General features: G+C 40.0%; 2 protein-coding genes, 1 long non-coding RNA gene and 2 pseudogenes across 8 annotated transcripts; 2 read left to right on the top strand and 3 right to left on the bottom strand.

The window, feature by feature from the left end:
• Window positions 1–2,845: 2,845 nt before the first annotated feature.
• On the top strand, window positions 2,846–3,775 carry LOC311623546 (olfactory receptor 7E24-like; annotated as a pseudogene). Its single transcript has one exon. The product of its transcript is annotated as an olfactory receptor 7E24-like (transcript).
• Window positions 3,776–12,630: 8,855 nt separating this feature from the next.
• LOC311622587 (olfactory receptor 7E24-like) lies at window positions 12,631–13,623 on the bottom strand (the record flags this gene model as incomplete). Its single annotated transcript, XM_084883839.1, has 1 exon — window positions 12,631–13,623. One exon carries the CDS (start codon window positions 13,621–13,623, stop codon window positions 12,631–12,633), a length of 993 nt encoding a protein of 330 aa, XP_084739965.1.
• A 17,055-nt stretch (window positions 13,624–30,678) lies between these two features.
• ZNF699 (zinc finger protein 699) lies at window positions 30,679–41,610 on the bottom strand. 4 transcript variants are annotated; one of them, XM_084885693.1, is made up of 7 exons: window positions 41,561–41,610; window positions 40,844–41,484; window positions 37,617–37,698; window positions 36,535–36,661; window positions 33,154–33,267; window positions 32,567–32,750; window positions 30,679–32,218 (listed from the first exon to the last, which is right to left on the bottom strand). In XM_084885693.1, the coding sequence occupies exons 3-7, from the start codon at window positions 37,662–37,664 to the stop codon at window positions 30,760–30,762; spliced, it is 1,932 nt and encodes a 643-aa protein (XP_084741819.1). In that variant the 5' UTR covers window positions 37,665–37,698; window positions 40,844–41,484; window positions 41,561–41,610; the 3' UTR covers window positions 30,679–30,759. The 4 variants fall into 4 exon arrangements, with proteins under 4 accessions (XP_084741819.1, XP_084741821.1, XP_084741820.1 ...); XM_084885695.1 differs by having other exon boundaries at window positions 40,733–41,484; XM_084885694.1 differs by having other exon boundaries at window positions 40,684–41,484.
• A 2,801-nt stretch (window positions 41,611–44,411) lies between these two features.
• On the top strand, window positions 44,412–50,984 carry LOC311623567. Its single transcript, XR_014795164.1, has 5 exons — window positions 44,412–44,785; window positions 49,069–49,140; window positions 49,814–49,940; window positions 50,056–50,144; window positions 50,676–50,984. It is a non-coding gene; the product is annotated as an uncharacterized lncRNA (long non-coding RNA).
• A 2,210-nt stretch (window positions 50,985–53,194) lies between these two features.
• On the bottom strand, window positions 53,195–59,184 carry LOC311623531 (olfactory receptor 7D4-like; annotated as a pseudogene). Its single transcript has one exon. The product of its transcript is annotated as an olfactory receptor 7D4-like (transcript).
• Between the last annotated feature and the right edge of the window lie 12,905 nt (window positions 59,185–72,089).

The raw sequence follows: 72,089 nt of genomic DNA on the forward strand, positions 1-72,089 counted from the left end.
GAATGCACATGATCACCATTTTACAAATGAACAAAGGAGCACAGCATTTAAATATACCTTGCACTCAGTTGTGTGGTAAAATAGGAGTGAATTCAGGTTTGAATCCAGGCATCCGGACTGTAGACACAGAACACATGACAATATTCTCTGCTTCCAACCCAAGCTTTAGCTTGACAGGTCAATCCAGGGAGAGACCCCATGTTCACTGTCCTCTTTCCTTTGGGGATTCATGGTAGACCCCAACAGATAGCAATGGACGCCCCTTGCTGCACTGATGAAAAGCAGGCTAGCTGAGCTCAAAGTGGGGATCATAGAAAAATGAGCAGATTATAATTTAGGGCAGATCTTGCTCCTGCCCCCGCTATTCTTCCTCCTTCATTTCTGTACCTTAGCCCTCTCAGTCTCCAGAAGAGACATAAATTATGGATCTCGAGTTCTATTATTAGGAAACTAAAACCCATTAAAAGATGGATCTTAACTGTACACTTGGTAAAGACCCTGGGCCTTCTGTGTTCATCCTTCTGAAGTGTCAGGAAAGAGTGTAGATATTTATCAGATGGCCAATTGGGGACAGGAAATTTAGTTTAATTTTGTCTGTTCTACTTATTATCTTGTGCAATATGGGGCAAGTTCTGGGTATCTCTGAACCTCAACATTGTCATCTGAGTTGATGGTTCCTAGTTGTCACAACTTTCAATGCTGCAAGGATAAAACAATATAGTGGCAAGTACATATATGATTATATATGTGATGAATGTATAGAGAAAGAAAAAATACATTTTAAATACCATTATTAATATCATTATGCTAGCTTTATGCACTTTGATTAAAATATTCTGTTATTTGAAGATATGAGCTTACCTGGATCTCTGACAGGAAATATTAAAAAAAAAAAAGATTTTTTCTTGATTTCAGACAGGAAAGAAGAGGGAGGGTCAGAAATATCTATATTGAGAGAGAATCATTGATTGGCTGCCTCCTGCATACCCCCTACTTGGGATTGAGCCCACAACTGTGGCATGAGCACTGACTGGAATTAAACCTGGGGTCCTTCAGTCCACAGGCTGATGCTCTATCCACTGACCCAAACTAACTAGAGCCCTGACAAGACATTTTATTTAGTCCTTTTACAAGTAGATACTGAGTGAATGAAGGAAAATAACTGAATCTCATTAATTTGTGATTCCTCAGAGCCTATCCTGTCTTTGGTACAGAGTAGCCAAAAAAATATTTAAAAATTCCAGTTAAACAGTAACTAGATCTTTTGTTTATACCAGCACAGTGTAGGCAAAAAGGCTTCTACCCACTAGGTGCTTTTCTGCCTGTCCTTCCATCCCATTCAGCAATATTCCATAGGACTAGAGACACCATGCTATAGGGACTATGTATATCTATGACATGAACTTCCTAGGAACGTATTATTTCCTTTTGTAAGACATACATCATTCAATTGCTAAAACATTCTGGTGGTTTTTAATACTGATCAATTTCAAAGGACTGTAAAGGGGAGGATTAATCTTACTTCATGAACTGAGACACTTTTAGGATTTCACATTTAGGATGCCAAGTCATTCCCGTTCAAGTTCCCTGGGACAAGGAAGGCTTTGGCGTCTCTGCCATGTAATTAAATAAAATCATTAAATATTTATTGAAATTATATGTGTCAATATCCTTCTACAGCAAGAATATTTTAACTCTGATTAAAATGCAATAGCTGAATATATTAAAACTTGAATATATGCAAACCTTCTGGGGTATTAGTCTCTCCATTTGTAGGTAAAAATGCCATCAGCTAGAGGTTGAGGTATCCGCATACACTCTTAAATTTACTGTGTGAAAGATATGAGACTCAAACTTTCATCTCCTGACTCCTGGCCCAGGCCTCTCTCCCATCCACTAGACCTGAACAACTATATTTTTTCTCAAGTATGTTTTGTCTAAGATGAGGAAACAGATGCAAAATAAGTGATTTCTCCTATTGGGACTCAGTGAGGTCATCTGTGAATAAGGGGATGGACTAAGTGATTCAAAGGGGTCCCTCTGACATATATATTGTGGTTTATAGGGTTTCCTATAAATAGTAATGTTTTTTCATCTCACTTAGGAAATGTAAGGTATTCAAGCATTATTTCCTATATAAGATGAGAATTTCATGTGATATATTACAAAATGACTTTGGGACACCCTGGTTCTATATCTCAGCAATAAGAGCAGGTAATTGATTGTATTTGAATTTATTTATTTATTTATTTATTTATTTATTTATTTTGGAGAAAAAATTCATGCAACTAATACTAAAATTTAATGTGCATTGATTTTTACAATGCAGGCAATTGTACTTCACAAATATCTTATAGATGTTCTCACTGGTGTGATTTGCATACAATTATCATTATAATGAATTAAAAATAAAATTAAGTATATTACTGTGGCAATATTATATATTAGCTTAAATGTTTAAACTAGATGCATGTATTTCACAGAAAATTTTAAAATATAAAGTTATTATTTAAAAACTATGAAGTTTTTTTTTTTAATTTTTTTGTTGATTAAGGTATTACATATGTGTTCTCATCACTACATTTTTCTCAAATTAAATCATATTGCTACTTGCCAGGAGAAAGGGAGTTTCAAGTTGTCTTCAGGGAGAGGTTTAAAGAGAATTGCACTGTTAATTATTGTTAGTAGGAAGGATTGACATAAAAATTCTCAACTAGACTTAAAAAGACTGAGTTTTAGACATAGCTTTGGGACTTAACTGAATCCAAAGTAAAGACTCAGCACTGGTTGCCTGCTTAGTTTTTTCTGTAAGCATCTTTCCTTTTTTAGGAAGTGTCTCAGCCCCATGGAACTCAAGAATCTAACACATGTCTCAGAATTCTTACTCCTGAGTCTCTATGATGACCTGGAACTGCAGCCCCTGCTCTTCGGGCTCTTCCTGTCCATGTACCTGGTTGCCGTGTTGGGGAACATGCTCATCATCCTGACTGTCTACTCTGACTCCCACCTCCACACCCCCATGTATTTCTTCCTCTGCAACCTGTCCTTGGCTGACATCGGATTCATTTCTACCACTGTCCCAAAGATGATTGTGGGCATCCAGACTCACAGCAGAGTCATCTCCTATGGGGGCTGCCTGACACAGATATCTTTTTTTATATTTTTTGCATGTATGGATGACATGCTTTTGACTGTCATGGCCTATGACCGGTTTGTGGCCATCTGTCACCCTCTGCACTACGCAGCCATGATTAACCCACAGTTCTGTTTCTTCTTAGTTTTGGTGTCATTTTTTGTCAGCCTTTTGGACTCCCAGCTGCACAATTTAGTGTTATTACAGTTCACCTGCTTCAAGGATGTAAACATTTCTAATTTCTTCTGTGATCCTTCTCAACTCCTTTATCTTGCCTGCTCTGATACCGTAACCAAAAATATAGTCATGTAATTTGCTGGCACCATCTTTGGTGGTGTTCAACTCGCAGGGATCTTTTGCTCTTACTATAAAATTGTTTCCTCCATCCTGAGGGTTCCATCAAAAGGTGGGAGGTACAAAGCCTTCTCCACCTGTGGCTCTCACCTGTCAGTTGTTTTCTTATTTTATGTAACAGGTGCTGGAAGTTACCTTGGATCAGCACTGTTGTCTTCCTCCAGGAAGGATTTGGTGGCCTCAGTCATGTACACTGTAGTCACCCCCATGCTGAACCCTTTCATTTACAGTCTGAGGAACAGGGACATTAAGAGTGCCCTATGGAGGCTCTGCAGCAGAATAATCTAATGTGAATATCTCTGCCATCCCTTTGCATTATTGTTGGTAAAACTCACAAAACCAAACATGTAGATCAGTGAATGTGCTTTCCTTGGTCACATTAGTTTTTTGTTTCATAGTTTTCATTCCTCTCTGTGCTTCACATATGAACTTTACATCTTTTGATTTGTCTTTAATTGAATTGGCAGAGTATCCTAGGATGCTTTGTTCATCATAATAAATGAATGAGAGATTCTCCTCATTGATCCTGATATTCAGATGAAATGCACAATTTTCTTAGTATGTACTTAGACTTTATTTATTTTCCTATAGTTTTAGAGTATTTTACACAACATTTGCATCTGTCAAACATATGTATTCAGGTAATTTCTGAAGATTAAATTCACTGGTTTTCATGTGGACATTTTTTTGGAATGTGCTGGGCGTTCTATAAACACTAGTGACTGGGTCTGTCGGAGGAGTTCGTCAAGAAGATATAACTGCCACTGACCCAACGGCTGGATTGTGGAATCAAAGAGCTCTAAGCCTCTCTCTTGTCCTTGGATTGTTCTTTTCACTTGCCTACCCTGAGCTAGAAGCTAGCCTTAGGAGACTATCGAGATGTATTTATGACTGAATGCAATTAGATTGTCAAACTTTAGAGGGAAGACAGGGGTGAGTGTATGGGAGGTTAGGGGGCAAGAAGTGGGGAAAGGTAAATAGATTAACCAATGAACTCATATTCATATATGCATAGTCCATAGACACAGACAATAGTGTGGTAAATGTGCAATGGGGGGGCAGTAATGTGCAAGGGGGGAAAAGGAGACATATGCAATACTCTCCACAATAAAGATTTAATTGTTAAAAGTGCCTTTACTGTATATAAATTTTTAAAATTTGGTGCATATGGAACACTTTCCTACAAACGTACAATCTTCCAAGATGGAATCAGGAAAAAAATCTGAATAGATAGATTACAAATAATGAAATTGAAGCAGTAACAAAAATGAAAAAATCAAAAAACAAAAAACCTTCCAACAAACAAAAGATGTTTCAATATATTTAAAATGTTTTATATCATATCAAGCAACTTCTCTGACCATCCTATCTAATAAAAGAGTAATATATAAATTGACCATCAAACCAAGACACAAGATGCCTGCCCCCATATGGAGACAAGATGGCCACCACAAGATGGACGTCGAAAGATGGTCTGAGGAGAGGTCAGTTGTGGGGAGTTAGGAGTGACCAGGTCAGCAGAGGAGGGCAGTTGGAGGAGACAAGGCCAGCAAAGGAGGGCAGTTTAGGGAAACCCAGGACTGCAGGAAGGGCAGTTGGGAGGACCCAGGCCTGTAGAGGAGGCAGTTGGAGGGGCTAAGCATTTGGGGCGGGGGGCAGGTGTGGGCAATGAGGCCATCAGGGATGACTGGCCTGGCAAAGAAGAGTAGTTGGGGGTGACCAGGTCAACGGAGAGGGAAGTTGGGTAGGACCAGGACTGCAAAGGAGGGTAATTAGGGGGAGTGGGGGACGGGGCCCGTAGTGGAGTGCAGTTAGGGGTGGACAAGGCCTGTAGGACATTTGCGAGGGACCCAGGCCAGTAGAGGAGGAAAGTTGGGGGAGGCCAGAGTAGTTGGGGAGGCAGTTGGGAGGGTCCAGGATTGAAGAGGAGTGCAGTTGTGGGCAATCAGGCCGGCTGGGAGGGCAGTTAGGAGTGACTGGGCCAGCAGAGGAATTGGTGGTGGTGCCCTTGTTTGGAAAGAAACAATTGTTGTGCCGCGGTGGAGAGGACAGAGCCCTGGGCTGGAATCAGGAGGCCTGTGTCTGAGTCCCACAGCTGTCACCCACTAAGTGGGATGTGTGAGTTCATCTTTTCACCTCTCTGGACATAGAAATGGGGAAATAACACCCATTTCTGGCAAATGAGTGACACCCAATTGTCTTTAAATCATATTGGAAGAAGGGGCTTATTGATGAAAATGAATCCCAGGAAAGGCTGAAGGATGGCATTTTAGCCTATGATATGGCAGAGAAAGGTAGAAGCCTATCCTGTCCCAGGTAATTGTTCATGGGATGAGTGGAAATCCTGAAATGTGTCTCGGTCCACACAAAAAGATTTACTTCCCTTCTCTTTTCTTCTCTTTGCAATATTTTTTACTTTTATTAAAATCTCCACAATTTCTCTTTATATTTAAATCTTGTAGCCCATCCTGTTTGGCTCAGTGTACAGAGTGCTGGCCTGCTAACCAAAGGGTCCCAGTTTAGATTCTGGCCAAGGACATGTATCCTGCTTGCAGGCTCCTTCCAAAGCACAGGGCCTGGTCAGGCTGCATGTAGGAGGCAACCAATCAATGTGTTTGTCTCACATAAATGTTTCCCTCTGTCTTTCCCTCTCTCTTCCACTCTCTCTGAAAGGTCGATCGAAAATGACCCCAGTGAGGATTAACAACAACAACAAAAAAAATGCCCTAGCCAGTTTGGCTTAGTGTATAGAGCTGCCACCTGCACACAAGGGCACAGGTTCAGGTTGCAGGATACATTGCAGTAGGGGTGTGCAAGAGGCAGCTGATCAATAATTCTCTCTAATGATTGAGGTTTCTATATTACTCTTCCTGGCCCTTCTTCTATGAAATCAAAAAATATAAAATATATATTTATATTAAATGTTTATGTACTATTACATGGAAATGGATAAGTTTCTTAGAAAATTCACTACATAGATGCATACAAATGTATCTTCTGCTGACACCAGGAGACGTTGCTAAAAGGAGAGAAATTACTAGAAAGAAAGCACTGGGCATGTGGCAGCTGTGTCACCCACACTCTGTTTCTGGATGCAATGGAGAGTCTATTCAATAGTTAGCAGATTGCTTTTTTCTCTGCCAAGCAGAGGATAGGCCCTAAGGGGATCAGAAATGAATGTCACTCAGATGCTTCACTCTAGTTATTTACATTCTACCCTTTTAAGGACAAAAAGGTCTGAAACGTTCCATACTGTTACTTCCTGCTGTTTGTCCCAACTCTCCTGTTTGTCCTAAAGATGAAAAAGAAATGCTCCTGACAGTTCCTCTCTATCCCTCGCCTCCACAGTACTCACTGGGCAGGTCTGTCTCTGCTGGAGTCTGACCAAGGAGTGGGAATCCACTGCCCCTGTCCTGCCTGGCAAGCAAGGAAGGGTCAGGTTCCATCAAGACTGGCAGGATGTCAGAGTTAGTCGTGGGCTCCTGATGCAGTGGAGGCGAGAGGAGAAGACTCAGATGTGAAGCCCCCTGGACTGAGACGGGAAGCTGAAGGGCTGGAGGCACAGCTGATTATCTATTGCTGCATGGCCCTGAAGCTCAATGCAGAGGTCATAATTAGTCAATGGGTCAGGGTTATCCCAATCTCTGATGCTGTTACTAATAGAAGAGGAAAAGGGAATCAACTTTTTTTAAGGTTTCAGGCCTTTCTCTTCTTAGGAGAAAGTGCCCCTGTAGTTCTCACTTCCAAGTTGCGGGAATTTTATAAATTTAAACAATGTTTTTCAATTGAAAAACAGCAATGTGTAATTTGTATGTCTGCACATTCATTGAATTGACCAATCTATGGAGGGATAATTATATTTACTATGTCATGAATATGATACCATTTCTATTATCTCATTTAATATTTATGTCCTAAAGAGAAACTTCTTTTTTTCCATAGTCCAGCTTTGGGGTTTTGCAATTTATGTGTTGAGATGTGATTTTTCTTTGGTTATTTAGAAGGACAATCAAAGTTCAATTTTTTTTCTGTGGAATTTATGCATACTGTTACATTGGACAACCATCTAATTTGATACACCTAATTGACAATTTTCTTAAATCCTACAGGGGAATTCACAGATGTCTGTGTTCTGAATGTAGGGCTGCAGTCATCCTATTTTTTCTTTTTCTATTTTTTAAATTAAATTGATTGGGTGACATTGATTAAAAAATTCTATAGGTTTCAGTGTATAATTCGCTTTTTTAAAATATATTTTTATTGATTCTGAGAGGAAGGTAGAGAGAGAAAAAAACATCAATGATGAGAATTATTGGCTGGCTGTCTCCAGCACACCCCTTCGGTGGATCCAGCTCACACCCCAAGTATGTGACCTTATCCAGAATCAAAACCAGGACCTTTCAGTCTGCGGGCCAACGCTCTATCCATGGAGCCAAACCGTCTATGGCTCAGTGTACAATTCTATAATACATTATATGTAGGTTGCATTGTGTGCTCACAATCCCCAGTCTAGTCTCCTTCATCACCTTTTATCCTGACACCCTTTTCCCTCATCTACTGCCCCTCACACCCTTTCCCTTCTGGTAATCACCATTCTGTTGTCTGTGTCTATGAGGGGGGTTTTATTCTTAATCCCTTCACCTTTCTCACCCAGCCCCCCAAACCCTTGCCCTCTGACAGCTGTCAGTCTGTCGTCTGAATCTATAAGTCTATTTCCATTTTGTTACTTCATTTTGTTCATTAGATTCCACATATAAGTTAAATAATATGGTAGTTTTCTTTCTCTGAATGGCCTATTTCACATAGCATAATACTCTCCAGGTTAAAAAAAATGTTTAATAAACACAAAATAAAAAGAACAACCTTTAAAAAATACTCTCCATCACATGAAAACATGCTCAAAGTCACTAATTATCCGAGAGATGCAAATCAAAACAACAATGCTATACCATTTCACACCTGTCAGAATGGCCAACATCATCAAATCAACAAACGACAAGTGTTGGCGAGGTTGTGGAGAAAAAGGAACCCTGGTGCACTGCTGGTGGGAATGCAGACTGGTGCAACCACTGTGGAGGACAGTATGGAGTTTCCTCAAAGAACTGAAAATGGAACTCCCATTTGGCCCAGTAATCCCACTCCTAGGATTATAAAGAACATTATAATCTGATGAACCAAAAGACAGATATAGAGTCAGTAAAGCAACAAGCAGACTCAAATTACTGCAGGGTGGGGAGGGAGATCTGGGGGAGATAAGAGATCAACCGAAGGATTTGTATACATGCATATAAGTACAACCAATGGACACAAAACTCTGGGGAGGGAGGGTATGTATCGGAGAGGGGGCAATGGTAAAATATATATGCAGATAATAATTTAATAAAAAAATAATAATAAAATACTCTTCAGATTCATCCACTCTGTCATAAGTAGTAAAACTTCCTTTATTTTTTTTCTTAAATCCTTACCAATGGTATGTTTTTATTAATTTTAGACAGAGAGGACAGGAAAGAGTGAGAGAGACATTGATGTGAGACACATCAATTGGTTGCCTACGGCATGCAACCTGGCTGGGAATTCCCCAACTACCCACAACCTGGCTGGGACTGGACCTTGCAACCTTTCGGTGTATGGGACAATGCTCCAACCAACTCAATCTCACAGCTATGGCAAATTTTCTTTTGGTTTTATGGCCTTTATTATGCTGAGGTGTGTTCCCTCTATTCCTACTTCAAGTTTCTTTTGCACTTATTGATATCATCAGGTGGTTTTATCCTTCATTCTGCTTATGTGATGTCCCAGGTTTATTGACTTGTGACTGTTGTACCAGCCTTGCACCCCTGGGATAAATTCCACCTAATTCAAGTGCATAATCTTTTTAATGTGTCTTTGTATCCCATTTGCTAATATTTTGTTGAGGAATTTAACATCTATGTTCATCAGGGATATTGGCTATAATTCTCATTATACAGTTGCACAGTCTTTATCTGCATTTGGAATCAGGATAACACTGGCCTCTTTAAATGAGCTAGGGAGTCCTCACTTTTCTTGAATTTTTTGGAATCGTTTGAGAATAATAGGTTTAATTCTTCTTTAAATGGTTGGTAAAATTCACCTGTGACATAATTTGGTCCAGGACTTTTGTTTGTTGGGAGTTTTTGGTTACCGCTTCATTCACATTAGTTGCAATCTGTCTATTCAGATTCTTTTCCAGATTCAGTTTGGGAAAATTGTATATTTTCCAAATATGTTCATGTCATCCAGATTGTTTTATTTGTTGGGATATAGTTGTTCATACTATTTATTAGTATCCCTTGTATTTATGTGGAGTAACTTGTTATGTCTCCTCTTTAATTTCTGATTTTCTTTATTTGGGTCCTCTCTTGGTTTCTTGATAAGTCTCATTAAAAGTTTGTCAATCTTCTTTTTCTTTTAAAAAAACAAACAAATAAACAAAATGGCACTTGGGGTCATTGATCCTTTGTAGTGTTTTAGAATCTATTTGATGTATTCCTGCTCCACTCTATATCATTTCCTTTCTTTTACTCACTTTGGGATTTGCTTTTTGTTCTTTTTTGGTTCCTGTATGTGAAAATTAGATTATTTATTTCAGATTTTTCTTGTTTATTGAGATAGATCTGTAATGCTATGAATTATGTCATGGGACTGTTTAGCTGTTTGTTTCCAGGAATCTTTTTATTTTCTCCCTGATGTCACTGTTAAAGCTTTAATTGGTTAGTAACATGTTATTTAACATCCATGTCTTTCTTTGTTTTTCATGCCCCCCCCCTTTGATTAATTTCTAGTTTTGTACCATTACTTGATGCCAGGTGCATGGAATTCGTGCTCGGGGAGCGGAGAGGTGTCCCTCAGCCAAGCCTTCACTCTCTCCAATCTGAGACCACTTGAAGGATGTTCGACCACCATTTAGGCCCAATCCCACTGGAACATCCCTCTCAGAATCCAAGACTTCTGGCACCCAACTGCCCTCCCCTGCCGGCCTCTTCCCCACAACTGCCCTTCTCTTCCAGCCTGGTTCCCACTAAATGCCCTCCCCTACAGGCATGTGTCCCCCCCAACTGTCCTCCCTTGCAGGCCTGGTCCTCCTCCAACTGAACTCCCATGCAGATCTTGCAATCCCCTATTACCCAACCCTGCTGGCCTGGTTCCCCCAACTACCCTACTCTGCTGGCCTGGTCACCCCAACTTCCCTCCCTTGCAGGCCTTTCCTCCCCCCCACCTCAATTACCCTCCCCTGCAGCCTGGTACCCACCAACTGCTCTCCCCTGAAGGCCTGGCCCCATTAACTGCCATCTGCTGTGGGCCTGGGTCCCCTGCAATTGCCCTCCCCTGCTGGCCTGGTCCCTCCCAATTGCCCTCCCTAGCTGGCCTGATCTCCCCCAATTTACCTCCTCTGCTGGCCCAGTCACTCCTAACTGCATTCCCTGCTGGCCTGATTGCCCACAACTGCCCTCCCCAACTACCCTGGCCTCTGCCAACTTCTCTCCCTTGCTGGCCTGGGTCTCTCCCAAGTGTCCCCCACTATAGGCCTTCTTTACCCCCAATTACCTCCACTGCAGGCCTGACCCCACCCAACTGCCCTCCCTTGCAGTCCTGGTCCAACCCAACTTCCCTCCCTTGTTGACCTGGTCTTCCCCAACTACCTTCTTTTGCCAGGCCTGTCATCCCTGATGGCCTCATTGCCCACAGCTGCCCTCCCCTGAAGGCTTAGTCCCTCCACTGCCTCCTCTATGGGCCTGGGTCCTCGCAACTGCCCTCCCTACAGGCCTGTGTTCCCCCAAACTGCCCTCTCTTGCTTGCCTTGTCTCCTCCAACTGCCCTCCTCTGCTGACCTGGTCACTCCTAACTCCCCACAACTGACCTCTCCTCAGACCATCTTTTGACGTCCATCTTGTGGTGGCCATCTTGTCTCCATATGGGGGCAGGCATCTTGTGTCTTGGTTTGATGGTCAATTTATATATTACTCTTTTATTAGATAGGATGGTCAGAGAAGTTGCTTGATATGATATAAAACACTTTAAATTTATTGAGACATCTTTTGTTGGGAGGTTTTTTGTTTTTTGTTTTTTCATTTTTTGTTACTGCTTCAATTTCATTATTTGTAATCTATTCAGATTTTTTTTCCTGATTCTATTTTGGAAGATTGTATGTTTCTAGGAAAGTGTTTCATATGCACCAAATTTTAAACATTTATATACAGTAAGGGCATTTTTAAAACATAAATCTTAATTGTTGAAATATTGCATATGTTCCTTTCCCCCCCTCCCATTGTACATTATCCCTCCCCCCATTGCACATTCACCACCCTATTGTCTCTGTCTATGTGTTATGCATATATGTATATGAGTTCATTGGTCAATCTATTTACCTTCCCCCACTTTGCACCCCCCTACCTCCCATCGACTCTCCCCTGTCTTCCCTCTAAAGTTTGACAATCTAATTGTATTCAGGCAGTCTCCTAAGGTTAGCTTCTAGCTCAGGGTAGGCAAGTGAAATGAGCAATGCAAGGACAGGGAGAGGCTAAGGGCTCTCTGATTCCACAACCCAGCACTTGGGTCAACTGGCAGTTACATCTTCTTGACGAACTCCTCCAACAGACACAGTAACCAGTGTTTATAGAACACCCAGCGCATTCCAAGAAAATCCTCACATGAAAACCAGTAAATTTCATCCTCAGATATTTTCTGAATACATGTATTCGACATATATCTTTTCAAAGTTACTTTCATAGAGTATTATTCAGAGATACACACATGACTAGAGGTTGTCATTTCTAAATTTTCCAGTTAACAGTAAGAATCTGGTGTTAAACCATATCTCACTAGAAAAATAATTATTTGTATATCTCACATTGCAAATTTTGTATGGAAAATACTCTAAAACTATGGGGAAAGAAATAAAGTTTAATTGCCTACTAAGAAAATTGTGCATTTCATCTGGATATCAGAATCAATGAGGAGAAACTCTCATTCATTTATTATGCTGTAGAAAGGATCCCAGGATACTCTGCCAATTCAGTTAAAGACAAATCAAAGATGGAAATTTCAGACGTGAAGCATGGAGAGGAATGAAAACTATGAGACCAAAAACAAATGTGACCAAGGAAAGCACATTCACTGATCTACATGTTTGGTTTCGTGAGTTTTACCAACCATAATCCAAAGGCATTGTAGAGATATTCACTTTGGACTGTTCTGCAGAAGATTCTCCATAGGGCACTCTTAATGTCCCTGTTCCTCAGACTGTAAATGAAAGGGTTCAGCATCGGGGTGATTATATTGTACATGACTGAGGCCACCACATCCTCCCTGGAGGAAGGCAACAGTGCTGATCCAAGGTAACTTCCAATAGCTGTTCCATAAAACAAGCAAACAACTGACAGGTGAGAGCCACAGGTGGAGAAGGCTTTGTACCTCCCACCTATCGATGGGACTCTCAGAATGGAGGAAACAATTTTATAGTAAGAGCAAAAGATCCCCACGACTGGAACACCACCAAGGATGGTGCCAACAAAATACATGAAAATGTTTTTGGTGATGGTATCAGAGCAGGCAAGATAAAGGAGTTGAGAAGGATCACAGAAGAAATTAGAAATATTTACATCCTTGAAGCAGGTAAAATGTAATAACACAAAATTGTGCAGCTGGGAGTCCAAAAGGCTGACAAAAAATGACACCAAAACTAAGAAGAAACAGAACTGTGGGTTAATGATGGCTGCGTAGTGCAGAGGGTGACAGATAGCCACAAACCGGTCATAGGCCATGACAGCCAAAAGCATGTCATCCATACATGCAAAAAATGTAAAAAAAGATATCTGTGTCAGGCAGCCCCCATAGGAGATGACTCTGTTGTGAGTCTGGATGCCCACAATCATCTTTGGGACAGTGGTAGAAATGAAACCGATGTCAGCCAAGGACAGGCTGCAGAGGAAGAAGTACATGGGGGTGTGGAGGTGGGAGTCAGAGTAGACAGTCAGTATGATGAGCATGTTCCCCAACACGGCAACCAGGTACATGGACAGGAAGAGCCCTAAAAGCAGAGGCTGCAGTTCTAGGTCATCATAGAGACTCAGGAGGAAGAATTCTGAGACATGTGTTAGATTCTTGAGTTCCATGGGGCTGAGACACCTCCTAAAAAAGGAAAGAGCCTTAGAGTGATGAAACAACTAAGCAGGCAATCAGTGCTTAGTCTGTACAGTGGTGCCTCGCATAAAGAACGCCTCGCACAGCGAACGCTGCACACAACGAACTTCATTTCATGATTCATACAACGAACTTCGTTTCACACAACGAAGTCGCCCGAGCTTCCACGACCGCTTTGCCCGAGCTTCCACGACTGCTTCGCCCGAGCTTCCACGATCGCTGCCGATGTATTGCATCCTTCCGCGCAGGCACTGCAGGCAGTCGTTAGTCACTGCGCTTAACTTAAGCACGTATCGCGGCAATCGTTCTTCATTACGAATTAAATCACGCACGTATCACGGCAGTCGTCCTTTTAAGTTAAACTCAATATTCTTTTTATATCATGGCTTCTAAAAAAAGCAGGAAGGTGATTTCTGTTGAAATGAAACAGGAAATAATTAGAAGGAGTGAATGTGGGGTAAAACAGTGTGACCTCGTCAAAGAGTTTGGCCTCAGCAAGACCACCATTTTCACCATTTTGACAAATAAGGATGCAATCAAATCAGCCAAAGTAGCCAAAGGAGTATCAAAACTATTTCATGAAAAACATAGGTCTTCAATCCACGAGGAAATGGAGAGGCTATTAGCGATTTGGATTAAGGACAGGCAGGTGAAAGGTGACGTAACAACCCAAGATATTATCTGTCACAAAGCCAAGAGAATTTATGACGATCTAAAGAAAAAGTCCCTGGAAGTAGCAGCAATCAAGATAATGAAGAAGAATTCAAAGCCATCAGGGGGTGGTTTTTTAGATTTAAGAAAAGGTGTGGAATCCACAGCGTTACTATGCATGGTGAGGCTGGCAGTGCTGACAAGAAAGAAGCAGAAAAGTTCTCTATTAACTTTCAAAAATGTATTAAGGATGAAGGATACTGCCCACAACAAGTGTTCAATGCCGATGAAACGGGTCTTTTCTGGAAAAGAATGCCGAGCAGAACCTTCATTACAAAAGAGGAGAAGAAATTGCCAGGACACAAAGCACTTCTGGTCCAGCAACCGGACAATGCTCAAAGGGAAGCGTCATCTGATAACGAGGAGCAACAATCAAACAATCAACCAATCCCAACTGCTGACATCAAGAACATCCTGGTCAAATGGAAAGCAGTTCAGGAGTTTACCAATGCCCACTATCCAGATTCAGCTGAAGCAAACAGGATCAACGATCTTTACTCCAATACTCTTGTCCATTATTTCCGGCAGATGTTGGAGAAAAGAGAAAAACAAACGACTTTGGACAGGTTTTTCATGAAACCATCGGCCAAAAAGCAGAAAATGGATGAAGATGTGCAAGATTCGGTAGACTCTACTTAGTCTGTCTTAACATTTAAAAAATGTGTGTTTTTTTTTTTTTTAAATTATGTTTTTAGATGTATCTAAATAAAAATAATAACAAAAAATTTATCTTTTTTTATGTCATCTTAGCATATTTTATGCTACAGAATGAATTATTTTTTTTAACATGTATTGTTATGGGAAAACGCATTTCACATAACGAACTTTTCGCATAACAAACTTGCTCCTGGAACGAATTAAGTTCGTTGTGTGAGGCACCACTGTACTTTGGATTCAGTTAAGTCCCAAAGCTATGTCTAAAACTCAGTCTTGTTAAGTCTAGTTGAGAATTTTCATGTCAATTCTTCCTTCTAACAGGAATTACTAGTACAATTCTCTTTAAACTGCGTCCTGAAGACAACTTGAAACTCCCTTTCTCCTGGCAGGTAGCAATATGAATTAATTTGAGAAAAATGGAATATTGAGGACACATATGTAATACCTTAATCAATAAAGAAATTTTGAAAAACTTCATGTTTCTTAAAAAATAACCTTATATTTTAAATATTTCTGTGAAGTACATGCATCTAGTTTAAACATTTAAGCTAATGTATAATATTGCCACAGTAATAGACTTAATTTTATTTTTAATTCATTATAATGATAATTCTATGCAAATCACACAAGTGAGAACGTCTATAAGATAGATAATTCTGAAGTACAATTGCCTGCATTGTAAAATTCAGTTGCCCAAATTTTTCTCCAAAATAAAGAAAGAAAGAAAGAAAGAAAGAAAGAAAGAAAGAAAGAAAATTAAAATACAATCTATTACTTGCCCTTATTGCTGAGATATAGAAACAGGCTGTCCCAACGTCATTTTGTGATATATCACATGAAATTTTCAACTTGTAGAGGAAATAATGCTTACATATCTTACATTTCCTAAGTGAGATGAAAAAACATTACTATTTATAGAAAACCCCATAGACCACAATATATATGCCAGAAGGACCCCTAGGAATCACTCAGTCCATCCCCGTATTCATAGATGCCCTCAATGAGTTCCAATAGGAGTAATCACTTATTTTTCCTCTGTTTCCTCATTTTAGACAAAACAGACTTGAGAAAATATATAATTGTTTAGATCTAGTGGATGGGACAGAGTTCTGGGCCAAGATTCAATAGATGAAAATATGAGTGCCACATCTTTCACACAGTAAATTTAGAGTCTGTGTGGATACCTCATCCTCTCACTGATGGCATTTTTTACCTAAAAATGGGGAGACAAGTACCCTAGAAATTTTGCATATATTCAAGTTTTAATATATTCAGCTATTGCATTTTAATCAGGATTAAATTATTCTTGCAGCACCAGGTTATTGACATTTAATCTAAAGAAATATTTAATGATTTTACTTAATTACATGCCAGATACACCAAAGCCTTCCTTGTCCCAGGGAACTTGAACATGGAATGACTTGGCATCCAAAATGTGAAATCCTAAAAGTGTCTCAGTTCATGAAATAAGATTAATTGTCCCCTTTACAGTCCTTTGAAATTGATCAGTATTAAAAATCGCCGGAATGTTTTAGCAATTGAATGATGTATGTCTTATAAAAGGAAATAATACGTTCCTAGGAAGTTCATGTCATAGATATACATAGTCCCTATAGCATGGTGTCTCTAGTCCTATGGAATATTGCTGAATGGGATGAAAGGACAAGCAGAAAAGCACCCAGTGGGTGGAAGCCTTTTTGCCTATTCTGTGCTGGTATAAACAAAGAATCTATTTAATGTTCAACAGGAATTTTTTGGTTTGTTTTTAATGGCTACTCTGAACCAAACACAGGGCAGGCTCTGAGGAATCACAAATTAATGAGATTCAGTCATTTTCCCTCATTCACTCTGTATCTACTTGTACAAGGACTAAATAAAATGTCCAGGACATTTTGGCTCAGTGGCTAGAGCATCAGCCTGTGGACTGAAGGGCCCCAGGTTTAATTCCAGTCAGGGCACATGCCAGGGTTGTGGGCTCAATCCTAAGTAGGGGGTGTGCAGGAGGCAGCCAATCAATGATTCTCTCATATGGATATTTCTAACTCTCCCTCTTCTTTCATCTCTGAAATAAAAAATCTTTTTTTTTTAATGTCCTATTAGAGATCCAAGTAAACTCATATCTTCAAATAACATAATATTTTAATCAAAGTGCATAAAGCTAGCCTACTGATATTAATGACAATATTTTAAATGTATTTTTCCTTTCTCTATACATTCATCACATATATAATCGCATATTTATTTGCCAATGTATTGTTTCATCCTTGCAGTTGTGCAGTTGTCACAACTAGGGATCAACTCAGATGACAATGTTGAGGTTCAGAGATACCCAGAACTTGCCCCATATTGCACAAGATAATAAGTAGAACAGACAAAATTAAACTAAATTTCCTGTCCCCAATTGGCCATCTGATAAATATCTACACTCTTTTCTGACACTTCAGAAGGATGAACACAGAAGGTCCAGGGTCTTTACCAAGTGTACAGCTAAAATCCATCTTTTAATGGGTTTTAGATTCCTAATAATAGAACTTGAGATCCTTAATTTATGTCTCTTCTGGAGACTGAGAGGGCTAAGGTACAGAAATGGAGGAAGATGAGCGGATCAGAAGCAAGATCTGCCCTAAATTATAATCTGCTCATTTTGTATGAACCCCACTTTGAGCTGAGCTAGCCTGCTTTTCATCAGTGCAGCAAGAGGCATCCATTGCTCTCTGCTAGGATCTACCAGGAACCCCCAAAGGAAAGAGGACAGTGAACAGGGGGTCTCTCCCTGCAGTGACCTTTCAAGTTAAAGGTTGGGTTGGAAGCAGAGAATAATTTTATGTGTTCTGTGTCTACAGTCTGGATGCTTGGATTCAAACCTGAATTCACTCCTATTTTACCACTTAATGGAGTACAAGTTATATTTAAATGCTGTGCTCCTTTGTTCATTTGTAAAATGGTGATCATGTGCATTCCTCTTTCTTGGGGATGATTATGCAAATTAAATGAAACAAGTTGTCCAACACTCAGCTCAGAGCCTGGCTCTTAGGAAAACCTCAGTGACCATTCATGATATCTGGCTTACTGTCTTCATCATCCTCCTCCTACTCATCATCATCATCAACACCTCATATTTTGGAGTACTTAGGGGACATTTATTTTTATTTATTTGGTTGTTTATTTATTTATTTTTGGTTAAAGCTAACTCAAGGATATTTTTTCCATTAATTTTCAAAGAGTTGAAAGGGAGGGGGAGAAACATCAATGTAAGAGTTACATATTAATTGGTTACCTCCTGAACACACCCCAATTAGGGCAAGGGAACTGCCCTTGACTAGAATTGAATCCAAGACCCTTCAGTCTGTAGGCCAATGCTCTATCCCCTGAGCCAAAAGAGCTAGGGCTTATGAGACAGTTTAGAGAGTCCTGTTTCCTCCATCATGGGGTTCATTTCTCTGTGAATTAAAACTATTATAAGAGGAAAGCAGAATTCTGAATGAAAGTTCTTGGACTCCCACATGAACTGAAAACATAAACTGGTGCTTGGAATAGAAACTACATTTTGTGTTCAATCACCTGACTACCCCAAATGGCCTCCTTGTCAGGACAACAAACAAACAATGTCCCCCAGGCCCTCTCACTCCACTGTCTTCCATGGCACTCACTGGGCTGGGCTGCCATTCTGCTGATGCCTGACCAAGGATTGGCAGTCCTCTTCTGTCTGGTAAGCAATGATGGCAGAGGCTCTGTCCCCAGGACTGGCAGAAAGACAGGCTGGGGCCAAACATCCTGATGGAGATTACTATTCTGAAAAAAAGAGGCACAGGTGTGAAGCCAGCTAGACAGGGACTGGAGACACAGACTAATTATTTATGGTAGTATGGCCTTGAACACTCTCAATGCACAGTCTTCTTAATTAACCAAATGGGTCCATGAACTCTATTCCCTGAAGACGTCCCAATCTTAGAGAACCAGGGGAGGAAAAAGTCAGTGTCCTTGGTCCAGCTCAATTAACTCTGAGCCTATGCCATCCCAGGGGGAAGTTCACTTGCCAGTGTCTAATCACCTATCCTAAAGGAAGACTCTCCTCGTACAGATTAGATTCATTATTACCACTTAAACTCACTGCTGTCCTGGCCAGTGTGGCTCAGTTGGTTGCATGTCATTGCATACACTGAAAGATTGCTGGTTTGATCCCTGGTGAAGGGCACACGCCTGGGTTACAGGCTCAGTCTCCAGTTGAGGGCATACAAAAAGCAATTTATTGATGTTCGGCTCTCACATCAATATTTTTCTTGCCCCCTCTCTCTTCCTCCCTATCTAAAAATCTATTAAAATTTTTTGTCATTTCACTTGCAATTTTGATTTACTGAAATGCATTTCCCATATTAGAATATGAAAATGTTTCCATGTTTGAACATGTTTATGTCTGTAAGAAGAGCTTCATGTTTTTCTTAATGTGAGTTCTCATCTCTTATGGAGTTCATTCCTTGGTAATTTTTTTGTTGCTAATATCAGTAATATCATTGTTTTCATTTATTGTTAATTGACTTGTATTGGCATATAAGAACACAATTAAATTTTATATTTCCATTATCTAGCACTCTCCTTTTTGTTTTATTATTAACAGTATTATAGAGTTCATTCATTTTCCACCACTTTGCCTCTCTCCCAACCAGCCCCATTTTACCCCAGGCATTCACCACGTTTTTGTCTGTGTTCACAGGCTAAGCATATACACACATATGCTCTTTGGTTAATCTAGTCCAGTCCCCCAGCCTCCCCTCTGAGACCTGTCATTCTATTCCATGAATCCATGCCTTTAGCCCTCTTTTATTGATCAATTTATTTGGTTAATTAAATTACATATATAAGTGAGATAATGTGATATTTGTCTTTTTCTCTTTTCTTTTCTTTTTTGTTTGTTTTGTGGTTTGTTGTTGTTTTTTGTTTGTTTGGATGGCTTATTTTACTTAGCATAATAATCTCCAGGTTGACCCATGCTGTTGCAAGAGTGAGAGCTCCTTCTCTTATTCAGACACATATTATTCCTCTGTGTAAATGGTTAAGTTTATTCCTCGGTACTTTATTTTTTTACTGTTGCAATGATAAATGGGATTTTTTTTTTTTTTTTAGTTTTTGACAGTTCATTCTTGTGTATAAAAATATTATTGATTTCTAGATATTAATATTGTATCCTGATACTTTGCCAAGTTCATTTCTAAAATCTAATACAGTAGTTCTTGGTGGAGTCCTTGGTGATTTCTAGGTACAGTAACATGTCATCTACAAATAATGACAATTTTACTTCTCACTTTTATATTTTCTTCTTGTGTGATCGATGTGGCTAGTACTACCAGTAGTATGTTAAATAAGAATGGTGAAATTGGACAGTCCATTGAGTATGTATAAGAATAAATATTATTCTGTGAGATGCCTGAGATTTTACTGCCTGTTTTCCTCTAGGATTTTTTATGGCTTTATAACTTACATTTAAATCCTTTATCCATTTTGAGTTTATTCTTGTGTATGGTATAATCCGGTAGTCTCATTTCTTCCTTTCTTTCTTTCTTTTTCTTTCTTTCCTCATTTATTTATTTATTTACTTGCATGTACCTGTCCAATTTCCCAATACCTTTCATTGAAGAGATAGTCTTTATTCTGTTGTATGATCTTGCCTACTTTGTCAAATATAAGTTAACTGTAGAGATGTGGGTTGATTTCAGAACTCTATGTTTTGTATGGCTTTGAAATATAGTTTGATATCTGGTATTGTGATCTGTCCAACTTTGTCCTTTCTTGAGATTCCTGCAGCTATTTGGAGTATTTTGGTTCCATATAAATTTTTTGAATATTTGTTCTAGATCCATGAAATATACCATTGGTATTTTACTAGGTATTGAATGTATTGATTGCTTTGAGTAGTATAGAAATTTTTATAATGTTAATTCTTCTGATCCATGAATACAGTGTATGCTTCCACTTGTTTGTATCCTTCTCTATTTCTTTTTTTTTTAATATCTTATAGTTTTCTGCATACAGGTCTTTTATCACTTTGGTTAAGTTTACTCCTTGGTACCTTATTTTTTGTTGTTGCAATGATAAATGGGATTTTCTTTTTATTTTCTGACAGTTCATTATTGTGTATAAAAATGCCATTGATTTCTAGGTATTAATATGGTATCCTGATACTTTGCCAAATTCATTTCTTAAATCTAGTACAGTAGTTCTTGGTGGAGTCCTTAGTGTTTTCTATGTACAGTATCATGTCATCTACAAATAATGACAATTTTACTTCTCTCTTTTATATTTTCTTCTTGTGTGATCGATGTGGCTAGTACTACCAGTACTATGTTAAATAAGAGTGGTGAAAGTGGACAGCCCTGTCTTGCTCCTGATCTTAAGTGAAGCACTTTTCATTTTTGCCCATTGAATATAATGTTGGCTCTAGATTTTTCTTATGTGGTTTTTACTATATTGAGGTATGGTCCATGAAATCCCACTTTGCTGAGTTTTTATCATAAATGGGTTTTGTATTTTGTCAAATGCATTTTCTGTAACTATTGATAAGATCTTATGTTTTTGTCCTTCATTTTATTTAAATGATGTTTCACATTTATTTATTTGCAAATATTTTACCAACCTTGCAACCCTGTAATAAATCCCACTTGATCATGGTGTGTGTTCTTTTTAATGTATTGTTCAATCCTATCTTCTAATATTTCATTGGGGATTAAACTTCTATGTTCATCTGGTACATTGACTTATAGTTTTCTTTCTGTGTAGTGCCTTTATCTGGATTTGCAATTAGGATAATGCTGGCCACGTAAAAACAGCTTGGAAGTCTTCCTTCCTCTTGAATTTTCTGCAATAGTTTCAAAAGGATAGGTATTAGTTCTTCTTTGAATGTTATAATTTGTCTTTATAATTTATCTATGAAGACATCCAGTCCAGGATTTTTGTTTATTGGGAAGTTTTTAAATAACTGTTACAATTTCATTAGATCTTATTGGCCTATTCAGGTTCTCTGATTGTGCCTAGTTGCGTTTTGAAAAATTGTATGTATCTAGGAATTTGTCCATTTTGCTCAGGTCATGTTTTCTTATCTTTTCCGTTACTGTGTCTTTTGATTGGAGCATTTAATCCATTTACATTTTAGGTTATTATTGTTAAGTATTTATTTATTCCATTTTTTAGTCTTTATGCCTATGTTCCTTTGTATTTCCTCTTCTTCTTACAGCAGTCACTTTAGCAATTATTGCAATGTTTGTTCTGTGGCAAAAAAAAAACAAAAAACACTTCATTAGCCCTTTTCTGTTTAGAAAGCTCTTTATTTCACCTTTAAGTTTAAATGATAGCCTTGCTGGATAGAGTTGTATTGGTTTAAGATCTTGCTTTTCATTACATACTTCATGCCATTCCCTCTGGCCTAGAGCATTTCTGTTGAGAAATCAATTGACAGCCTAATGGGAGCTCCCTTGTAGGTTATTACCTCTCCTTTGCTGCCTTTAAGATTCTCTTTGTCTTTAACCTTTGCCATTTTAATTATGGGTTTATCTTGATTGGGACACTCTGTGCTTCCTGAATTTGTGTGACTTTTTCCTTCGCCATGGTAGGAAATTTTACTATCATTATTTCTTCACACATATCTCTATCCCAATCAGTTTCTTCTACTTCTTGTATCCCAATGATACATTTTCCCAAAGTTTCTTAAACTCTCCTCATGCTTTTTAATCATTTCTTCTCTTTCTAGAACTCTTCTTTATCCTAAGAGTGGTTCTAGTTGTTTTCCGTGAGTACAATCATATTATCTGAAATTATCATTATTGTGGTCTCTTTCCTTTTTTAAGTTTCTGTCCTAATGCAAAGGTTACCTCTTCTACTAGTAGAAATATAATAGTGATAGAATGAACTTTATTCACTATGATGAACATGATTCCAAGTTTCCTGCACTAAGCCTCATACTAGTTCTAGTTTAAGGTATATATTTTGTTCTTCATATTCTTGTTCTGTTAATATTTCTAATCTGGAATGGGTTATAATTTACCAAATGCCATTTTAACATCTCTAGAAATTTTGTGTATTTTTTTCCTTTGGCCTCTTAATATGATAACTACAACTTCTACTCAGTGATGCTTTACTATATGCCACTTTCCTAAGCATTTTATATACATTGGTTTCTCCTCAGCATAACCCCATAAATTGAATAATGACCCCAATAACATCAAGAAAGAGTCAACAAATTTTCCTGTAAAGAAGCAAGTAGTAAATATTTTAGACTTTGTAGGCCATATGGTCTTTGTTATAACCACTCAACTCTGTCATAATAGCACAAAAGTAGTCATCAACAACACATACATGAATGAGCAAGGCTGTGTTCCAATACAATTTTATTTATGAAAACAAGGTGGCGCCTAGTCTTAACCCAAAGATCATACTTTGTAATAAATTTAGATGTTAGGTGAAATGCTCAGGATCACAGCTTAAACTTTGTCTGGGATCATAAAGATAGCAATATCAAATTAATTAATTCCTAGGATTCTTATTTTAAATGCAAACATATAGAAGTTATAAAAATAGAAACCACATTTGATGTAAATGTGCCATATAACTGATAGATTTTATCACATTATGTCTAATCTTCATAGTGACCTTAGAAGTAGAGTTGCCAGATAAAATACCAAATGCCCATTGAAAACTGAATTTCTGATAAACAACAAAGAATTGTTTGGTACAAATATGGCTCAAATAGATTGTTTTGTGAAATTCCAATTTGGGCATGTTTTGTTGTTTTTTTCCTGATAAATCTGGCAGGAAAAAACTTAGACTTTGGAAGGTAAATGAAAGTCCAAACTTGCTATTAAAAATCTGAGGCTAGAGAAGAGATATTTGCACAGTAATGTTTATTGCAGCCTTATTCAAATAGCCAAAAGGCAGAAACAATCTAAGTATCCATTCACAGGTGGATGGATTTTTTAAAATGTGGTGCATACAGGAATGGAATACTAGCGAGCCGGAAACAGGAAATGCTGTCATACACATGAATGAATCTTCATAAAATTATGCTAAGTAAAATAAGTCACAAAAAGACAAATACAGTATGATTCCGTTTACATGAGTTGGGATTGTCTGGGCCAGCATTTGTGGGTGACTGGGCCAGAATGGGAAGGCAGTTGGGGCGGTCGAGCCTTCAGGGAAGCAGTTAGGTGTAGATAAGGCTGGCAGGGAAGTGGTTAAGGGGTGATCAGAATGGCAGGCAGAAGTGATTAGGAGCAACCAGTCAGGCAGGCAGGTGAACAGTTGGGAGCCAGCAGTCCCAGATTGTGGGAGGAATCTCCGATTGCCAATTTATTGGCCTAAACTGGCAGATGGGCATCCCCTAGATTGGAGAGGGTGCAGGCTGGGTGGAGGAAAAACACCCCCAGTGTTTCGTGCACCAGGCCTCTAGTGTATATAATAACAATGTGCCATGTTTTCAATCAAAGATACAAGCAATCTTGGTCTCTCATATTTTATTGACTGGATTTTCTCCTTCCTTTTAACATACCTTTCATAACATAGAGAGCCCATATGTTATGGATGGTTGAAAAGATACTGCTTGCCTAAAAGATGCCATTAACTATAAAAAATTCAACAGTTGTTATTATGCTTACTGGTGAAATATGGAACACTGTCCCCTAAGATAAGAAATAGGCAGAGATGTTTGTTTTCATCATATCCATCACTATAAAGCAATGAAGCAAGAAAAATAAAAGATAAAGTTTAGAAATTTTTATTGTTATTGACAGAATTGTATACACAGTAAATCTAAAATAAGCCATAAATACTTGAATAAATAATAAAATTTATAAATGTCACAGGATAAAAGATCAATGTACAAAAAAAATTGTAATTCTATGTGCTAGCTTGAAAAGTCAAAAATGAAAATAAATGAAAATATTTACAAAGCAAAACATACCACATACCTAGAAATAAATTAATGTATTCAATACCTCTTCAATTAAAACTATAAAACACAGTTAAAAGAATTTAAAAATTACCCAGGTAAATAGACAATTATATTACATTTATCTTTTGGAAGACTTAATATTATAAAGCTGTCAATTTCATTCAGGTTATTCCATAAAATCATTCAGGTTATTCTATAAAATCAATTGAATTCCAAGCATGGTCACAGTTTTATTTTAAAATTGATAACAAGATTCTAAAATTAATAAAGAAACAAATGATAAGTAGAGAAGGCAAGTATAGACTCTACTCTGGTTTCTAGATGAGTATAGGAGCCAGTCTAAACAAATTGGAGTTTTACATTCCATTGGATAACAGTGGGCAAGAGAGCCAATAAACTTCAATTGTAGTAATCATATTGAAATTGTCCCAAATGACCATCACTCTCTTCTCCCTGAGAATCCAACCTAGAAATAAAGTGGCTTAAATCTTCTGAGGCCCATTATAAAGAGAGAGATCCTGCCAAGAAAAATAGCAAATACAGGAAGATGTATAGCAAGATACTGAAACAGAATTCATCCACATAATTTATTTTAGCCCCAGGATCTAGCCATGCCTGAAACCAGTTATGCCCAAGGACTTTCCAGTAATCAAACCAATAAATTCCTTATATAGCTAACAAATATGAAAAGAGTGAAGACACAAGACAGAGACTAAGAAAAGTTTCCTGCAATATATGTATACATAATATACATATTATAACATATATATAATATATGGCATGTATATGTAACTATAGATGTAGACACACTATAAAATAAAGAACAAGTAACCAGAAAAAAACCCTTCAAATTAAAAAAAAAATGGGTAAATGCTTCAACAGATGCCCTCATTAAAGATATTCAAAGAGCCAATAAGCACATAAAAAAGTATTTAATATAATTACATGTTAAGTAAATACAAATTACAACCAAAACAAAAAACCAGCACAGAGGAACCATACTTCAACATAGTAAATGCCATATATGAAAAACCTACAGCCGTCATACTCAGTGAGCAAAATCTAAAAGCATTCCCCATAAGATCAGGAACAAGACAGGGATGTCTGCTTTTACCACTCACATTCAACATAGTATTAGAAGTCCTAGACACCATGATCAGACAAGAAGACAGCCAATTGGAAAGGAGGAAGTAAAACTGTCATTATTCGCAGATGACATCATAGTGTACATAGAAAACCTTAAAGATCCCACCAAAAAACTACCAAATCTAATAAATGAATGCAACAAAGTAGCAGGATACAAAATTAATATTCAGAAATTGGCAGCATTTTTATTTTATTTTAATCTTCACCCAATGATTTATTGATTTTAGAGAGAGAGGAAGGGAAGAGAAATATCAATATGAGAGAAACATTAATCAGTTGCCTACCATATGTGCCCGAAAGGAGGATTGAACCCACAACCTAGGCATGTGCCCTGAACAAAAATTGAATACATATCTTCTGGTGTGTGGGACGATGCTCCAACCAACTGAGCCACCTGGCCAGGTTTCAGTAGCCTTTTTATCCAACAACTAGAGGCCAGATGCATGAAAATTCATGCAAGTGTAGGCCTTCCTTCCCCAGGCTACTGGCACGGGTTTCCCTGCAGCACCTGGGACTCAGGCGGTTTCCCTTCAGCTGCTGGCAGGCACCCGGGTCCTGGGCTTCACTCCAGCCCCAGCTACATTTGGAATGATGTCCTTTTATTATATAGATAATGAACTATCAGAATGAGAAACTAAGAAAACAATTCCATTTTATATTGCAACAAAAAACATAAAGTACCCAGAAATAGACTTACCAAGGAGAAAAAAACACCTGTACATGGAGTGGAAGAATTAACATCATTAAAATGTCCGTACTACCAAAGCAATCTGTAGATTCAATGCAATTTCTATTAAAATACCAATGTATATTTCACAGACCTAAGACAAATATTTCAAAAATTTACATGGAACCAAAAAAGGCCCCAAATAGCATCAGCATTCTTAAGAAAGAATAAAACTGGAAGGATCATAGCACCAGATATTAAACTATACTACAGGGTCACTATCTTCAAAATAGCCTTATACTGGCACAAGAACAGGCACACAGATCAATGGAACAGAACAGAGCCCATAAATCAACCCACATCTCTATGGTTAATTCATATTTGACAAGGGAGGCAAGAACATACAATGGAGTAAAGACAGTCTCTTCCGTAAATGGTGCTGGAAAAATTGGATAGGTATATGCAAAAGAAAAAAAAAAGAAAGAAACTGGACTACCAACTTATACCATACACAAGAATAAATTCTAAGTGGATAGAAAACTTAAAAGTAAATCACAAAACCATAAAAATCCTAGAACATAGGCAGTAAAATCTCAGACACCTCATAAAGCAGTGTTTTCTCCTATACATCTCCTAGGACAAGAGAAACAAAGGAACAAATGGGACTACATCAAACTAAAAAGCTTCAGCACAGCAAAACAAACTATCAACAAAACAAAAAGGGAACCCACTGTATGGTAGACCATATTTGCTAGTAATACATCTGATAAAGGGTTATTTTCCAATATCTATAAAGAACTTATACAACTCAACACCAAGAAAACAAACAATCTGATTAAAAAATGGGCAAAGAACCTGAATGGACACTTCTCCAGAGGACATACAGATGACCAATAGACATATGAAAAAAAATGCTCATAGTCCTTAATCTTCAGAGAGAAGCAAATTAAAACTACAATGACGTTATTACCTCACACCAGCCAGAATGGCTGCCATCAAGCGATCAACAACTAGTTCTGAGGAGGATGTGGAGAAAAGGAAAACCTGATGCACTGCTGGTGGGAATGCAGACTGCTACAGCCACTGTGGAAAACAGCATAGAGTTTCCTCAAAAAATTACAAATAGAACTGCCTTTTGATCCAGTGATCCCACTTCTGGGAATATATCTTAAGAATCTCAAAATACCAAGCAGAAAGGATATATACCCCCTATGTTCACAGCAATGTTGTTTATAATAGTCAAGATCTGAAAAGTGTCCATCAGGAGTGGATTTTAAAAAAAAAACAAAAAAAAACTGTGGTATCCCTGATCAATTTGGCTCCGTTTATTGGACATCAACTCATGCACCAAAAGGTTGCCAGTTCATTCCTGGTCAGGTCGCGTGCCCAGGTTGTGGGCACCATCCTTGATGGCAAAGGGATGGGGGGAGACATGTGTAAGAGGCAGTTGGTCAATATTTCTCTCACACATTGATGTTTCTTTCTATTTTCCTTCTCCTTTCCTCTCTCTAAAAATTAATTTTAAAAAATCTTTTCTTAAAAAGCTGTTACACTTACACAGTGGAATACTATGTAGCTGTAAAAAAGAGAAAACTCTTACCTTTTGCAATAGCATGGATGGACCTGGAGATTATTATGCTAAGTGAAATAAGCCAAATAAGCCAGAGAGAAAGACAAATACCATATGACCTCACTTATATGTGGAATCTAATGAACACAATAAATTGGTGAACAAAATAGAACCAGAAGCATAAATACATGGAACAAACTGACACCTGTCAGAGGGAACAGATAGGGGGACTGGATGAGAGAACATATGTGTATAACCCATGGACACAGACAACAGTGTGGTGATGGCCAGAGGGAGAGGTGGGGGCTGGATGAAAATGGGAAAATGGAGGCAGGTGGTGGGGATGGAGGATATCTGTAATATTGTCAACAATTTTAAAAAGAAAGAAAAAAATATTACCACAACTTCCACTCAATGGCTAAAATTAGAAAGTGCTGGCCAGATATTTGGAACAATTAGAATTTGAATGCATTAATTTTATAATTATAGGTGGAATAAACATGTTTGAAAAAGAATAATATCTACCAAACTAAACATGAAGTCTACCCTTAGATTTACTAATCTTATTTTCAAGTACAAAGAATTTACCAAGAGAAATAAGTGTAAGTCTGCCAAAAGAACAATTAGAAGGCAAAGAGACATTATGTTGAGAAAAGCCAAACACATATTGTATTTTAACATATATATAAAGATCAAGAACAAGCAATCCTAATAAATTATAATAAAAACCAAAATTGTGGTTGGTCTTCTTGTTTTGAGATCACAATCAACTTACATACTTTGGGCAGAGTGACTTAATGGGACTGGACTACAGAGATAACAGTGCTGCTCCAAACTGGGGCCACCTCTATATAATAAGTTGATGTGCCAGAGGATGGTAATAAATAAGCAAAATGATAATGCTAAAACTTGCCCCAAAATCTAAGAGGCTGTGTACAGCCATGATAGTGAAACTTACAGAGATGTTCATGGAACTGCTGCTTGTTAGGTAACTTAAGCACTCACTATTCCATTTGAACCAATATTGGTTGGTAAGACCAATAATTGGGAAAATGACTGGAAACTGGAGCCCACAGGCACCTATGCATCTATCTCCCTGTCTCACGGACCCACTAAACTGAAAATAAGAGATTCTATCCTCTGCTTTCTAATTCTTAAACAAACTATTTTAGACAACTCTAACCTGAAACTGCATAAGCAAGTGATTCTGGGAAATGAACTCCCAGCCATGCCCAAATTAACACACAGAAACCAACCTAACCAGCTTTGATTCGAGCTTTCTTCTCACAAGATCTTTTTACTCTGAAAACATTGGGTCCAATTCCCAGTCATGAGCAAGGACAAATAACAAAATACAAAAACTACATATCAGATGAGACATTTCTTTCAAGACCTTCACACTTATTAATTTATGCTGAAATTACTTATGAGACAGAAAAACCTTTGAACTGATAACTTCACAAACAGTAGTTTTTTAGTAAAAAGGGGGAAAATATTGAGATGGCAATCTCCAGTATCTGTTGTACTAGATCAAAATGAAACTACCAATTACAAAAGAAAGTTATAAAAGAAATTACAAATATAAGAGCCCATGCCATAATCACTGCACACTTAGAGAACAATGATAGTTTATCAGAAACTAATTTTTTTTTAAAAAGGATCACTGTTGTCTGCATGTGAAAAAATACTTAGTAATGAAAATATTTACATTTGAATCAAAATAAAAGCAACTCAGAATAAAACATGTTAGCGCTGAAAGGTATTGGAAGGAAATTTATCTAAATATTCATATCAGAAAATTAAAATCAGAACCCTGGCCAGGTAGTTCAGCTGGTTAGAACATTGTCCTGATACCTCAAGGTTGTGAGTTCAATCCCCAGTCAGGGTACCAACAAGAATCAAATAATGGATACAGAAATAAATATAACAAATTGATCTCTCTCTCTTTCTCTGTCCTGATACCTCAAAGTTGTGGGTCCAATCCCCAGTCAAGGTATCTACAAGAATCAAAAAATGGATACATAAATAAATAGAACAAATTGAACTCTCTCTTTCTTCTTCTTCTCAAATCAATATTTTTCTGTTCCTGTCTCTAAAATCAATAAATCAATTTTTAAAAAATTTAATTAACTAAAAACTAGAAATCAGTGAGCTATATTCCACTTTAAGGGTAAGCCACTAATCTTTGATTCTAGTATGAATTTTCTTATAGACTTCTTATGAACTTTGACCAATAAAATGTGATATTCATGAAGGCATTACCACATGGTTTACAAAGGTTTTCACTCAGTTGTAAATTCTCAAGTCTTCATAAATATGGGCAATAATTTGCTTTTTTAGTCAGAGGAAGTTTCTACAGTGTGAGATCTCATATGTTGCCTAAGATTTCAAAAGCTTTGCAGACATTCCTATACGGCTTACATTTATATGTTTTCTCTAGTGTGAGTTTTTACATGTCTTCGAAAGTAGGCAGGGCAGACAAAGGCTTTCCCGCATTCTTTACATTCATATGGTTTCTCTCCAGTGTGGCTTCTTACATGTCTTCGAAAGGATGAGGGACAACTAAAGGCTTTCCCACATTCTAGACACTCAAACGGTTTCTCTCCAGTGTGCATTCTGGCGTGTACAGTTAGGTATGAAGAATGACGAAAGGTTTTCCCACATTCCTTACATTCATAGGGTTTCTCCCCAGTGTGTGTTCTCATATGAATCCTAAGAGCTGAAGGATAAATAAAGGCTTTTCCACATTTTTTACATTCATAAGGTTTCTCTCCAGTGTGAGTTCTTACATGTACTGTAAGGTGGGAGGAACTAATAAAGGCTTTCCCACATTCTTTACATTCATAAGGCTTCTCTCCACTGTGAGTTCTCAAGTGTTCAGTGAGGGATGAGGAACGACTAAAGGCCTTCCCACATTCCTTACATTCGTATTGTATCTTTCCAATATGATCTCTCACATGTGCTCTAAAGGATGAGGGGCAACTAAAGGCTTTTCCACATTCCTTACACTCATACGGTTTCTCTCTACTTTGATTTTTCACATGTGTATTAAGGGAAGTTAAAAGATAGAAGGCTTTTCCACATTCCAGACATTCATAGGGTTTCTCTCCAGTATGTTTTCTCATATGGATACTTAAGGAGGAGGGACAATTGTAGGCCTTCCCACATTCCTTACATTTATAGGGTTTCTCTCCTGTATGTGTTCTGACGTGTACAGTGAGTTTTGAGGACTCACTAAAGGCCTTTCCACACACTTTACATTCGTAAGGCTTCTCTCCAGTATGAATTCTTATATGTATTATAAGGTGAGAGGAAGAACTAAAGGCCTTTCCACATTCCTTACATTCATATGGCTTATCTCCACTATGAATTCTTTTGTGTTTGGAGAGTGAGGAGGAGCAACTAAAAGCCTTCCCACATTCCTTACATTCATAAGGCTTATCTCCACTATGGATTCTTTTGTGTTCTGTGAGGGATGAAGAACAGCTAAAGTGTTTTCCACATTCCTCGCATTCATAGTTTGTCTTTCCCATGTGAATCTTCATATGTGCCCTGAAGAATGAAGAACAGCCGAAGGCTTTGGTACACTCCTTACATTCATAGGGTTTCTCTTCTGTTGGATTTTTCATATGCTTCTTGAAACAAGCGAGAAAATGGAAAGCTTTCCCACATTCCTTACACTGATAGGGTTTGCTTCCAGTGTGAGAGCCGATGTGATTCTTAAGGGATAAATGATCCGTGAAGACCTTTTTACATTCATGGCATTCATAGGATTTTATCTCAATAGTTCTTTTGGGCATATTAAGATTTGAAATTTGGCAGAAGGTTTGTCCACACTGATTTTCTTCATTACATTCATAGATGTCCTCCACCACATTATTTCTTTCAAAAATAAAAAGCACATGGTTAGTAATAAATACATTTTTACCATTTTCAGTTAATTATGCATGTTTTTGCCCTGTCAAGTTATAAGCTGAAAGTTCTCACAAAGGGCTCTACAATAGCCAATATTTATCACTGAATTTTTATTAACTGGATTTTTCTCATAATTGCTTACAACTATCAAACATTGAAGTCCTGCCTCATTCATAGGGTGGGGGAATATCTTATGAAAATTCTTTATGAAATCACAATTTTTTACCAAGTCTTATGTACATGTTTTTTTAAATTTAATGACATTTTAAGATTCTCTTCTGAGGTACTACTTTCTTTTATATGAATGGCACTCACCTCAAATGTTTTTTGGGGTTTTTGTTTTTATAATCAATGCAATGGTATTCCCAGTTTTTGTATAAAATGGATGACCAGAAATCATTCTTTTTGAATCTTTCTATTCTCTGTTGATTGGATGATTTTTCTCCATAAATGTCTTGTGAAGTGACTGATTTATTACTTTTAAGTTGAGTCTCCAAACCTGAGACAAAAGGTAAAGGTACATATTAGCAAAGGGCTTTTGGCACTATGGCTATTTGAAGACTTTGATACTATGGCTGTTTCAAGACTTTGATAATAAGCACAAGGTCAATATGGTAAACAACTGACTAAAAAATAATTCCATAAAGAGTGAGACTGATGGTAACATGAATAGAGTATTATTAGGAGAATAAAACAAAAAGAAACTGGATAAAATGTATATGACCAAATACTAACTTATAAAGAGGAAAGTCTTTTCCACAAATAAAAAAGTGTGAGAGGACTAATAAAAAGTCATAGCAGTAATCAATGGTGTCTGTGAAAAATTTGCCTCTCAGACAAGTTTCATTTTGCTTTTATTTTGTTTCCAAATGTAATATCCCCCAACCAGGACAATTTCTCACAAGAATTCTTGCCTTCCAGGTGCTCCCTATGGAGAGTCCCTCTCCAGGTTGATATCTCCAGGTCCTCCTCTTGTTTCCATTGGGAGATCAGACAGGGTGTTTGTAGTGGATACCCTATTAATGCAGAAAGGCATATCACATGAAAGAAAACAATGAGGAACCATAAACATTTCCATGAGACAAAGCAAAACTTCATTCTTCTAATACTGATACTATAAAGATGGGGCAAGTGTGAATTTAATTACAACAAAATTTATGTCCTAAGATTTTTAAGGGGAGGAAGAGTTGTGACATAGCCTTTGATGTCTAGAACTGATCTTTCATATCTAATCCTCACCCAAAACCCATATCCAACCCTGGCAGGTGTGGCTCAGCAGTTGGAGCACTGGCCCATGCACCAAAGGGTCATGGATTCAAATCCTGGTCAAGGGCACATAACTGGGTTTCAGGTTCACTTCCCACCCCATATGGGAGGCAACCAATGTGTCTCTCTTTCTATCTATCTATCTTTCTATCTATCTATCTATCTATTTATCTATCTATTTCTATCTTTATCTCTCTCCCACTTCTTTCCATCCTTCTACTCTCTCTGAAAAAAAGCAATGAAAAAAATATCCTCATGTGAAAATTAACCCCAAAAAACTTATTTTTAATCCATGTCTAAATAGATTAATGAAACAGAATAGAGTTCAGAAATAGGCCCATAAAAATAGTCAACTGATTTTTTTTAAGAGGAGCAAAGGCAATGCAATGGAGAAAAAATAGTCTTTTTACCAAAGACAAGAACTAGATATTAATATCCAAAAAAATTAATCCAGACACAAACCTTATACTCTTCACAGAAATTGATTACAGACCTAAATTTAAAATGTAAAACTATAAAACTCTTAAAAGATAATAGGAGAAAAATTTAGATGGCCTAGGGCTTGGCAATGACTTGATAGTTACAACACCAAAGGCATCATCTACAAAAGGAAGAATTGATAAAGGCATATGCCCAGGTTACAGGCTCGATCTCCAGTAGGGGGCGTACAGGAGGCAGCCGATCAATGATTCTCTCTCATCATTGATGTTTCTATTTCTCTCTCTCCCTCTTCCTTACTCTCTGAAATCAATAAAAATATCTTTTAAAAACAATTGGGGGGAAAAAAAAAAAAAAAAAAGCAATAAGATACTACCATACATCTATGAGAATGGCCAAAATCTGAAACACTGACAACACAAAGTGCTGGTTAGGATGTGGATCATCAGGAATTCTCATTCATTGCTGGTGGGAATTCAATATGGTGCAGCCACCTTGGAAGACAGTCTGGCATGTTTGTTGGTTTTTTTATAAAACTAAAGGAAACATTCCCATAGATCAGACAATCCTGCTCTTTAAATTTACCCAAGTGAGTTGAAAACATATCCAAACAAAACTTGCACACACAAATTTACAGAAGCTTTATTCATAGCTGCCAAAAGTGAATGGATAAATAGATGGTGGTACAGCAAGACAATGGAATATTATATTCAGTTCTAAGAAGAAATGAACTGTCAAGACATAAAAGAACTTTAAATGCATGTTACTAACTGAAAAAAGCCAACGTGAAAAGGCTATATACACGTATATCATACAATTCCAAATACATGACATTCTCAAAAAAAGAAAACTATGGACATAGTAAAAACATCCATACTAGGCAGGGGTTAAAAGGGAAGGAGGGATGAATCGACCAGGCACAGAGGATTTAGGACAGTAAAACTACTCTGTATGATATTATGACACTGGGTATGTCATCATATATTTGTCCAAACCATAGAAGGTACAACACCAAGAGTAAAGCCCGATGTAAACTATGGACTCAGGTGCTGAGGATATGTCAATGCAGGTTCATCAACTGTAACAACTAACCCACTCTGATGGGGGATGTTGGTAGCAGGGAAGGCTGTGCATGTGTAAGGGTAAAGCGGCATATGGGAAATCGCTATAACTTCTTTTCAATTTTTCTGTGAACCTAAAACTGCTCTAAAAATAAATAAATGTTTGTGGGTGGTTTTGTGTGTGTGGGGGTTTTTTTTTGTTGTTTTTTAACTCGTGTGCAGAACCTCAGAATATTTCCATATTTGGAACTAGGATCATTGCAGATATAATCACGTTAAGCTGAAGTTATACTTGAGTAGGGTGGGCTCTAAATCCAATAACTAGTGACCTTATATAGAGGGAGACTTAGAGACAGAGAGAAGATGGAGGCAGAGATCAGAGCAATGTATTTGCAAGTCAAGAATACCAAGGATTGCCAAAACCGGTTTGGCTCAGTGGTAGAGCGTCGGTCTGCGGACTGAAAGGTCCCAGGTTCGATTCCAGTCAAGGGCATGTACATTGGTTGCGGGCATATCCCCGGTAGGGGGTGTGCAAGAGGCAATTTGTCGATGTTTCTCTCTCATCGATGTTTCTAGCTCTCTATCTCTCTCCCTTCCTCTCTGTAAAAAAAGCAAAACAAAACAAACAAACAAAAAGAAAAAGAAAAAAAAAAGAATACCAAAGATTTATTTCTGGCCACCACCGAAAGCCAGGAAGAGACAGGCAGGATTTTTTCCAAAGAGCTTTCAGAAGGGGCAAGGCCCTGTGGACACCTTGATTTTGGACCTCCAGATTCAGAAATGTGAAAGAACGGGTTTCTTTTGTTTTTAGTCATCCAGTTTGTAGTATTCTGTTACAAAAGACCCAGTAAACTAATACAGCCTGCTTGCATAGACCCCTCCCCAAATCACTCAACCAAAGTTCAAATCCTATAATATGTATTTTCTAATACCCTCTTACTGTGACACCCCACAGCTCCCTATGTCATGTGTTCTCCCTTGAAGCACTGAGTAATTAACCCAACTTGTTTAACATTAGGTATGTTGCCGGCGGTCTTTTAGTAAAGAGCATTGATGGCAGCAAATTCTCAAAAGGTCCCAAACCATAAACCTCCCTGGGACCCTAAGAGACCCCTCAAATCTATGCATATTTCAGAATGGAGAGGGAGAGTGATAGAAACATCAATGATGAGAGAGAATCATTGATTAGTTTCCTCCAGCACGCCCCCCTCTGAGCATGTGCCTTTGACTGGAATCGAACCCAGGACCCTTTAGTCCACAGACCAATGCTCTATCCACTGAGCCAAACCAGTTAGGTATGCCCACACTTTCAACCACAATAAAAAGTCAGTTCAACACACAGATGTTTCTTTTCATGGTGAAGCCCCTAGACTACAGGTTCCTTGGGGTCAGTGACCAGGTCTATCTTATTCACCAATCAACTGCAATTCTTCAGCCCAAATCCTCGCATAAGAAATAAGGTTGAGTTGTCAGATTTGTTTTCTAAACATCTAAATAAAGGAATGCTGCTATTCTTACCGAGTGAGGCCAGGTTCTTGAAGTTCTCCAGCATCACCTCTCTGTACAGGCTCCTCTGAGCACGATCCAGCAAAGCCCACTCCTCCTGGCTGAAGTCCACGGCAACATCCTCAAAGACCACTGAGTCCTGAAACACCCCACATTCTCTGATCAGAAGGTATCAACTCCCCAAATGTGTTCAGGAGGATGGATGACGCTGACAGTACAGGATAAAGGAGCTGAGAACCCCGTCATGGGGAGTTCTAAAGATTTTATGGTCTCCTAACATCGATCCCTGGACTCAGCTATCAGATCTTTCTCCCCACACATCCTTCCTGACTGATCAAATTCTGTCTCCCAGACTGAATGAAACTTCTAAAACACTCAATTTATCTCTCCATGGTTCAATGGTAAACAATTCCAATCTTATAATGATCCAGAACAGCCCAGGACAAATAGCAAAAATGAGATAACTGGTCTAAAAATCAAATACAGCAGGTCCTTGAATGACTTCATTTTGATATAATGATGAGGAGATGCTGTGAGAACTTAACTCATCTATACCAATCTATGGTGAAACTGGTTTCCGTATCTGTTGTTTTTGCTTTAAATCGCAGAACCTATCAATAATGTTAAGTGAGAAACAATTTCACCTGCTTCCTTCTCTCCCACTAGAGCAATCAGCACAACATGAAACGAAGGGTCAAATCTGGATGAGGTTTTAATTAATAAAAACGCACTGAGAGAGAGGGAGCTTTCCTTTATTTTCATAAACCCAAGAGGCTGAGAAGCACAACTTTTCAACCCAGGCCTGCAGCTGGCCATATTTTCTCAGGCTCTAGGTCAGGGCTAAATCCAGCCTACCACCTGTTTGTGCATGTAAAGTTTTATTGGAACACAATCAAACGTGTTTATATGATGTCTGCGGCTGCTATCACACTACAGTGGCAGAGTTGAGTTCCAACAGAAACTCAGGCCTTCAAAGTCTAGCATACTATGTGGCCCAACAAAGAAACAGGTTGCTGATCCCTGCCCTAAACAATCAGACTGATGAACTGGTGAAATGGGAATATTATTTTGGAGAACCATTAGCTCTTACCTACCTGTGTCATGTTTTCCTGTGACTCAGCAGATCTTCTTTCTTTGTCCATTCATGAAGAAAGGCAGACGATGGAGAAGTTATAGCTGAGGCGGGAGAAAAAGGACATCACAATTTAGATCTTCCCACAATTTGCACACTCATGAGCTTGGATGCTGCAGCACATTATGAGTTACCATTCCACCCAAAACACACACACACACACTACCCACACATGCACATGCATTCACCCAAGACACCCAAGCAAGCACATGCTGATCTCGTAAGAAAGTGGAGCAATGTTACCTCGTGTAGAGCTAGAAACTGCTCTGGTTCTTGTTGGCCTTTTTTTTTTTTTTTTTTTTTTTTAAGGTTAATAGTCCCATTTTACAAGTAAGTTAACTGAACTCTAAAAACTTAGCTAACACTAAAATCAATTTGCCCATAATAATGAAAAGCATAAAAAGTTCCAGGCAAAACCTACAACCTGAAATTCTTATATTCCTATGAATATATACTCTGTCTCAAATCCAAGAAAGCACTGACTAATATACCAGACTTTTGGGTGCTCCGTTCCCAATATTCCTTACTTCGGCACCCCTTGGCAAGCTAATAGGCATTCCTGCTCAGCCCCTGATCAATGGGCCTTCCCTCCCATGGGCTGCAGGATCCCTGAAACCTGGTTTACGAGAATCAACTAACGAAATTCCACACAAGGAAGCAGAGAAGACTCCCATGCTATCATCCTCATGCTAAATGCTGCCTGTACAGAAGCAGAAAATAATACTTAAGTGAAGTGAGGAATGTGTGTCATCTCTGATAGTAATATCTACAGGGCTGCTTTACAAATTTCCAATAATGAAAACACAACTGTTTCTTCCACGGCAGTACTGAATAGTCAACCACAGGCTTTACTATATTAATAATATGTTCCATGCGAGCAACCATGATGTGAGAAAGACTTTGCAAAGAGATGCCCACATCTTTGCAAAGAAGTTATTTATCAATATATTTCATAGAAACTCTGCAAATCAGGTATTATTACAACTAATTTATAGCTGAGAAATCTTAGAGTCAATTAACCACTAACCACGTACTCAATGTTCCCCAATTAGAAAGCTGCCCTCTCAGGGTGTGTATGCAGGTCTATTTATCTCAAGTCCAAATGGCCAATGAGTATATTTCTGAACGTATATCTTACAACCTCATTGTTAGAGAGGCCCTTATTCTCTAACATTACCAGGGTCTGGCCTAGAACCCTGTTGGACACGCTGTGCAGAGTAGACAAATGAGTAGACAAAGGTTTTATCTTTGAGTTCCTTCTCTTGACTAAGACCTAGTATGTCTTGAGCAAAGATGCTTCTCTTAAGGCCCCTACTGCCTGCTCCTTCATTGCGTATTTGTTTATGTAATATTTCCCCTGATCCTATCACATGCAGTCACAGGAGATGTGGCACTGAACAAAACAGAAAAATACTGAAGTACATGGACTTCATAATTATTTTAAGGGAGGGCAGTAAATTAGCAAAATATCAAGTAGTGGTATACGCTATATAAAAATGCAGTGCATTGCAGAAATAAGGAGATGCACACATACTTATCTTAGGGAGTCGGTGCTACTATATGGCAGGATAGAAGCAGAAAATTAAAATAACTGTTTCAGATAACAATGGAAATCCATAGCTGGCGTGGTATGTATATTTTTATACTTATAAATACCATCAATTCCCAGAGAAGAAAAATATCAGTATCAATAGGCTAACTACTGACTTACAAAGTTGGGAAAAGAATAGCATAAAGGGTTAGAAAGAAAAGTGAAAACGAGGCATAATTAATGATACTTTAAAAAACTAATAAACAGAATCAGAAAAGGTAGCAACCTGTCCTTTGAAAACTAATGAAGTCGACAAACCCATGGCAATTCTAAAAACAACAGAGCACAGATAAAGGAAGTTATGAATGAGTCACAATTATAGATGTTACCAGGAAGATTATATAACAAAAATAAATAAATAAATAAATAAATAAATAAATAAATAAGTGAATAGATATGAAAACATACAGGTAAAGAATAAATTTCGAGCCGAAACCGGTTTGGCTCAGTGGATAGAGCATCAGCCTGTGAACTAAAAGGTCCCAGGTTCAGTTCTGATCAAGGGCATGTAAGTTGGTTGTGGGCACATCCTCAGTAGGGGATGTGCAGGAGGCAGTTGATCAATGTTTCTAACTCTCTATCTCTCTCCCTTCCTCTCTGTAAAAAATTAATAAAGTATTTTTAAAAAGAATAAATTTTGAAAGAGAAAAATACAAATTTCCAGCAATTATTTAAGATAAATACAGAACTTGATTATATTCAATCATTAAAGAAAAAAAATCTCCAATTTAAAACATACCCATGTAAGAAATAAATTGTTTTACCAACAAGCTCACAAAATAAATAAAATACTCAAAATCCTATGGGTGGGTGGGACTATTTTCTCCAGTATTTCCAAGGCCACAAAAATACAACTAAAAAAAAGATATCATACACATTAGTGCAAATAACATATAGTATAGTCAAGAAATAAAAAATAAAGACATTAATCACAAACCAAGTTCGTTTCATCCTAAGAATAAAATGTGGCTGAAAATGGAATCATCAATTAATAGAATTTACCACATTCACATAAAAAGATTACACACAGTTTGACTTACTAGACACAAACTAGTGATTGATCTATATCAATGTTCATTGGTGATAACATTTTAAACCCACCATAAGGGGGGTGGAGGGGAGATCCACACATACCTACCATAAACATCCTACTTAAGGGTAGAATAACTCTTTGGGATCAGAAACAACGAAAGGATATAAATTCCATGCTATTTTACATGGAACTGCATGAAGGTCCTGGCAGTACAATAAAATATAAATAAATAAAATAAAAAAAAAGAAATACAAGGTACAATGGAGGTGGGGGAGGCTGAAAATGACAGTTAGCCACACTTTGTGTGTGAAATTCAAATAGAAATCTACAGATGATTAAAATGTATAGCTGCATTCGGCAAGGAGCATCATGAGGGCATTTAATAATCCGTTCACTTTTACGCACCGGAATATAATGTAGCTGTGCTGGCTTCGGCAGAATACACATTACATACCATGTAGCAACCGGATGCCTGGGCGGGGTAAAACTAAGGTTTAATACTCTCTCCTGCACGAGGAGGGGAGGAGAAGGGGACGGAGCTGAGGCCAATGTCAGCCGCGCTCACCGGACACGCCGCGGCCGAAGTCCACGGATCCGCGCGGAGGCCACGAGGGGAGGCTCTGGTCCGAACGGCAGGGATGCTTTTCCTCTTTGTGGGGAGAGAGCACAGGACGCCTTGGGAGGATGATGAAAAGAAGGAGATCGTCCCATCTACTTCGCTCTCGCTCCGATCGCTGGGCCCAGCCCAGAGTTCGCGGCCGGCCGCGAGCGGGGCGCACGGGGCTCGGGAACCGGGGGCGGCCCCCCTGTGATCGCTGGCCTCCCCGCGGCCGAGCTCTCCGCTCCCGACGCCGGGGGCCTGGGGAGGCCGGACCGAGGCCGCGGAGGCCGAGGACCCGGGGGAAGACTGACCGCCGCCGCCGGGGGGTGGGGAGGGTGCGGGGAGACCGGCAGGCCGCTCGCGCACGCGCAGAAGCGAGCATCGGCTTCCGGACGGTGCGCTGCCCCCGGCCACCGAGGCGGGGGCTCCGGGGCTGGGAAATGGGGTCCCGGAGGCGGAGGGACTGGGTGGAGGGGGGAGCAAGCGGGGCGGCGGTGCTTCCAGCTCTGAGTGACCAACTGCCAGTTTCCTGCCATGAGAGATGTAGATGGTTCCTGGGGCCGGATCAGCGCAGGAGTCGGGGTTGGATGTCAGTGGGGCGGGACCTGGTCAGTGGGGCGGGACCAGGTCAGCGGGGCGGGACCAGGTCAGCGGGGCGGGACCTGGTCGGTGGGGCGGGACCTGGTCGGTGGGATAGACCAGGTCAGTGGGGCGGGACCTGGTCGGCGGGGCGGGACCTGGTCGGTGGGGCGGGACCTGGTCGGTGGGATAGACCAGGTCAGTGGGGCGGGACCAGGTCAGTGGGGCGGGACCAGGTCAGAGGGGCGGGACCAGGTCAGAGGGGCGGGACCTGGTCAGAGGGGCGGGACCAGGTCAGAGGGGCGGGACCTGGTCGGTGGGGCGGGACCAGGTCAGAGGGGCGGGACCTGGGGAGGGGGGGGACCTTGTCGGTGGTATAGACCTGGTCAGTGGGCAGGGACCTGGTCAGTGGGGCGGGACCAGGTCAGTGGGGCGGGACCAGGTCAGAGGGGCGGGACCTGGTCAGTGGGGCGGGACCTGGTCGGTGGGGCGGGACCTGGTCGGTGGGGCGGGACCTGGTCGGTGGGATAGACCAGGTCAGAGGGGCGGGACCAGGGGAGGGGGGGGACCTTGTCGGTGGTATAGACCTGGTCAGTGGGCAGGGACCTGGTCAGTGGGGCGGGACCAGGTCAGTGGGGCGGGACCAGGTCAGAGGGGCGGGACCTGGTCAGAGGGGCGGGACCTGATCAGTGGGGCGGGACCAGGTCAGAGGGGCGGGACCTGGTCGGTGGGGCGGGACCTGGTCGGTGGGGGGGGGGGACCTTGTAGGTGTTATAGACCTGGTCAGTGGGCAGGGACCTGGTCAGTGGGGTGGGACCAGGTCAGTGGGGTAGACCTGGTCAATGGGGCGAGATCAGGACAGTGGGACGTGACCAGGTCAGCGGGGCGGGCTTAGTTGAATATCAGAGAGGCAGGGCTTACGGTGGGGCCAGGCCGAGGGGCGGAACTGAGGAAGACCCCAGGGCAAGAGGCGAGGTAGGGCCTCCAATCCAGGCTCTCCAGAACTGGAGAACTGGACACAAAACCTAAGCCTACACCGATCTATGAGACCTCCCTGCCACCCAGCCAGTCCTCTCATTAGAACGGGCCAGCCTCTGCAACACTCCTGTCCTCTTTTTTAAAAAATGGAGTGGATATTGTTTTGTAAAAAACTTAAGGTCTGTAAACTGTAGTGTGTGCCCACATTTCCTGTGGCCCCTAACCCTGATGCTGTTCTGGCTTTTTACCTCTAAATGGTTAAGCTCTCATACTTTTAACTCGAACATAATGAAAATCAGAGACCTGGTGGCATTCCAGTTGCTCTCAAAATCCAGTAGCTAAAGAATCTCCCCCTTGCTTCTGGACAGTAGCCTCAGCCTCACATCTCAGATTTAAATTTAGGGTCACCTCTTCACCTCTAACACAGTATCTGAAACCCCAGACTGAGATACTGTAGTGCTTGTTCCATGTCACATTAACTTTTTTTTTTTTTTTAGCTTTCTTTAGCTCCCTTCCCAGATAAGGGGGATCATAAAGAGGAAGCTAAACTACTGTTAGGGTCGCCAAAGGAGGAACACAAGAGGCCAAAGTGGTAAGGGAGTATAAATTTATTATGTCATCTGGATACTGGATGGCCTGAGCCCCAACATGGCACCAGCAACCAAAGATGGGGAGTCAGAGGTTTTTAAAGGACTCTGGGCAGGCCTCTTCTGGGCGGAGAATTCTCTGTGCAGGTCCAGATTCTGGGAAAGTCCGCAGGGGAGAGATAATGGTCTTAACAAGTGGACTATGGTCTAAGCGAGTGGAGTGTTCTTGTGAAGTGGCCTAAAGGTCAGTTCTCAGGGTGAGGGGAAAGTGTGGTGTCGATTGAATTATTTGATCAGCCCTAACAACTACATTGTATTATGCTAGGCGAAATAAGCTAGTCAGAGAAAGATAAGTATCACATGATCTCACTCATAGTGGAATCTAATGAACAGAATAAACTGATGAACAAAATAGATCCAGAGATATGAACCATGGAACAGATTGAGGAATTTCAGAAGGAAGGCCAATCTGGGGAGGTGGTGATGGTAGAAGGGGGAAGGGATTAACCAGGAAACATATGCATATATGCATAGCCCATGGATACAGACAACAGTATGGTGAAAACCTGGGAGGGCAGGTGCCAGATGGAGGGGGTCAATGGTGAAAACAAAGGGGACATCTGTAATACTATCAACAATAAAGACAAATGTTTTAAAAAGCTACATTGAAAAGCTGAATCACCAACAGTGAATTTATTAACAGGTTATGCAGTTATGTAGTGATTGTATCCATCATCTCCATAGGGAAAGTTTAGCAACAACGGTGCCAAGAAGGGGAAGATGCATTTAAGTATGCAGCAAAATGTGAAATTGATAAAGACAAAATGGAACTTTAAGGGAACATAATCGGGCGGGTCCATAGGAAGAGCTAGGGTTATGGAAGTTCTCGCACTGTCATTGGGAGAACCCTACAGAAAGAACTGTTTATTTATATAGTAAAGTTCTACGGTTCTAACTTCCCTTTCCCCTCCCTTCCCTTCCCTTCCCTTCCCTTCCCTTCAATAAATACCCCTGCATCCTCGCATGCATTCCACATGACTTGCCATATCTACATGCGCCGGGTTGCAATCGTTTCTTCTCCCTCCACCCCTAATACATTTTTAGTGATGAAACATCTAGTGATGTTAATTTTTAGTCTACAAAACAATTGTTTTTTGCGTGTAAGACGTTTAAGAGGCATGGGCTAGGGAAGAAAATAAACCACAGCCGCACCTTCCAGGTCAAACGCCTAGCTCTCCAGCACCTCATCCAGTGGGTCTGTCCAAACCGCCGAGGCTCCGCCCAAACCTCCGAGGCTCCGCCCCTTACGTCGGTCGCAGAGACCGAGCGAGCGTGCGTGTGCACGTTTGCCTGTGCACGGTTGCCTGTGCGCACGCGCACACGAAGCGACGGCCCTCTTAACTGCGCTGGGGCGGGTGTCGGAGGTGAGGGTAGGCGGGGTCACAGGGGGCTGGCCCCGCGCGCTCTGACCCCGCCCCTCGCGACGGGTCGGGGGAGGAGAGAACGCTCCAGGGCGATTCCCCCTCGGAGGAGCTCAGCCTGCGGGGTCCCCGCAGCAGCTTGGGGCGGGCGGGTCGGCCTCCCCCCCTTTCACAAAAGCCTCCAAGTGTGCGCTTTCCTCCGAAGGAAAAAGCATCTCCGCCTTTCGCATCCCTGACCCGGGCCTCAGGGTGCCCCGTCCCCAGCAGCCTGGCCCTCCGCGGGATCCCGGGGCGCCCTCCGGGGAGCTGTTCCGTCCGTGGGTGTCCGTGATAGCGGTTTGGTAAGTTGCATCCCAGTGGGAAGAGGGACCTTAGCGGGCAGGAGGGTGAATGGAAGACTATAAATGCGCATTGGCCACAGAGGACCAGCGGGCTCAGCCTCCCATCCCAAGTCCGCTCGCTCCTCTCGGAGTCCCGCGAATCCCCGACGCCTCCGAGAAAAATGTGGCTTAGCATCACTGATAAACAGCGGGACAACTTGCATTTAAATGTCTCCCAATGTGATGAAGTACACATCACCTAGGAAACTTTCAAGTCTCTAAATCTGTGCAGTAATTGATAGCCATAGGCTAGCAGTCAGTGGTCGGCAAACTCAGTCAACAGAGCCAAATATCAACAGTACAATGATTGAAATTTCTTTTGAGAGCCAAATGTTTTAAACTTAAACTTCTAGCGCCACTTCTTCAAAATAGACTCGCCCAGGCCGTGGTATTTTGTGGGAGAGCCACACTCAAGGGGCCAAAGAGCCGCATGTGGCTCAAGCCGCAGTTTGCGGGACAATAGATGCTGGCGCCGACTTGGGCTGTTTGCAAAAGTTGAGGTTGAATTAACCCCGAGTTTTATGAGTTTGGACGGGCGGGCTGTTCTCATTTAGAAACTCTTACCTGAAGGAAATCTGCGTGTAGCGTCGGGTGAACCCCTGATCTAGATTCACGAGTTGTAAAGATTTGTCTCACCTGTCATTCTTGATGTAGATACTCGTGATGATGAGCCAGTTAGTGGTAAGTTGCAGACATTCACGTCACCCCTTAAACATTGCAGCTAAGAACGAGGGCTGTCTCCTTTTATTTTTCAAAATATATTTTATTGATTTTTTTTTTTTTAACCGAGAGGAAGGGAGAGGGAAAAAGAGTTAGAAACATCATGAGAGAGGAACATCAATCAGCTGCCTCCTTCACACCCCCTACCGGGGATGTGCCCGCAACCAAGGTACATACCCTTGACCAGAATCTACCTGGGACACTTCAGTCCACAGATCGATGCTCTATCCACTGAGCCAAACCGGCCAGGGTTGTCTCCTTTTAAAACAGAACAAAACTCCTTCGTCCACCACGAAAAATCAAATTTCTCCCATTTCCCAGAAGTATCTATAAGAGTGGTCAGGTTTTTTTGAGCTAGCATCAATCCAAACAAGATTCACACATTGCATTTTGTTTTTCAATGTCTTGATTATGTTCAAAACATTTCCCTGCATGTCTTAAAATTTAATGTTGATTGTTGAAGTTTCCAGGAGAGTTATACCGGGGTTGTTAAAAGTAGGCTTACAGTTGTCAGTGGCATACTTTTGAGTTAATAAAGCTATTGTAATAATCATCACATTCATGTCCTTTTCCCTACTGAAACTATAAACCTATTTTTGCCATCCCCTGTATTGTAAGATGCTTGCATTCTGATACAGTGCTGTTTTCCTGTGATTTTTAACTTGTCTGCCTCTTGGAATTCTTGTGAAGTACATGTTGGATCTAGGACAGTATTCTGTAATACAAGTACAGTGCAAGGTATAAATGTAATTTTAAAAAAATTTAAAGCCAAATTAGAAAAATTAAAAAGAGTCTCTCTACTGTCAAAATACTTCTAAATGCCATTTGACTATGAAAGAAACCAGGACTCATTTGGGAAGTAGCTGAGTCCAGTGTAAAACAGGAGATGTTCATGATGATCCTGGAACATCTTATACCAGAAATCAAGGAGCCTCTTAAAGATTGATGGGATTACCCCATTTCCCTTTTGCAATTAATAAAGATCTTATTAACTAGGGGATAATTTAAGACTCCATAAATAAGCTGAAGAACATTATAAATGAAGGATTGAGCTGACACAAGAATCAACTGATAAATTTTAACATCACAAAAGAGGCACTTGGATATCATGTGAATTCTGACACGACTATAATATAGTATATAATAAAGAGATAATATAAAAAAAAAAGAGGTAATATGCAAATTGACCTTCACTCCGTTGCACAAGATGGCCACCCCCATGTGATCAAAGATGGCCACCGCAAGATGGCTGGCAGGGGAGGGCAGCTAGGAGTGACTGGGTTGGCAGGGGAGGGCAGTTAGGGGTACAAGGCCTGCAGGGGAGAGCAGTTGGGGGAAACCAGGCCTGCAGGGGAGGGCAGTTGGGGGGACCAGGCCTGCAGGGGAGGGCAGTTACGGGGGACCAGGCCTGCAGGGGAGGGCAATTTGGGGTGACTGGGCTAGCAGGGGAAGGCAGTTGGGGGCAATCAGGCTGGTAGGGAAGCAGTTAGGTATCGATCAGGCTGGCAGGGAGTGGTTAGAGGGTGATCAGGCTGGCAGGCAGGCAGGAGGTTGGGAGCCAGCAGTCCCAGATTACAAGAGGAATGTCTGACTGCCGGTTGAGGCCAGATCCCACAGGGATCCCCAAATGGAGAGGGTGCAGGCTGGGCTGAAGGATAACAACCCTCCCCTCCCCCGCAGTGCACAAAAGGGCCTCTAGTAGTAAATGAAAGTCAGTACCCACAGGTTGAGAACTGCTAGCAGGGTCTCCTAAGACCATCGGAAATCATAAAATTTGCCAGTATAACCATTTTAAAACATACAATTCAATGTCATTAATTATATTCACAATATCAAGCAACCATCTAGTTCACTTTTTAAATTATTTTAGGGCTATTCAGTTTATATAGAGAGAGCAGCGATTTTCAACCAGTGTACCCCAAGAATTTTTTTTAATCCTCACCCAAGGATTTTTTTTTTTTTCCTACTAATTTTCAGACAGAGTAGAAGGAAGGGAGGGAAAGGTGGGGAGAGAGAAAGAAACATCAATGTGAGAGACACATCAATTGGTTGCCTCCCACATGCGCCCTGAGACTATTTTTTCCTATTGGTTTCCAGGTAAAATGGAAGGGAGGGAAGAAGTAGAAGTAGGGGGAAGAGAAAGAGAGGGAGAGAGGGAGAGAGGGAGAGAGGGAGAGAGGGAGAGAGGGAGAGAGGGAGAGAGGGAGAGGGAGAGAGGGAGAGAGAGAGAGGGAGGGAGAGAGAGAGAGAGAGAGAGAGAGAGAGAGAGAGAGAGAGAGAGAGAAACATACATAAGAGAGACACATTGATTGGTTGCCTCGTGCTCTCACCCCCCACCATGGCCGGGATTTGAACCCATAAGCCAGGTATGTGCCCTTAATGAGAAATGGAACCCATTTGGTCCCCAAGGCAACACTCTAAATACTGAGCAAAATTGGCCAAGGCAAGATCCTTTTTGAGGCCTGGATAATGTTTATGTTTTGTCTGTGCTCACACATGATTACAGAGTGGCCTTGTCTGCTGTTGCTGTTGTTAAATCCTTTATACTGAGCATAACCGGATGTCAGGGGCTACCTTTCTCATTACCAATATCATGTACCCTTTGTGTTCAGTTCACTCCAAATGTCTCAAAATGTGTTTTTACAATTGGTGTTGTTGGAATCAAGATTTAAAGTACACACATTTCAGTGAGTGCTTATGTGTCTTTATCAGTAACAGTTCTCCTCTTTCTACCCCAAAATGGGTTGTCTAGTTATTTCCTCAGATGTTATTTAACATGTTCCTGGATTTCTCCTCTTCCCCTTTTTCATAAACTGTTAATTAGGTTGAAGGATTTGTCAGATTGTGTGTGTTTTGGGGGCAAAAATATTCTATAGTTGTTGCTGTTTCTTGTTGCATCATGTCAGAATTCACATGATATCCAAGTGCCTCTTTTGTGATGTTAAGATTTATCAGTTGATTCTTGTGCCAGCTCAATCCTTTATTTATAATGTTCTTCAGCTTATTTATGGAGTCTTAAATTATCCCCTAGTTAATAAGATCTTTATTAATTGCAAAAGGGAAATGGGGTAATCCCATCAGTCTTTGAGAGGCTCCTTGATTTCTGGTATAAGATGTTCCAGGATCATCGTGAACATCTCCTGTTTTACACTGGACTCAGCTACTTCCCAAATGAGTCCTGGTTTCTTTCATAGTCAAATGGCATTTAGAAGTATTTTGACAGTAGACGGTCTTGTTGCTCTTGAGTTGTTACTAACTCTAGGCATTTTTTTGTGGTTCAGATTAGGAAAAAGTTTTAAAAAATTAATAAATATTTACTATATTCCCAATTCCTAATTGTTCTTGAATAGGGAGATAAAATCTTAAGAGCAAGCTGTGTGTATGTGTATCTGCCTGTGTGTGTGGTTACTCTGAAGCTAGTGTGAGAAAGTTGCAGGTCTATAACAGTTGACTGTGTATCTAGCAGGCCTAGACTCTCATGGCTTCTTTTTTTTTTTTTTTTTTCTCTAATTCTGCTTGCTCAGACCCCTGCCAGGTGAGGAGGGAAGCACAGAAAAGGAAGAATGGGTGCAGGATTGCTGACATCATGGTCACAGGTATGTGGGAAATTATACTCTTTCAAAACACACACACACACACACACACACACAAAAACAAAAACAAAACAACAAAAAAAAAACATTGCTGTTCCCAAAGGACACACCTCTTGCCCATGACCCACAGCTTCCCAGTCCTACTGGCTGGCCTCAGGCTTCCCCAGTTCTCTGGGCTTCTTAGAATGGGAGAGAAAATGCCTTAGGAAAGGCTTCTATTGCTACAACATTTGTTAATTTTTTTCCAGATAGTCCTCTAGATTGAGTATGTTTTATATACTGTGGGGTGCTATGAAGGAAAAGAGAGATTTTTCTCTACAGAAAACATTTGTTCATTTTCCAAATATGTTTTCTCATCCTTTTGTACACTCAATCTGTACTAGATCTTGAATAAGTTTGGAAGAGTCTTCAGAATCTAAGTATAGGAATATCAAGTCAACTGTGTATTAGAAAAGCTGATCAAACCATGATCTTGAATGAAATGGTCCAGGGAGTGAGAGTGAGATAGGAGAGCTCCAAGAACTGAGTTCTGGGGAAGACAATGAGAGGCTTTTAAAGTATGCCTGAGCTTCCTATGCGCTGAGTATCCTTTCTCAGTTCTGGAAACCTCTCACCATTCTCCTGGTTCAGTGGATGAAGAATGGTTGGCTAAGGCATAATGTGTGTGATGTTTCAGGACTTGGTGACCTTTGAGGAAGTGGCAGTGGACTTCTCCCAGGAGGAGTGGGTTCTACTGAACTCTGCTCAGAAAATCCTGTACAGAGATGTGTTGATGGAGAACCTTAGGAACCTGGCCTCTGTGGGTAAGGTTGCCCTCATTAATGATATTATTTGAAAACAAATCCATAGAGTACATACCTTCTTTTTCTTTCATCCCTACTTTTTCTCCCAATAGATATAAAAATTTTCCTCCTTCAGTTTCAGGCTGGGCTACTCAACTTAAATCAAAACATGCAATTCACATGCAGAATGTTCCTGAGGAAAAAACTTCTAATGGAATAAAAATGGTAAGACTTACTAGAGATGGCTTTTTATGTTATGAGAAGTCTGTGAATTTCAGTAAATTAAAACAGCAGCAGCACCCATACAAGGAGAGACAGTTGAAGCACGTGACAGAGAACTGTCTCAGCAAAGACTTTATGAATCTCACAGAATTTGAGAAGTCTCCAGTCCTACCTCACACTTCCTGTCTCACAGAAAGCAACTTCAAAGAGAATACCAAAGAATAAACATTTACTTAAATGTGATTTGTTTTTAAGTATTTAATACATAATTCATTTATTCCTTACGATTACAGAAACTCTGTATTTAGGATGCCCTTTGATTGGAATGAGTACAATCAGCCTTGGGAAGCATTCAGCTCATTCAAATTGAAGGAATTACTAGGGCAAAAATTATACATATGCCATAGAATTGGTAAAAATGTCATTCATAACAATGTACTTATTATATGTGGCAGAATCCACATGGAAACAAATTCTCATAAGTGTAATGAAAGTAAGAAAGCTTTAGGTCACCTCTTATTCCTTATTCAACAGGCACCAACTCGCCCTGGTGAGAAACCTTTGGAATTTGGTCACTGTGGAAAATTCTTCAGAAAGAACTGTCACCTTATTTGTACAAGATATTGCAAGGGAAAGAAATGCTACAAATAACAAAGAATACAGGAAAGATTTTGACCATTTCTTAACTCTTAGGAGTCAAATGAGTACTCACTCTGAAGACAACATTTCTGAACTTAATTGACTGTGGCAGAGTTTTCAATCTGGAGTCATCCTATAGGGAACACTCAAAATCGCTCACAGGAGAGAAATCTTCTGAATGTAATAAATGTCTTCTGTCCTTTAGCTTACACTCTTCCTTTTCAGTACATGTGCAAAAACCTATTGGAAAGAAACTCTGCAAATGCAGTGACTATGGACAAAGACCTTCCCTTAGTGTGCACAAAAACTTGTGTACTGAGGAGGGGACCTCCAAATGTGGTAAACATAGGAAGGTTTTTACTGGCCCCTTGTCCCTTCAGAAATGTGTGAGACTTCGCACTGCAGAGAAACCTTATCAATGTAGTGATTGTGGGAAAATATTCATTTTTCACTCTTCCCTTAAGAAACATGTGAGATCACACACTGGAGAGAAGCCTTATGAATGCAATCATTGTGGAAAATTCTTCAGCCAGAGCTCTCATCTTAATGTGCACAAAAGAACTCACACTGGAGAGAAACCCTATGACTGTAAGGAATGTGGCAAGGCTTTCACTGTTCCTTCCTCCCTCCAAAAGCATATGAGAACCCACACTGGAGAGAAGCCCTATGAATGCAGCGACTGTGGGAAAGCCTTCATTGATCAGTCATCCCTTAAGAAACATCAACGCTCTCACACTGGAGAGAAACCTTATGAGTATAATCAATGTGGAAAATCCTTCAGCACAGGCTCTTATCTTATTGTGCACAAGAGAATGCACACTGGAGAGAAAACCTATGAATGTAAAGAATGTGGGAAGGCCTTTAGGAATTCCTCTTGCCTGCGGGTACATGTGAGAACTCACACAGGAGAAAAGCCCTATAAATGTATTCATTGTGGAAAAGCTTTCAGCACCAGCACTAACCTTATAATGCATAAGCAAATACATAATGGGCAAAACTTTAAGAATTAAATGACTACAGGCTAACTTAAGTGGTCCTTCACACCTCATTCCTCCCTCTAGAACTCACACTGGAAAGAAATCTCATTGTGACCAATGGTGAAAGCCTTTAGGCACAGCTCTCAACTTACCTTATACAGGGAGCAATCTTGTAAGTGATACAGTTCTGTTATTGTCTTATCAGTGAATGTTTCATCCTTTGACAACTCATTAATCAAGTATTAAATGTAATGTAGCATTCTAAATTTCCCTTGATTTACATTACAAAAGTTTTGGGAATATTTTCATTGTAATTTAGTAACAATTCTCATCAAGATGTCTTGGATCTATACAAGATTCTTAGATTTAGAAATGTGTTTTAATGTGAAAACTCGGCAAATTTTAATTATCTTTTAGTTATAGATTTCTAATTTAATTACATTGTGCGCTCAATATATGGTCTTCATGATATAGATTCTAAATGACACATATTCAGATAGAAAATTGTTCAAGATTTGCTTTGTGGCCTAATGTGTCAGATAGAACAAGTTGCTGTCCCATATTCATTGCTCTCTTCCTTCCCTAAAGTAACAGGCCTACAATTGTGTTCAAGTTGGCGGTGTGGACAGTTTGTTAAGGAATCATCTATATTTCCTTGCAGCTATGAGTGCCCATGAGCCCACAGCCCTGGCCAATGAGAAAGAGAGCTGCTCCTGGGTTTTAAAGAAACCTATAGAAATGGAAACATCTCATCTGGCATTTTCTCGTTACTATTTTCCATTTATCTTATCTCTCCTTTTTTAGGAAATAAACCAAAAAGATGGCAGCCATAGGCTACTGATTATACAGCAAGGACATACAATAGTATTTAGCTGTACCAACCCTGGGTTGCTTATTTCTGGACTTCATGTAACATGAAAAAAAAAAAAATCTCCAAACTGGATTAAACCACTCTTGTAGGAAGATTCTATTACAACGAATTTCACTCTCAATCTCTTATGTGGCCAGGTTTTATGAATCCTTCAAGTATGGTTGAGAACAATGTATATTCTGTAATTATCAGGTATAATACAATAGATTTATCTGATAGATAAATCTTATTCTGTTTATTAAAACTGTATCATTACAAACCTTATCTCCTGGTCAACCAATGGTTGCTGGTACCATTATGCCAACAGGAATTTCCAGTTTGTGGTATAGCAAAGAAGTAAAATTAATTCAGTACAAAACAACTCCATTGCAAAACAGCACAGCTGTGGAATACCTTACTACTGTTATACCTCAATTATGAAGCAGCAGGACAGCATGGCTATGAAGAGGCCCTGGGGCTGGTGGCCTGGGACAAGGTCCTGCTTTGGCTAGGCAGCTCTGTCCTGCTCTATGCTACCTCACTCAGCCCCTGTGCAGGTATTCTCTGCTTTATTCCAGACACTTTCCCAGCAAGAGAAAGTCTTATCTCAGGGGAATGGGGAAGTGTGCCCCCAGAGGCAGAGGAGAGTTGACTTACATAGACAGAAGTCCCTGTCCCTGGTCCTTGATTGATCCACCCTCATGCAAATGAGGACTCCAAATCTTTGCAGTTTGATTGGTCTAAAAAGCATTGTCCTGATTGGTCACAAGGGATGATAACAGGCTATTTTATCTTTTTCTCTCATTTCTCTGGCATTGTAATTGAAAGCATCTCAATTCTTTTCTGGTTGGTTTCAAAGTTAAGAATTTTTTCCTGTGGGATGTGTTAAATGTTACAAGGACCCTGGCCCCTCAGAATCAGAAGCAAAAGAAATTGAAGTGAATGAGAGAGGTCCCTATTTCTAGAAAGAGATATTGCAATGACAATTTCATTAGTGACATTGCTACTGTAAAACCAAGCATTTTGGAAATATCCCTTAGTATTTTTGGGGTACATGGTATCACTGCTGACCTCAAGGAGAACAAATGTGATGGTGGCAGAAAGATGCCAGATGAGTTGAAGAGAGTGGAAATGGAAAATATAGACCTATTTTTAAATCCACCAAGAAAATTTGAAGAACTAATTGGCTTTATTGAGTGATAATGGAATCAGCCAGCATCCCATCCAACAACCAGAAGGGCTGTACAAGTGGAGTTTTTTATTAGAAAAATGGGGCAAATGAGTCATTAGCAAAAAAAGGGGGGGAACATTTTAAGCCAAGCCATCTTTTTTTAGGAGAAGAGAACTGTAGGAGCCTTTATCATGCAGATTAATTTACTGCTACTAATCTATCAAGTTCTTAACACAAGTGACTTCATTTAAGGCCTGTGGTTTTCTCATTAATAGCCAATATATCCAAAAATTTGGAACAATACCCAAAGAAAAATGTTTCATTTTCATTGAAAGATAGATGAATGTAGAATATTCCCATGACATTAGACATGATAATATTGCATGCAAACTTGGGGGGGGGGGGTGGCGGGGGGGACTGGATAAGGAAGGTAAAAGTGATAGTGTAAATTCCCCAGAACATTCAGAAGAGATGGAATAATTATACAAATAATTGTTGAATTATGGTGGTGGCTAATATTGTGATGGCATAGTTTCCAATGAGATCATATATCCAGTGAGGCCTTATAACTGAGAATTGAAGAATCCTGGGTAAGATTCAGCCAAGCATCAGCTGCCAATTCCCGAAGCAGCTTCTCATTCTATACAGTTACTTTATTTACACTGCCACCCTGCAGACTGATGGACACAAGACCAATATAATTGACCTCTGAGATAATAGGTCCTGTAAACCCCTCAACTCAAAGTTAAACTGACATTTTATCCTCCCTAAAATGTTGCTTTTCCTTTATTACCATCACTGAAAAAGCTACACCATTAACTCTGCACCCATGCAGTTGTTTCCAGTGGTTCTCAATCAGGCTGAGTTTGCCCCTGTGGGACAATTGGTAATGTCTGGAGATGTTTCTGGTTGTAATAGTACAGAGTTGTCATCTAGTGGGTAGTCTACAGGAACCTCTTAAAAATCTAATAGGACATGAGACAGCTGCTCACAAATAATTTTATAGACCAGAATGCCAATATTATCATGAATTAGAAATGCTAATAGATTCTTGAGAACTAATGTTAAAATTTTTGTCTAAAAAATCTCAGCCATTGTCTTATTTTATAACGATATTGAAAATATTATCTGAAATATCACAATCTTGCTCTGTTATTTTGTTCTATTGCATCTTTTTTATTTGATTAAATATACATAACATAAAATATTTTAACCATTTTTAGGCATACAGTTCTATTGGTTTGACATCAAGAACATTCAGCCCAGCCACTGTGATTCAGTGGTTGAGCATTGACCCATGAACCAGGAGGTTGCTGGTTTGATTCCTAGTCAGGGCACATGGCCCGGGTTGTGGGCTTGATCACCAGTAGAGGGCATGCAGGAGACAGCCTATCAATGTTTCTATCTCTCCCTTTCTCTCTCTGAACTTGGTAAAAACATAAAAAAAAGAAAGAACATTCACTTTGTTGTACGACCATCACCACCATCCATCTCCAGAATTTTTTCATCTTCCCAATTAAAACTCTACCCATTAAACATGATCTCCCCAATTTCTCCCTTCTTCTAGTCCCTGCCAATCACCACTCTATTTCTTATCTCTCTGTGAATGTTACTGCTATTGATAACTCATATAAGTGGAATTATACAATATTTGTCATTTTGGAACTATCTATTTTACTTAGCATATTTTTATCTACATTATATATGTGTAAGAATTTCCTTCATTTTTAAGGCTAAATATGATTTATGTTCATACCACATTTTGTTTATCCATTCACCCATTGATGGGTACCTGGGTTGTTTACACTTTTTATTTATTGTCGGTATTGCTGCTGTAAACATGAGTGAGTGTTCATAGAGGTATCTGTTTGATTCCCTGCCTTATATTACTTTATTTGTTTCCATAGCTTCTTTCACAATTGCACTCTATTTATTGATTCACCTCTTTATTTACTTTTTACTCCACTGGAGAATAAGCTAAATGACAACAGAGACTACTTCACAACCATGTTCCTAGTCCCTAAAACATTGTAGGTTCTCAGTAAATATCAACAAAAGAGAAACAGACTCAGAGAACAGATTAGTGCTTGCCAGAAGAGAGGGAGTTGGGGGACTAGGTGAAAAAGGTAATGGGATTAAAAAGTACAAAATACTCATGGGATATAAAGGACAGCATGGGGAATATAGTCAATAACATAGCAATAAACATGTGATACCGGGTAGGTACTAGAAATACCGGGGGGAAACGCTTTGTAAAGTATACAATTGCCTAACTGTTGAAGACCTTGAAACTAATACAAAATAATACTGAATGTAAACTGTAACTGAAAATTAAATTTAAAAAGAAAAGGCAATCATAGCAGCTTTGAGAATAGAAATGAAGCTTGTGTTTCAGGAAAGATAAAGAATCAGATTGAAATCCATGACATTGGCCTTTGGAAACTTTAATGTTTACTTAGTTCTGAAGTGAGAGGCCAATCACAGACAAGGGGCTCCTTGGCTAAAGAGCTTTCTCAGGGCCCCCTTCACATCCTTGTTCCTCAGGCTGTAAATAAAGGGGTTCAGCATGGGGGTGACTATGGTGTACATTACTGAGGCAACTGAGTTGTAATGGGTAGAATGGATCACAGCAGAACTGAGGTAGACCCCCAGGCTTGTCCCATAGTACAAGGATACCACGGAGAGGTGAGAACCACAGGTGGAAAATGCTTTATATTTTCCCTATGCAGAGGACATTCTCATTAAAGAAGACACAATCTTAGAGTAAGAAAAGAGAATTCCACTAAAAGGAAGCACGCCCAGTAAAGCAGTAGTCACATACAAGAAGATATCATTGATGAGGGTGTCAGAGCAGGCCACCTTGAGAATCTGAGTCAGTTCACAGAAGAAATGTGGAATTTCAGTACCTACACAGAAGGACAACCGCCTCATCAATAGAATATGAGCGAGGGAGACCCAGAAAATGATGAACCAACACAACAGAACCAGGAAGCCACAGAGCCAGGGGTTCATGATGACCAGGTAGTGCAGGGGGTGGCAGATGGCCACATACCAATCATAGGCCATCACAGTCAGGAGGAAACCATCCATTCCAGCAAAAATCATAAAAAAATACACCTGAGTGAAGCAGCCGATGTAGGAGATGGCTTTGCTCTGTGCCTGGATGTTCATCAGCATCTTTGGAATAATGGTGGAGGTGAAACAGATGTCGATAGAGGACAGGTTGGAGAGGAAGAAGTACATGGGGGAGTGGAGATGGGAGTCATAGCTGATGGCCAGGATGATGAGAAGGTTCCCAAGTAGAGTGACCAGGTACATGGACAGTAACACTCCAAACAGGAAGGGCTGTAGTTCAGGATCCTCTGAGAGACCCAGGAGCAGAAATTCTGATATTTCTGTGTGGTTTCCTGCTTCCATGGAGCTGATGTGTCTGCTGGAGAAAGAGGCCAAATAAATGTTTAGAAAACTGCCAACCAGAACATCAGCTAGTGGTCACCTTCAGATTCCGCCTTTGTGGGGACCTTCTTCCAATGACTATGATTCACTCAGACAAATGGTAGCCATTTTCATTTTAAATGTAATCATTTAGCTATTTAAATTTACGTAAATCTTTTTTTTTTATCACATACTGGTTCTAATTCTACTTTAAGCTATGGACATAAACCAATTTCTTCTAAGATATGACCCTTCCAAGATAATTGAAGACATTGAACATCTTTTCTTTGGTAATCATCATACTTTTTTCATTTAAATAGCTTTATAACAGACATGTGTTCCTGGATTCCTAGATGCTTCCCACTGATGAGACAGTTAACTCTCAAGTACCTTATCTTAAAATGTTGTTACTGCTATTACCTCCTTTGTGAGTATTAAAAATGCCTTTGTGCATAATAGGATCTCAGTAAGTTATAGCTATTAGTATTACTAATAATCTATTCCTTTTATTATAATGATCATTTATATATAACTCTCCCAAAGTGCAGTGCAGAAATGTGAGTCATCAAATAGGATCTTGAATGAGACTTCCTAGAATAGAATTTTGGTCCATCAACTTCCTCTGCGTGACCTTGACAAAGTTCTTTAATCTCAGCTGCAGGTACCTCCCCTCTCTAACGGGAGTCATAAATGTTTTCTACATTGTAATACTAATGAGTGATGTAAATGAGATGATGCATGTAATTTTCTAGTGACATACAAGTGGACACCTGGTAAATGTGAACTTCTGTTCTTAACATCACAACAAATCTGTTTTGCATGGCCATCATTAATCAATACTCCCCTTAAACTGGGCCAGCCAACAAAGGTGGAATTCTGATCATTCTAAACTTAAGAGACCTGTTACCTCTTTTGCTCACCACACACTTCTAATCAGTGACAATCCTTATGGCTCCTCTTTCAGTTACTGCCTGCCAGATAAGGGGAAAGCATGTGGACTGCATAAATTAGGTTGGTAAACAAAAATTCACAAAACCAGTGAAATACAATACAAAGCGTGTGTGTGAGTGTGTGTGAGTGTGTACATGCTCTTGAGTAAAGATGTGTTGCATTAAATACCAGCAGTTAATTGTAAAATAAAGGCATTGATAGATTTGGTTTAAAATATTCAAAATTTCTATATATCAAACCATCCTACTAATGTAAGAAACATTCAAACCTGTAAATAATTTTTTGTGAGTTTATTTGAGCCAAACTGTTGACAATTGCCAGACAGCAGAATCTCAAGATATTAATACAATGCTTTAGAGAATGGCAGCTTTTCACCTTGTTTTATACACTGCAATCAAAAGAAGAAGTATAAATTGGTTACTTGAAATCCATTGGTGATGGGTTAGGGAGGTGAGAGAAAGCAAAGGAAGGGGGAACCTCAGATTGGATAAAAAAGTAAAATGATAGACACATGCTTCTTTTATGTAGGTGGGTACAGGATAGTTAACAGTTATTATAACAATGTTATGGTCATAAGGAAACGCCTCTAATGTGTGAAATGATTATTGTGTGAAATGTTTGCTGTTTGGAGACCGCAATACTCTGTAACTTCCTAATTAGTGAACACCCCACTATCTTGATGTGAACACCCTAAGCACTTAAAGTATAAACGCCCTGCTCCTAGCATAAGATACACCATCTGGCCCACACCGATAAGACACAAATTGCTTACTACTGGCTCTATAAGCACCGGACCTTCTTTAGTCGGCGTCTCCTGCCTGATAAGAGGAGGACTCCACGTTGCTCAGTGAGACAAGCCCCTGACTGACTGCTCTGCTGTGCTAGCCTGAAACAACTGTGGCCGCCCGTTTGTCTCCGTCTTCGTCATCCGTCTTTCGGTGTGCATCACTGGGTGGCCTTTGCTGGAGCCTAGGATTCACTAGGAATAGAAAAATAAACCTTGTGTGATTGCATACTAATTCTGTCTTGGGTGTTCAGGTGTTCCGGTTCAGCTCAGCTGTTGAAGCACCAGGGGATAGGCCGTGATTGCTGACCCCTGGTCATCTGTGTATGTCCCACTAAGTCTAGGCTGATAATTCATTAATTGGGGCATAATTGGGACAACAGTCAATAATTAACATGATAGCCGAAACCGGTTTGGCTCAGTGGACAGAGCGTTGGCCTGCGGACTGAAGGGTCCCGGGTTCGATTCCAGTCAAAGCCACGTACCTTGGTTGCGGGCATGTACCTTGGCTCTGGGCACATCCCCAGTAGGGGATGTGCAAGAGGCAGCTGATCGATGACTCTCTCTCATCGATGTTTCTAACTTTCTATCTCCCTTCCTCTCTGTAAAAAAATCAATAAAATATATTTTAAAAATAAAACAAAATAAAATAAAAATAATTAACATGTTAAAAATAACAATGAGGGAATTTATGGTTGCCACCCTGGTGCATTGGTTGTGCCCAGAGGAGTTCTGAAAAAGGGAAGTTACCGGATATTCCAAAGGTATGTTATCCTAGATGCAAAAAGACAATATGCTCTGTTAAAGTCAAAGTTGATCTTTGGGAAGATACTGGCCTAGGACATGACTACCTACCATAGACTGCTTTATAATTTTAAATGTTTTCATTTCAGGTCATCCTTGTGGTTACTTTGGGTCTCTGAGTTTGCAAGGCTGCCATGAGCTTGTCATTTCGGCATGTAGCCCCTTTTTGTCCACAGTCTCTATAAGATTAAAAGGTAGCTCAGCCAGAGTGGTTCCATAATTGAGCATTGAACCATGAACCAGGAGATCACGGTTCGATTCCCAGTCAGGGCACATGCCTGGGTTGCAGGCTCCATCCCCAGTAGGGGACGTGCATTAGGCAGCCAGTCAATGATCCTCTCTCATCATTTATATTTTTATCTCTCTCTCCCTCTCCTTACCTCTCTCAAAAATAAATAAAAACATATTTTAAAAAATAAAAGAAGGCAAATTTAAGATGGAAATATTTACACATTCTTCATGATAGAAATAAAAGATTGGCGTTATAAATACCTAGAGAAAAAAAAGAAAGAATAAATACCTAGAGAATGTAGATAATTACAGAGTGAAAAAAGATACTGAGAACCCAGTTAGTTTGGGGAGGTGGGTAGAAAAGGCTTCTCTGAAATGTAAGTATCCAAACTGAGAGGAAGGATGGGTTAATCAGAGAAAATAGAGAAAGGGCCAGCTTTGGGGGCTGAGAAAACAGAATTCATGTTTGCCCTGGGAGTTGGTGAGGTTGGGAATGAAAAGGACTTGAGGGGCCATTAAGATGGAGAACAGAGGGTGAGCCCAGGAGGACAGAGTGCGTGAGGGCCACATATCAAGCACCCTGAAGTATTCTTTCAAGTGCCTCTCATGCTGGCAATTCTGTGTTTATCCGTGGATCAGACGTCATAACTGTTTTGCTTACCACTACCTTCCAGGGACTTGCATAGTGCCTGGTACATAGCAGGTGCTCAACACATACAAATGGTAGACGTCTAATAAAGATTGAGACCAAACGCATCAACTATAGCATAAAGGAAAGCAATCTTCAAGAGCATTAAAAAAAATGATTTCATATTGATTTTTAAAGAATAATATATCATAAACAAGTAGTACCCACTCTTATGTGTGAAAAGATTGTTTAGCACGAAAACAAAAATAAATAGGTCAGTAAAGAGAAATCACAACCATAATCGCAATAGATAATGCATTTGAGAATACATAGCAGCCATTATTGTGTTTAGCAGCCAGGACAGAGCCTCTCACAATGAGAGGAAATTGAGGACAATTTCTTAACCCAGGAAAGAATAATTGTTTTTAAACTGCAGCAAACAGTATATACTACACAAAACATCAGCATCAACCACTCCTGAATCAATAGTCTCCAACATCAACCATTCCAGTGTCAAAGGTCTCCTGAATATTCCAAGAGATCGGTAAAATGAGGAAAAGAAATTAGTCTGAGTACTGAACATCAGAAACAACTACATCATTTAGAGAAAATATTGTGGACACTAAACAACAAGAATAAAAACTATTAAGTGCTATGAGTAAAGTCCATTCTGCTGCAAAACGAGTTAGGGAAAAATCCAATCACATGAGGAACAGCACAAACAATACCTCGTGCACAGTAGAGCTCCATGAATAGTTAATTAATAAATAATTGAACACAGAATGCCCAAGAAGAGCCTACAATGATGGGAAAGAGTTGGAGATTCTCTGAGAGGTAACTCATATTGGAGAGAGGCTCTAGATTAAAGAGAGAGAGAGAGAGAGAGAGAGAGAGAGAGAGAGAGAGAGAGAGAGAGAGAGAGAGAGAGAAGAAAACAGAATAAGAGCTGGAAGAGACTGATTTCAGTAGGAACTAAAGTACCTTAAAGCCACAGGGACTTCACCTTCATAGATTTTCCTGGTCTCATTATTCTAGAGTAAAGCCCAATACTCGCTGACTCTCCTCTTTTTCTTCTGACTTGGCCAGCCCTCAGAAATGAGGACCCTCGCAAAGGGTATCACTGAAGCTCTCTGTTCTTCGAGGTCTGTCCCAGGGAAGTCCATTGGGTTTTCACATAGGCTGAGTCAAGTAATTATAGGAAATGAGCAACGGGGACATGTTATTATCATCCCCAGGGTTGAATTCTCAGAGCTCTTTATTTAAAAAAAAAATTGTTCTATTGACTTTACTTTCTCCAAACAACACAGCTCCATTGGGGCACAAAGGTAGCAGAATGGAAAATTTTCAGCCAGTATTGTGTCTGCTGAGGCAACAGTGGGGACAGAAGGTATTTTCTCCAGGAGGGATTTTTCTTTTCTTGGTTAAACTTAAAAGTGACAAGGTGTCCCCTAAGGAATGTTTAATTTCCTCAGGAACAACTTTCTATAATGTTCTTGACTTGAAGAATCTGAGATTTTAAGAATCACTTGGTGTTCACAGTTGTCGTGCAGAGAAAGGGGTCCTTTCTGAAGAGTGGTTAATAGTTTAGAGCACATGTGTCAAACACAAGGCCCGCGGGCCAAATCCAGCCCGCCAGGCCTTGCAATGTGGCCCGCACCGCGCTGTCATCACTGCACTCCGCTGTCAGTTTATGACATTGTCAGTTTATGACTGTTCAGTAAACCATTCGGCCCGCGATTTAGGCTGGATTTTAGATTTTGGCCTCTTCTCTGATTGAGTTCGACACCCCTAGTTTAGAGAATGGTAGTTTTTCACCTTGTTTTATACATCACAATCAAAAGAACCCTTTCACATTGGGTTCTGTTGAAAGGACTAACAAAATGGGGACTGAAAATTTTCCCTTGGCATTTGCTAGTGACATGGAAGCCTTGGATGATATTGCGGGGGAGCCCCATTTATTACCTCTACATCAGGGAGTAGGGGCAGAAATAACTCATTAAAGCAGGTAGAAGAGTGAGTATTGGGGAAATATAGGTTCCAAACATAAATCACCTACAAAGCAAAGGGAAGAACAGAGGTAAAATACAGACTAAAGGAAGTATGAAGTGTGGGAGAGTTAAAATTTTTTAATAGACAATATGGGACCAAATCAATACATAATTTCAAAGAGGAAGACCATATTTAGTGTAGATATTAGAATACACAGGAAGTCTGGCTACATAATTCACAGGATAAGGCATACACCCTCAACCAATGACAATAGTCATGTGCTGTAGCTTCAGTTTGTAGAAATCATGGGTCTAGAAATCAAGGATTGGAAGTAGAATCAGCCCCTTGGAGAGAATTCATGTTGGTTCCCCTGTGGTTGAGCCCATCCTGAGAGAGGCCTGCAGAAAGGGTGTGCCCATAGGCACAGGAGGGCACTGGAGGACAGGCTTGGTCCCAGTCTTCCAGAGGCCTCCTTAAACAGGCATGGCCCTCTCCACTTGAGACAGCCAGGCTCTTAGTCTCCTGTGCTGAGTTGGGTTGGGAAGTGTGGTAAGGAAGCATCTGTGAGGTGTTTTCATCCACTGTGCTTCCCTCTGCAGAAAACTTTAGTCACCTTTGTGAGTTCTCTCCAGAAGGAAAAGGATGTCCACTGTGTGAGTCACACTGCTCCACCTCCCAGGCCACCAGTTCTCATGGGCCTGGAGGGAGTGTTCTGCTGAACACTGATCGCAGCCTCTGCTTTGTCTGCATAAGAAAGTTCTCATTCGAGAATACTATCATCTGAAAATTTGGCTTCACCTTTACCTGTTCTTTATTTTTTATTATATACAGGTAGAAAGATCAAATACTTTCTTAGGTGCCAAAGGTGTGCATATTTCTGTATATTATCAACCAAGTTAATATTAGACTGTAATAAAAATATAAAAGCATTTATGTGAACCAAAGGAGTTGTAGCCCAGGAGACACTGATTCAGTAACTTAAATTGTACTCCACCAACACAAAGAGAAGGCTGTCTTTTATAGAGAGTTTCTGCCCAAGTTCCCAATTTTATGTCAATGAAGTTTACAAACTGTACAGTTCTGATTGGGTCCAAATAGTGCTCGGATTGGTTGGTATAGATGCAAATGAGGATACAATTGGTATGGTTCTGACTGGACAGGACAGGTCTCAATTCATGGGTAATGGTAAAAGGAGAGATGTGCCAATGGATCAACGTTAGCTGGTGCTCAAGTTCAAAGTGAAGAGTATGTCCTCCCGGATTGAACACAAATACAAAAGCTGGCCCTGTGCTCCCCTCACCTCTAATGAACAAAATTCTGTCCCACCTCAAGGCTCCTCTCCCAGAGGGATGGATGCTTTTCCGCTGGTATATCCTGTAGAAAGACACACTGCTCAGTAGCAGCGATTTCCTTTGTAAAGTCCCCCTCCCCAGGCACCCACCTATGTGAGAAGTAGCAGAGATGTCAAGGAAAGAGAAAAGGAGGGAAGAATGGCCTGTGAGACAGGCAGGTTTGGGCGGAAGTGAAGGGCCCGAGCTGCACTGACTGCAGTAGTCACCCAAAGGCCCAGGAGCAATTCCCATGGCTTCACTGCTGGAGTCTGAGGGGGCCAAGACCAAACTCATCGGGTGGAATAGGGCAATGTGAAGTCTATGTGCTGCAGGCAAAGCTGGAGAATAGTGGGAGAGCACCTGTCCCACCATCGTTACTGAGTTTAGCTCTCAGTGCGGCGATCATGCAGTCTCCACTGCTGTGTCCCCTGGAGGAGGCAGCCGATGTCTATCTCACAAGAGCGCTCTCCCTTCATTGTGTTTGATGATACCAAGCACTTCCCCACAGGACATCCACGTCCCTGTCAGACATAGTCTCTAGCAAGGAAGGCTCTCTCACACTGCCTTGGGTAAGGCAATCTTCCATTTCTGGGTCTGGAAAGTGGGTACCAGGGGCTTGTTATTTTGTTGTAATTGGCACAAAGGGACTTTCACACTATTTTCTGTATGTGCACTATTAATTATAAGTTTTTAAGACGGGAAAAGTCACAGAACAGCAGCATAAAAAAAAAAAAGGTAGCAGAAATAAAAACACTGCATTTGTAATAGAATCATTTAACCTGTAGCTGATGTTTCAGATTGGACTTTTAAATCCTGGTAAGGGGAAGAGATGAACCAAAGGACTTGTATGCATGCATATAAGCACACCAATGGACACAAGACACTGGGTGTGTGGGATGAGGGCATGCGACAGGGGGCATGGGAGTCTGGGAGAAGGTCATTGGGGGAAACAAAGGAGATATATGTACTAATGTATATACTTTAAACAATAAAATTTTAAAGACAAAAAATATATGTATACAAAGGAAATTACATTTTAATATACAGTTGAATTGCATGAATCCACTTACACACAAATATTTTTAAAAGTAACTTTATTGAAATATAACATACAAAATACTGCAAATATTTAGGGTATACAATTTAATGGGTTTGGACATATGAAAACACTCATGAAACTATTACCATAATCAAGGTAATAGACATATCCAACACCTCCCAAAGTTTCCTCATGTCTCTTTTGTGTGTGGGGGAGAAGACCACTTAACATGAGATTTACCCTCTTAAACTTTGAAATGGACAATTCTATATTGTAAACTATAGGCACTATGTTGTACGGCAGAGCTCTAGAAATTACTCATCTAACATAACTAAACTTAATACCCATTGAACAATAACTCTCCAAATGCCCAACCTCTGGAAACCCACTATTATATTATCTGCTTCTGAGTTTTGAACATTTTAGTAGTTTTTAAATAAATATATATTGTAGTTAGCTCTCTATATCCCCATTTCACATCTGCAGATTCAACCAAAACACCATTTTCAATCCATGGGCCAACTGTATGCATTAATCTTTGCCAATTTATATAAGGGACTTATGCATCTATGGATTTTGGTATTTAGTGGGAGTCCTGGCACCAATCTCCTCCAGATGCTGAAGTACAACTAGAGTTAAGTTTTTGAGGAGTCCAAAGTTATAAGAACTATATCAGGCAATCTTGACCTAGATTTTTTAACTGTGCAAGATGGGTGTCAGTGCCTCTAACATTCACATTGTTCGGTTGTATAGCATTTAGAAAAAAAAATAATTTTAGGAAATACATGAATATGGCATTTCTAGGAAGATATCTAACAATAAATGTGCCAAACCTTTATATAGAAAAATCTATAAAACTTTACTAAGATACATTAAAGAATGCCTAAATAAATGCAGATACTGAGTTGATGGCCTAAAAGATTTAATGACATAAAGATGTTGACTCTGCCAGTACTGATTCAATTAAATTCCAGGAATACCAGAATGATTTTTTTTGTGGAGTTCTGCAAGCTTACTGTTAAACTCATATGAAGAGATAAAGGGCCCAGCCCTGGACAGTGGTGCTCAATGGTTAGAGTGTTGGCCCACTCACCAAAGGGTAATGTGTTCAATTCCTGGTTGGTTAAGGGCACATACCTGGTTTGCAGGTTTGATCCCGGCCCGTTAGGGGCTCATGCAGGAGGCAACCAATTGATGTGTCTCTCACATAGATGTTTCTCTCTCCCCACCCCCATCACTCTATCCCTTCTACTCTAAATATCAATGGAAAAATGCTCTCAGGTGAAAAATATCCTCAGGTGAGGATTAATGAAAAAAAATAATTAACTACAGATAGTCAATTCAAGGGAAACAGTAGCAGCGTTGCAGAGGGGTACAGCTGGGCCTTAATCCCTGACCAGGACCCACAGTTCAAGGGTCTCTGTGCAGCACAGAACTTTGCCATTGTTGGGAGAGAGGGAAACTGCTGAGCAAAGGTAGTGACAGCAGAGAGGAGTAGAGTCACCTCATAGAAAACCAGCTAACTTGTTGTCTGAAGTCCAATGCCAGCCCCAATCTGGGTCCACACTCAGTAGTGAAGCCCAACAATGAGTCTGAGGTCTATGAGGTGGAGACCAGGACTCGGTGGCGGTGCTACCAGCCCCAGCTGCCCTGGAGCCTGCCAAGTTGAGTTTGGAAGCCTTTCAGGGCTACTATGTGAAGCACCTTAGCAACCAGGAGATGCCCAAAGAGTTGCCTTTAGAATCAAACCCTTCTGACCACCCAAAGGCAAGCACAATTTTTCTGAACAAATCTGAAATGGATGAGCAAGAAACTACTTAAATCATGTATTTCCAGTGTGCCTTACTAAAAAGTATAGCTAACTCACGCTCAACAATATTCCTACATGACAGCACAATCGGTCAGCCTAATTTTAGAACCATAGTCCAATATATGACCTTAGAAATATATTGCCTCCTAAAAAACAGAGATGGATTGCTTTTTGGCCTTTTGCCTAAGATGAAGCATAGATATCTGTTCTTATCAGTTTAACATCTGACCCATTCTCTATCTGAATGGATTTTGGGAGGAGAGAGATAGAATCGGAGCTTGTTCCATCCATGCTGTGCATCCACCTGGCCAGGAATGGTGCAACGCCCTCAGGAACAAAAAAGAAGAACAGAAAAAAACAGAGCTGGAAGTCAATATGATGTATTTGATGAAAGAACACACCCATTCATATGAGAAATTATTCCAGAGGATACTTTAAGCATAATCCTAAACCCGTATCTATATATAGAATATTTTCATATTGTTTTCAGAGCCACACAGCTAACAGCTAACTGTGCAATGGACTGATTTACTTGGAAAGGCATTTGAGTTATGCCAAGATTGACATTTGCCCCACAATCTGGAAAAGGATTCCTTTGGGAGCCATTATTCTTGCCTACAAGTCTTGGGACAATCGGGATATATGGAAGGTGGACTGCTGCCAGGTCCTCAAGGACATAATTGCAGATGGAGACATAAATTTTGCCTACAAAACAAAGCCTAGTGGAGAAGAACCGCCTGCACCAGATAATCCCAGGAATTAATCACTCCAAGAACAAGTATAATTTCTAGGTGATCATCACTTCAAAATTGACCATTAGTCCTAGCCATGGAAAAAACAAAACAAAACACATTCAGTAAGCAGGCAGGTCCGAGTACACCTCTGTGAAACTGCAGAGGTCCCAACTGGGCCAAGTGAGGTGCTCTATGGCAAACTGCCTGCTTCTGAAGAAGAAAGGGTTAGTTAGAGACAGTCCAGGTGAAATACTAATTGCTACTTAGACGGTAGAAGCAGAAAGAACTTCAGGCCTAAATAAGCACCAGAGGCACACCGGAGAGCCTCTGTGATGGGGGGATGTTCACCTATTCCACTTAAGGACAGACCTCAGTTCCTTTCAGGTCAGCTGTGCGAGCCAGGTGAGGCATGCACTCCCTGGGACTATGTGCTGGTGGATATATTTGATAAAGGGAACACATCCTTTACACAAGAAATTATTCCAGAGGATACTTTAAGTTTATGTCACTTAGGGCCACCCCAAGCAGAAGCTTCTCATTAAACCTCTGAATTTTCCTTCATATTAGAGACCCAAAAATGGCTGAAAAGTATTATCAAGATGTGAAGAAAGTAACACAGAAACTAGATGGACTGTAAGGGAAGTTAATAGTTTTTTTAAAAAAAAAACACACAAAAAAAAAAACACACACACACAGAGTTTTCCTTCATCTCAGTCAGAATAAATTTGCAGAAGCTCACAGATTTTTCACAGAAATTTTAAGAATTGACCCAACAAATGCAGTGGCCAACAATGCCGCCACGTGTCAGCTCCACATTGGCAAACTCAATAACTCCCTGGGGATAGCTTAAGGCATCAAGTACTCAAAAAATTAAAAATATCAGAGAACACATTGAAGCCCCATCAGTGTGATTCAATGGTTGAATGTCGACCCATCCACCAAGAGGTCACTGGTTTGATTCCTGGTCAGGGCATATGCCCCAGTTGTAGGATCGATCCCCAATAGAGGGAATGCAGGAGGTGGCCCATAGATTTCTTTCTCCCTTCTCCCTCTTCCTTCTCTCTAAAATTTAAAAACCAACTTTTTAAAAAATCTGGAAATGAATATAAACCATTCTTGCTCTGTACCTGAGTGTCTAGAGTATTTATAAATATGGAAAGGAGGTATCAAAAAAATAAGTAATCATTTTTATCAATATGTAACATTGCTAAAAAAGGTATTTAAAGGGCTATCTATGGCTTTAAATACTTATATTAAAAAGCACAGGCTGAAAATTAATGAGATTTCTAACTTAAGGATAAGACACCTGATTGAAAAATAAGCAATCCCAAACAATGGGGTGGACAGCACTATGGTAGCCACCGTACACAGGGAGCTGCTAGGCCACCAAGACTTCCTGCTCTGCCCCCTTCACTGACTCTGCTAGAGCCATCCACAAGCTCCGTAGGAAAAGAAACAGTTGAAATATATTGAGTTAACTTATCTCTCCAATATAGCTTGCATCAAGAAATGAAGAAACTGGTGAAATGGAAAAAGAGTTGACCAGATGTAAGGAACCCTTTAAAAATTATAAAAAGGAAATTAAATGAATGTGAAAATGAAGAGGTGAGTTTCCCTAGAGATTTAAAAGCAAATATAATTGAAATGGAAATTCAGGCTAATGTGTTAAAACAGAAGTCTCAGCATTATCTCAAGAAGCTCCAGAGCAGTTAAAAGAGAATCCTGATGCTTCAATAAGTAGTAGTTTGACCTCAGAATTAAAGATCTGGAATCTGAACTCTCCAAAATGACAACTCAAGATGGTAAATTGGAAAAATATAAGCAACTCTACATAGAAGTAACAGAATATAGAAAGCCATTGGCATATAAACTACATGAGACTAACAAGAGGCTAGCAGAGGTCAGAACCAAACTTCTCCTGCAGAAGCACCAAAACAAATCTTTACTCAGCACTCCTAATGCGAGGCCAGTCCTGGAGACACCTTTTGTTTGGAAATGCTAGTAATAGTTCTGTACCCTATAGAAATTGTACTCCATGAGAAAACTTGGTGATTCCTACCTCAGAAAAAAAAAAAAGGGGGGGGGTTTTAAGATTTTTTTTAAAAAAGCAATCCCACATTTGCAACAGTTATAAAATTTCTCTCTCTTCCACTCTGAACTTCCTTGTTCAAAGGTGAAGTCCCAGCAGAAGATTTCCCCAGGCTGAAATACTCACATGTGAGATCAACAGGGCTTTCCCACATGCTCCATTCCTAGGGCTTCTCTTCACTGTGAGTTCTCACATGTTCCTATGGCATGAGTAACTACTAAAGTTTCCCACAATCATCTGTGGTACATCTCTCCCCTGTATGAACCCTTCTGTGGGCAGTCAGGTTAGAGTTCATATTGAAGGTTTTTGCACAGTCACAGAATTGGTAGGGCATCTCCCTAGTATGGGTTCTCATGTGTACCATGGGATGGAACTGCCGTCACTGCTCAGATAGTTTCTCCCCAGTCTGGTCACTGCTCCTAGTGAAGGCCTCTGTGCAATCACAGCATTCATACAGTTTCTCCCAAGTGTGTGTACCCTCTGGTATATGACAGCTTGAGCTAGATCTGAAGAATTTCCCACACTGGTTAATACTCCTACAGTTTTTCTACAGTGTGAGTTCCCAAGTGTGTCCTAAAGGATGAAGCTTTCCCATACTGAAAACATTTATGTGGTTTCTTGCCAGCATGAGATTGAACATAGATTTTAAGGGGTGAAGGATAACAACATTCTTTACATTCATTGCATCTCTCGCTGGTGTAATTTCTCTTGGGGGGAAAAAAGGTCAATTTCTTCTGATGACTTTTCCACATCGAGTACATTCATGGAGTTTCTCTCCAGGTTGTGTTGATACCTATTAGTAAGGGATAGAGGTAACTAAAGGCTTTCTTGCTTTTATTGCACTCACAAGGAAGGATTCTTCCCCCAGAGAAAATCTGAAGTGTCAAGAAAGAAAGAAAAAAAAAAAGAAAGAAAAAAAAAACAATTAGAAGTTGGTACCATTTTCAAGCATGCCTACTGCTTCGCCCTCTTTGAACTCTTTCAAATTAATATGAATTCTCTGCCACAAGGTTCTTTCACAGTCATGACATTCATACGGCTTATTATGTACAGACTTTTTTTTCTGGTATTGAAACAAAAACTGAGTTACATGTTAATATTCACTATCTGAGTCGTATTTGTGGATATGCTTACTTGTGAGCATCCTACATGAATAAATGTTCCCCAAACTCATAACTCAGTGACACTTCTAAGAAATGACTTCTCTTGGGTGAAAGTATCTGGCCCCAACTATCTCTCCTTATGGCTATACTGTTGTTCTACCTGAAGGCAATCCCAGACCTCTACTGCAGAAAACCAGCAATGGGCTATGGACAGCCTTTCCCTTTTCCTGCTAGTAGATGGGTTGCTTTGCAGTAGTCTCTTTGGTTTTAAGTCTGACTTCTCCTCTGAAATTAATAGGGGGAAAAACCTAAGTTCTTAAAAAAAATAAATGAGTTAGAGGTAATTTTTTTTAAAAATAAGCTAGCCCTGTCGGCATGGCTCAGTGATTGAGTATCAGCCTATGAACCAGAGGTCACAGTTCAATTCCCAGTCAGGGCACATGCCTGTGTTGTGGGCTTGATCCACAATGGAGGGGGGCATGCAGGAGGCAGCCAATCAATGTTTCTCTCTCATCATTGATGCTTCTATCTCTCTCTCCCTTCCTCTCTGAAATCAATAAAAATATTTTTTAAAACAACTAGGTCCATACTAAATTTTTTTTTTTCAGATAGTGACCCTAAGCATGAGAAGTCAATATGACAGGGAAGAATAGACAAGCAGTTAAAGGCATACTTCAAGGATTTTAGCAATGTGAAGAACTGACAATGACAGGAACAAGAAGTGGAAAATGGCAGGTGACTTGCTAAGAAATACTTTCGTCAAAAATTAGATGGGAGTGATCGTCTGGTAGAGGATACTATCAGGCAAGTGAGGTTTGGGAATGGGGGGAAATGGACAAACAAGTAGGCAAGGCTATATTCAAGTAACACTTCATTTACAAAGTTGGAAATGTTTGGAAACAGAAAACAGGAGAAATCTTTCCCTGAACAAAAGAAAAGCAGGAGAGAAAAGAGATGAGGAGAGAAAGGAAAGCTGAGGCTTCCAGAGGAAAGTGGGCTGAGATGATCTCTGAACCAAAATAACATGTTAGAAAGTCCCTAAAGGGGCTCCTTTCACCCAGGGCTCACCTGCACTGGGGTGTTGGAGAATTCTCTTCTCCTTGTTCCTCAGTAACTCCTGCTCTGCATGGGTAAGCACATTGGACTTAGAGAAATTATACGCTGCACATATAGGAGGAATTGAAGGCGTGAACAGGGAATTCCCCCCAGAGCCAACATTTTCAGGACATGGCCATGTGTGACCCCATGGGCAGTGGTTGATGGTACCCAGGACCCAAAACTCAAACTAGCTAATGTCACACCCTCCAGGAATTGGGGATCCTCAGATCCAAGCACAGACACATTCTTCAGGAGAACTAAGCTTCTTATCATGAAGAGAATAAA

This window comes from Pipistrellus hanaki (genome assembly GCF_964339955.1).
Source record: "Pipistrellus hanaki genome assembly, chromosome: 5".
Taxonomy (NCBI): domain Eukaryota; kingdom Metazoa; phylum Chordata; class Mammalia; order Chiroptera; family Vespertilionidae; genus Pipistrellus; species Pipistrellus hanaki.

What these genes read in the sequence shown, in the direction of transcription:
- ZNF699 (XM_084885693.1), bottom strand. Translation starts at nt 37,664, where the DNA reads ATGGACAAAGAAAGAAGATCTGCTGAGTCACAGGAAAACATGACACAG. An exon ending in CAAGAACCTGGCCTCACTCG is followed by an intron (nt 33,268 to 36,534) that starts GTAAGAATAGCA and finishes CTGCATTAATAG; the next exon opens with GGTATCCACTACAAACACCC. An exon ending in CCTGGAAGGCAAGAATTCTT is followed by an intron (nt 32,751 to 33,153) that starts GTGAGAAATTGT and finishes CTTTTGTCTCAG; the next exon opens with GTTTGGAGACTCAACTTAAA.